The following is a 69,901-nucleotide window of genomic DNA, read 5'->3' as shown; positions in this document are numbered from 1 at the left end:
TTTTTGAATTATTTATTTTGCATAGAGCACTCTGTTTTAGGAATGCCTGTAGCGTGTTCAAAAGGAAGAAGTATGTCTGCTTTGTGACAGTATGTACGACTGTGCCGATCTCTCGCTGAAAATAGTGCCATTCCTGGAACGCCAGGCCATACTGAGAACAGGCTGGAACGAAAGAGCAAGACTACGGCCATTCAGAGCAATCCATTGCCAGCCGATCAGCATGTCCGAACTTTGTATATATTCATATATATATACATACTGTATTAAGAATGCTACAAGTACTGTAGCTTTGCTAAAAACAAATGTCCCACACAAATGTTGTCAAGGGGTGAGTGAGGAATGAGTCGATAAGTGGACTGAGGAGCAATATAGTAAAGTTCGCTGAACGAGGGGGAGGGGGTCATATCTAACGGTTGCATATCCACACATTTCGGCATGAAGCTTCACGGACCAGCTATATGCAGTAATATGGCAAGGATAAAGTTCTCTGAAGTTCCATTCATGGCATTGCATATGCGGATACGTAAAGGCAGGAGGATACGACGGGAAGGAAGATGAAGAGTCGATGAGAAGTGAAGGAGAAAGAAGAATGAAATGAGCAAGAGTGAGAAAGACAAGGCCAGTGCAGAACAATCGGTGAAAGAAACGGGTAGGAAGCGAAGCGGAGAAGAAGCAAAAGGGAAAAAGACACAAAAGCCTGATTGCAGGTAGTTGGCTTACTGTTGTCTCTTTATTGTAACGTCAGTCTCTGCGGGTTTCTGCTCCCGAGGTCATGAAGCAAGATGACAGTTAAAAGCTCCTCTGGAGGAATCTGTGGGGATAGAAAAACTACCGCCGTCTCACACGAGCTCAGCCTTCAGCGTCTCAATACCCACATACTCACACACGGCAGATACACTCTTTTGGTTCTCAGGTGATTATACGCACATTTTTGTTTTGCGGTGTTTAACATCACTCACGTCATGCTCATTTGTCTCCCGCTGAACGTCATGATATGCTCGCTATAAGGCGGCCATCACAATTCAGCTGTGAAAATGCGATTTCATTGGCTTGTTAGCTTACACTTGAAGTTTGCGAAGCTCGTCTGTCCGACAAACTCTCATGGCAATTTGTAACTATTTAACATGTTGGTGAATTCACGCAGTGCACGCTCTAGGCTACATTTGCACGTTTTAGTAGGCTGTTGTCTCTTCGGGGGTTAAGGGTGGACCTTCATGTTACTTTTTTTGTCTAAAAATCGCACTGTACAAACTCATACAAAATCACCACATTGTAAAATAGTTACTCTTTCACATGAGACCGGGTTGGTTTGTCTCCGGAGAACCCCTAGTTATATTACGAATTATCAGGGAAGAAGCGGATTAGATATATATGTGCTTTGATGATGTGTAAATGTGATTTTTGAGGGCAATATTTTGATAATTAATATACTATCTTAAACTATTTTTGACCACACCCCCACCCCGCACACCCCTAAAAAACGAATAATTGAAAACCTTTAAAACCCTTATAGATGATCTCAGTCGTTTGAGAGGATTTGCCTAAACATTAGTAAGAAGCACATTGTACATTTTTGGGTTAATAATAAAAACAAAGTGTCTTCAGTTTCGCCTTTACATTTGTTAGTGAGCCAAACGAATGCCAAAAAAACTAACAAACAAGTGAATTGGCTATCCTTTAGAAGTAATAACTGACCAAATCCTATAGTGTTAGCGCACAATCGACGAGTATAATGTTAGCCTTATGCAACTTTATGCCTTTTTGATATTCACTCACTCTAGTTTTTCTCCCGCCATCCCATCTCCCTCGTCATCGTGTTTCACATCTCTAAAATGGCTACAGACAATAAATGGTCGTGTGGTGCGTGCGATACAGAGACGAAAAGCTCGTTTGGGCAGGAACACGCGCGGCCTCCCTCTTCCTTATCCGCTCACGCGCCGTTCCTCGAAGATGCCCCCGAAAGACACCCGGCTCCCACGCTCGTTTCACGTCGTCTCCACGGTGCGCTCGTGTAGGGAGGGCTTGGCAACCGGGTGTCATGGAAACTGAGTCTGAGTTGCGAGCCTTTTCTTATCTTAGCTGCTCGCGCACAAGGGGCGTCGCGCGCGTGCAGCACAACAGAGCCCAAACTGCAGCTTCTGCAGCTCAAACCGGTGTTTTTGATTATGTTTCTTAATTTCATTGTCGTGTAAAAGATATGACGTGTGCATTTTTTTTGTCCCACCCCATCCCTCCCTCCCTCTTTCCTCCTCTGACTGAAGTTGAGTAACGCTACAGGTGCTGTTGTCTCTGTCTCTCTTCTTTCTGCTTTTCTCTCTTTACTCTTCCGCTTTAATTTATTGTGCTGTTTTCCTAAGGCTAATTTGCCACTGTTGCTTATAACATCGTTTCCTTTTTGGTAATATTTATCCTTCTAATTTTTGTTAAGTTTAGTCACAGCAAATGTAACAAAACACACTGTGATGATTCCAGTATTAATAAAAGTTGTACTTAAACTGTGTGCGAGGTGAAGAATGTTCATTACAACCGATGCATTATTCATTATAATTGAGTAGAAAATGTAGCAGAAATGGGAAATCGCGAGATCTAGACTTCATAATTCATAATTATAAAAGAAAAGTATGACTCTTGTAAGGGTTTTACCTAGTTTAGACATTTTTGGTCAGTTTGCACGATTATGATTCACCGAAGCACGACTTATTTTTTCTTGGAGGCTATAGGCTACGTGGCGGGAATTAACTATTTAAAGCATGCGTTTTATCAAAAAAAAAAAAAAAAAGTATTAGCTGCTTGAGTTATTATGCATAGAATTTAAACACCGGCCTATATGTAACTTACTTTGTGCACAGAAAATGCAAAACAGAAAAGTAGCATTCAAAGTTCAGTTGAAAGTGACTGAAGGAACACAGGAAAGATCAACTCCTGCAATTCCATTTAGAGTGCGCACATTTTATTTTTGACGCCAGGGGGCGCCAGTGTGTTTTTGAATAATCTGTGAACGCAGTTCGACAGCCAGAAGGAGAAAGTTTGTTGTAATTCTTCAAGCTGTTTAGAATCTGAAGTTGAAACACAAATAAATCTCGTCTTTCACGCTGAAAATAAATAACTAGCAAAACCCTGTAATTAAAATCGCAAGTCAGTCTCTAAGCACCAATTTTGCGCTCATCAGCTTTACAACGACTTTCAACAGCGGAGAGAAAGACCGGGATTAGCAATTCAGCCTCCGGTGTTATTTGCTGAGAAAGCCCCTGAAGGTGTATTAGACGGTCCCGGATGCACACTGGACGACTCAGATCTCGAGTGTGTATCTTCAGTGATAGTCGAGTCGCTTCATCTATATAAAACACTTACGCAACTTAATTAGAACGTCTTCTGAGCTCGTCATCTCTCTGGTGTGTTCTTAAACCACACGAATGCAACTTTAATTAAAAATAAGTAGGCCACGATTAATTTAGGAAATCTTAACAATGATATTCAATGGGACAATAAAGGGATTAGAGAGTGTAGAACGAGAAAAGAGCGTTTATACTATGCGCTCATTCAGTTTACCATCCCACTAATGGCATATTCACGGAAGCATACCCACGCAGGATGCTATTTGGCTGTCTGCTGAACCCTGTAGGTGAGTTACACGATCTTGGTTTCCCATTTGAGTGCCCTGTGTTGGAGGAACAACTATGAACAACGCTCAGATCATAATGTGAAGAATGCCTCCGTCCCTTCTCCAAAACAGCTTGTCAATTGTAGGGTCCCAGCTAACAAAGACATTGCGCTCCAAGTAAAAAGTTCTTTCTAAATCGTTCACGTCCAATGCAAATCGTTATTTATGAATATTCTAATTTTGCAAATAGAAAAAGAATGTTATTGTCACCAAGCCAGCAGAGGAGCCCTGACCTCTGGGTGATCTGCATCCACTCCCTCTGCGTTAACTTCCTGTTCCTGGACTATAAAGACTGCAGCAAGCCACTCACCTGCAGGTTGCATTGTTTCGCCTGTCTCATAGTTAGATCGTTAAGTGGTTTATAGTTTCTGGTTTTGACCCTGTCTGTTCTCTGATTCTCTGATCGTTTGCCGCCTGACCTGACCTTCTGCCTGTCTCTGGATTTCGTTATTGCCTCGCCTCCTATATATCTGTTAGCCCTGTTTGACGCCTGCCTGTTATGACCATGCCTTTGTTTAATAAAAGCCTGCACATGGATCCGCACGCCTCAGACCGCTCGCTCGTGACAGAATGCAACCTCACACCAGGATCCAGCGGCTTTTCACCCGAACCATGGCCAGGTATGCACCTTGCAATGTCTTTGCTAACCCTCAAGCAGGGCACCCGATCACTTGAGGATTATACTCAGGAATTTCTGGACCTGGCTTACTTCTCTGATTTACGGACTGTTTGCTAATTGAATTTTTTTCACGAGGAATAAATCAGCCACTCAAACACAACTTGTTCAAGAGGGTCCACGTGAATCACTTGCACACTTTATTGAGTTTGGTTTAGTGACTGTGGGGTCAGCTCTCACGTTGGGTATTATGGAGGAAGAAGACACTGCATTTATTCCCAAGATGGCCGCCTTCCCGAGCCGCTGCCCAAGATGGCCGCCTTCCCGAGCCGCTGCCCAAGATGGCCGCCTTCCCGAGCCGCTGCCCAAGATGGCCGCCTTCCCAGAGCCGCTTCCCAAGATGGTCGCCGCCTGCCCAGAGCCGCTTCCCAAGATGGTGGTCGCCGCCTGCCCAGAGCCGCTTCCCAAGATGGTCGCCGCCTGCCCAGAGCCGCTTCCCAAGATGGTCGCCGCCTGCCCAGAGCCGCTTCCCAAGATGGTCGCCGCCTGCCCAGAGCCGCTTCCCAAGATGGTCGCCGCCTGCCCAGAGCCGCTTCCCAAGATGGTCGCCGCCTGCCCAGAGCCGCTTCCCAAGATGGTCGCCGCCTGCCCAGAGCCGCTTCCCAAGATGGTGCGCCTGCCCAGAGCCGCTTCCCAAGATGGTCGCCGCCCTGCCCAGAGCCGCTTCCCAAGATGGTCGCCGCCTGCCCAGAGCCGCTTCCCAAGATGGTCGCCGCCTGCCCAGAGCCGCTTCCCAAGATGGCTGCCGCCTGCCCAGAGCCGCTTCCCAAGATGGCTGCCGCCTGCCCAGAGCCGCTTCCCAAGATGGATGCCGCCTGCCCAGAGCCGCTTCCCAAGATGGATGCCGCCTGCCCAGAGCCGCTTCCCAAGATGGATGCCGCCTGCCCAGCGCCGCTTCCCAAGATGGATGCCGCCTGCCCAGCAGCCGCTTCCCCAGATGGATGCCGCCTGCCCGCGCCTCTGCAAAGATGCCGCGCTCGATGCCAAAGCCTCCAGTGCCCGCCTCGTGCAAAGCCTCCAGTGCCCGCCTGCGTGCAAAGCCTCCAGTGCCAAAAGCCTCCAGTGCCCGCGCCTCGTGCAAAGCCTCCTGCGTGCCTCCAGTGCCGCGCCTCAAAGCCTCCAGTGCCAGTGCCCGCGCCTCGCAAAGCCTCCAGTGCCCGCGCCTGTGTGCAAAGCCTCCAGTGCCCGCGCCTGCGTGCAAAGCCTCCAGTGCCCGCGCCTGTGCAAAGCCTCCAGTGCCCGCGCCTCGTGCAAAGCCTCCAGTGCCCGCGCCTCGTGCAAAGCCTCCAGTGCCCGCGCCTGCGTGCAAAGCCTCCAGTGCCCGCGCCTGCGTGCAAAGCCTCCAGTGCCCGCCTCCCACCCTCCAGTGCCCGCGCCTCGTGCACCTCAAGTTATCCCACCCTCCCACCCCCTTGCTACCAACAATGGATCCCAGCAGCCCCTGCACTCATCCTCCACCCTCCACCTGGAGCTCGCCACGGGTCTGCCAGTCTCCATCGCCGCCGTGGGTGAAGGATCCCTCGCTTCACCGTCCCGCCTCCGAGTCCCAGACTCCACCTCGGCTTGTAGACCCGCCGGCTTCCCTTAGGCTCCTAGCTCCCTCCTCTCTACCGTGCTCTGTCATTCCACCAGCTTCACCAGGCTCCATCGTCTCTCCGGCTACGCCTTGGTGATGGTCGTCGACCATCCGTCGTCTCAGGATTCCACTCCTCCAGCTTCGCCTCGTCCCTCCATTCCTCCGGCTCTGTCAGGCTCCTCCCTTCCCCCGGCTCCACCTCAGTCCTCTGTCGCTCTGGCTCCGCCGCGTCCTTCTCATTCCCCGTCTCCGCATCAGTCGCCGAAGCCTGCGGTATTGCCTAGGACCTCCAGCGCCGCTGTGTCACCCTGGCTCTTCGGCTCTCCGCCTCAGTCTCCCCGACCACCTGCTCCGCGCCGTCCGGTCGGCTCCATGGGGTTGATGACCGTTACCTCTCCATGGCTCCTCCCTCCGTCGGCTCCACCACTGACCATCATGGCTGGGTTCTGGATCGCCTCCCGCTCCGGACTCCTCCCGTCTTCACCCTGGCTCCTCCCACCGTCTCTTCCTCCTGGTCTCAGTTTGCTGACTCCTCCCGGAACCCCCTCCCAAGCTCACAGTTATGTTTTGTTTTGTGGAGCGCCAGGAGTCGCTCCTAGGAGGGGGCTATGTCACCAAGCCAGCAGAGGAGCCCTGACCTCTGGGTGATCTGCATCCACTCCTCTGCGTTAACTTCCTGTTCCTGGACTATAAAGACTGCAGCAAGCCACTCACCTGCAGGTTGCATTGTTTCGCCTGTCTCATAGTTAGATCGTTCGTGGTTTATAGTTTCTGGTTTTGACCCTGTCTGTTCTCTGATTCTCTGATCGTTTGCCGCCTGACCTGACCTTCTGCCTGTCTCTGGATTTCGTTATTGCCTCGCGCCTCCTATATATCTGTTAGCCCTGTTTGACGCCTGCCTGTTATGACCATGCCTTTGTTTAATAAAAGCCTGCACATGGATCCATACGCCTCAGACCGCTCGCTCGTGACAGTTATGTCTGAATGTTCTGAAAAAGTAAAAAAATAAATAAATAAATAAATAAATATATATATATATATATATATATATATAAACTACATTTGGGAAAAAAAACATTCCGTTAATTTGTGCTAATGTTTTGCAAACATTAAAAGACCAAATGACTTTGAAAGAACAGAAGGTAGGCAAATGTTTTACCGTGAAGGACCAAAAATGTGGCTGTGGGCTGAAATTAATTGCTGTATTAAGCTATATAAAGATTATATATATATATATATATATATATATATATATATATATATATATATATATATATATATATATATATATATATATATATATATATATATATATATATATATATACACACACACATATATATATATATATATATATATATATATATATATATATATATATATATATACATATATACACACATATATATATACATATATATATATATATATATATATATATATATATATATATATATATATATATATATATATATATATATATATATATATATATATATATATATATATATATATATATATATATATATATATATATATATATATATACATATATATATATATATATACATATATATATATATATATTATATATATATATATATACATATATATATATATATATATATACATATATATATATATATATACATATATATATACATATATATATCACAAACACAAAGGTGCATTATAAATGAAGACATGCTTCGATGGCATGTTTTTTCACAAGTGATATGACACGGTGGGCAAAATCACAGGTCATCGTGGCTCACTGGTTCTAGTTAGGGCATCTACAGTATGTACTAGATGTATAGGCAGTTCTTCCCATGGTTAACACACACTAACATACACACTCTCATCTCTTTGGATTGTCTGGGAAACCAGAGATAGGAGAGAAAACCTACACTAACACACAGAAAACCGGCAGAAAACGACAACAAGCAGTTTAAAATAAATGAAGATTTGATTAGGGTGACACCTAATCGAATGCGTACACTATGTTTCCACCAAATACAAAAGAAAAATCAGACTAACTCACTCAAACAAGGACACACAGGGACCGAAGGTTGTTTTAATCTGTTCATTTACATCAACCGTCCAAACAAACAAGTGAGAATGATTCAGACTTTCTATTGCAGAGACAGAGAAAGAGCGAGGATGCCATTTACTTCTTTCCTCAGCTAAGACCGAGTGTGCTACTGCTAGCTCGAAAAATAGCTTAGTTAGCATTATGCATTGCCACTATTTTAGTTACTCCCCGGCACTGCTGCTACTAAACTTTCCTATTGGAATGACTGAAATCCCCTTCATTTGAAGAATCCTTCATAGCAAACCTGGTGATGCGGATCACATTCGAGGGCCCCTTCCACGCTTGACCCCCTCACCTCAGATAACCGAGAGCTTTCGAAAGGTACGAGTTCACTCACCATGACAAGAGGAGCCACTAATCTGGCCCTCACACCCCCTGACTGCTCTTATTGCCCGTAATAAATTTATATCTATCGTCTTCCACCCTTCTCCCACATGTGTGGATGTGTTCAATAAAATGTGAAATGAAATTCGTGTCCACTCGGTGCCTTATTATCCCGCCACTTATCAAGGAAACACAGAGAGCTGGCACAGGACTCGAGGGGGGATTCTTCACGCCTCTGTTCCACCTACACAATCCAGAACGCTTAGGAAGGAAAGGAAAGGAGAGGAAGAATGGGATTTTGAAACTATTGACGTTGCTCAAAATCTACTGAAACTCGGTATTCGATTGCGACACATTTTATCATTTCGTCTCATTAAAAAAAAAACTCCCTCTCTTTTATTTTATCAAGGATTGCTTTATTAATAGCTTCGGTGCTGTGATATTTTTCAATTAAAATTCCCATACGGGAGACTAAACGGTGCGCGTTTCAATCAAGGATTTCGTTCACTTTAATAACTGCAGGGTCATGACTTAAAAGCTAAGTGAGAATAAATAAACTGCATTGTCAAAGGATAGGCCTTTTCTTGACGGTTATGCCTGTTTCGGGAAATGGCACGTTTGTAATGGACATTCCTTGTGACTTTAAAGAGTTTGAAAGAATAATGGCTTGGCCAGCTCCATCTGCAGCCACACGTGCTGACCTATTCTTGTATTGTTCCCACCGGCCTTGAACATACCCACAGGCCTTGATATTGCAAGACATGTTTTTTGTACAGTAAGGGAAATCACATCAAGCAATGGCAATATGTATGGCTTCTATTACTGAAAAAAAGTATTTTGGATTTACAGCCTCTTCAATTTTATATATATATATATATATATATATATATATATATATATATATATATATATATATGTATGCCTTGTTCCTACAATAAGCATAAGTAAGCCATTTATAAATACAGCTATAAATATTTTGTTCTTGAGCATATCTATAATGCTTAATTATTGTATTTTCATAATTTCATTTCTAAATAATTACGTTATTTGCAAACCAGTTATTTAGGAGTTGTCCGTGGTTTATGAGGTCATTTCGAAGACGTAAGTAAATGATTAATAAACTATTTGAATGTACATTTCTAAACATGGGTTATTATTTAAACACGTGATAATAGTCGCTCAGTGTGTTAATAAATGCTTTATTAACACATGGTCCTCCTGTAATTCGTGATTAAGCCAGGTGGTTATAATACATTTAGTAGTTGCCAGCTGCCTATTTTTGTGAACTGAGATTTAAAGGCTCGTTTAAACACAGACATATTTTTTCAAGCCTTTAAATCTCCTTTGTAATAGATAGCTTATATATCAAGAACAAGGCATTTATAGATGCATTTATAAACTGCTTACTAATGACCATTAATGTTGAGAAAATGCATTATAAACGGTGTAATGATTCATAGCGTGCAGCTATTATAAAGTGTTCAAGAGGTGTTCATGAACTGAGAAGCAGAAATGTAAAAGTTTAAATTAAGTTTAAAATAAATGAAGATTTGATTAGGGTGACACTTAGTTGAATGCGTACACTATGTTTACACTAAATACAAAAGAAAAATCGCACTAACATACTTAAACAAGGACACTCAGGGACTGAAGGTTGTTTTAATCTGTTCATTTACATCAACCGTCCAAACAAACAAGTGAGAATGATTCAGACTTGATCTTTTCACATATAAAAGGTAATTGTACTAGAAATGAAATACCCTGTAAATTTCAAAACTTAAGGCTTTTGTGTTGATCTAAAATCAGCCTATATTGAATTTGCCGATGACTATTTTATGATGTTTTCGCGCAGGCAGAGCACGCATAAGGACTGAATTCTGGACTCTTGCAAATCCTCTCATCATGAACAACGAACCGCAGATGTATGATCAATGTAAGTAAGAGATTTTCGCAATGTGTGCAGCTGCAGTGATTATTACGATAATCTAAACACCGCTTCCACAGATAAGGAACAACACCTGCTTATACGTCGCAGTCCGTTTAGCTCCGCCCACCAAATCACACGTGTAGTAGGTAAATGACAACAGAGACAGTAAAGACGGCTATAAAGACAGCAAGATTCCTTCCGAACATCAGGAAATTGTTAATATTACGTGACCACTGCCGCTTTGTCTGTTAAACAGATCGTTTGATGCGAGTATTTATACACAGGAGGATCCAAGAAGGATATAGGTTGTCAAACATACACAAGTGTTAGCCAATCATAGCCCGAGTCTACAATCCAAGTATAGGTCTCTGCAGGAAAAGAAATGGGAGTCCAAAACAGAGGGGTATTTGATCTGATTGGCTGATGTCATAGTGATGGATAGGTTTAGGGGTGGGGAACTGTAAGGGGGATCATTTTCATTTCATGATTTAGAAACACCTAATACCCACAAAGTCAGAAACGTCAGAAACGTCCACTTTTGCTTTGCAAAGAACTCAAAAACACCTATTCAAACTAATTAAGCTACACTGAATAAAGGTGAAAAAACAAATTAGACTCAGAAATAACACACAATTACAAAGCAAAAGCAAGTAACATTGAATTAACGTTAATTCAACGTTAAGTCAATGTTAAGAAAATCTTTTCTTGATAAACATATTCCTGTTTGTAGAAGTACGTACATTTTTTAAATCACAAATAATATAACTCTTTAAATTGGACACACACACACATACACATATATATATTCATATGTATATTTATGTATAGTGAATACATTTTACATTTAAACTAGTGGAAATGGTGCATGACACTCCATGCCCTTTTATTCTATTAAGATTTACAAATGTTTTTAACTTATTCTATCACAACGTGCCCTTGCCAGCATTATTTATTCTTTCAAAGCGATTCATCCCGTTGCTGGCATTACAAAGTTATTAAACTAGATAAGAGGTTAAGATGTGCTCCTGATAAAACCCACACACTGAATGTCCCTCTGAGTGTGAAGATAAGAAAGCAAATGAATGCTGCGCAGAAAGGATGTGAAAGAATTAATAAAAGAAGAGAAGTGAATCTCTTCAGTATGTGACCCAACTGCATGTCAATGCTCTTTACAAAAACAGCCACCATTCACAAGTAAACAGACACATTTTATTACTTCATGAGTTATTTTGTGGCCTTCAGACAGTTGGAATTACTATACAGATCTGAACGTGTTTGTCCGATAACACTGAACGTCCGTTACAGGGACGTAAGGGTAGAGATTTCTCAAAAGGTCTGATTATCCCTGTCATAGGTCGAGGGGTGACATGCTCAAGTGTGACGACAGAAAGACACGTATAAATGTAGACATTTTGTAGACAAATGGAGATGAAACCTTTAGAAAGAATGTCCACATCAATATGCCAAGCGATTATCAATCTTTTGCACTGGCGAATGAAAGGATAGGCCGTGAAAGCACGTTGTAAAGAGGTGTGACAGTGTGAGGAATGAGAAGAGAAAATAACTGCATGAATGTGAGAACAGTGTGGAGAAGATAAAGAGGGGAGGGTTGAGGCAGACGGCGGAGGAAGCCCTTGGGGCGTGGCTGCCACTCTGCAGTCACGGGATTTGTTGATCTGACAGCCTCCATCATCATCACCACCTGCATCTTCTGCTCTGAGATCAGCCTCATGACTCAGCGCTTCCTTTCATCCACTATACGGGACAGCTTTTGGATTCGCAGCCTAGGGATAGGCCTATATATGACACTGGATGAAGACATGAGATTGTTAAGATTCGTGAGGACTGTATCAAAGTTCAGTCGGATCACTGCAAAGGGTCCACTGAATTTCAGTAGCATATATATATATATATATATATATATATATATATATATACGTGTTCTTCAAAGAAGTCTTTCAAGCTCACCAAGACTTTATATACCTAAACTGTATATAAGCAGCAATTTCTGATCCTTCAGAAATAATATATATCATGTATAGCTGCTCAAGAAACTTTTTTCAAATTATCATCACAAGTGTGCTTTATTTGCACTTCAAATAAATTTCTTGGAAATAAAACCATTTGAAATCAGCAGAATGTCTTTTCGGTGAGTACACTATACACATACTCAACTTTTTAAGTTTTTTTCCATTTCCATTCTAAGTGTAAAACATTTTAAAATACAATTCTATTCAGTTTAATTTGGCGCAGGCTGCAGCTTTCTCTGAGAAAAACAGCACACTTTTAAACCATGTTGTTCTCAGCTTTCGTGATTGTCTTTCTCCTGTGGAACATACTGTAAAAGAAGATATTCTGAGAAATACAAAGCTTCAGGAAATCACAAATAACATCTTGAATATAGACAAAGGAATAATGCACAATTGTTTATGAATGGTAGGTTAATGAACTTGATGATAAACCTTCTAAATGATGTTTGAATATAGCAATTAAAATTTAGTAGTGTAGCAGTAAATGTAGAGAAATATTTGACCACAGCCAATTGCAATTAGAGAATCACAAAGCGGTCACGCTGCCAGGTGACAGAAATGTAATTTTTAGGATGCACATATTCTTGGTACTGCATGAATTGATTCGTCTCTATATATGGTATACAGTATCAGAGCAAGCAGATTAATGGCAGTCTAGCTTCAGGTGTGATACACAAGCATCTCATCTAGCTGTCTCTCCTTCCTTAGGCATGATATGTGGACAGAAAATGAATGCACTTAAATTCATAATGATAAATACAAAATTGTTGAGTAAGGCCGTGCCCGGAATGCAGAAATGCACAAGAATGCAAGACTTCCACAAAACGTCAGCTGTGACTTAAAATAATTACAAACATTTTATTGCTCTGTTGGGGAAAATTGCTTGCGTTGGGTTGTTGCCTAATTCTGTTACGTTTTGGGTTAATTATATTGTGTTGTCAACTTTTGTTTGCTCGGTAAATGATGTTGTGTTGTGCACCGCAGGGCCATGGATCCAATTGTTTTGTACAGAGAAAGAAGAGAATGCAAAAGAAGAGGGAACAGAAAAGGTTTTTTTCCTACATGTACACTGTGTCTTCAAGTAGTACACCTAAAAATAAAAATTCTATTATTACACTCCTCATAGCGTTCAAAAACCTGAATGATTTTTTGTTTCATTTGTTGTTCACAAATCTATTTTCCGTATATATGCATAAAACATTTTGACATAATTTTTTCCTGTCTTACAATAAAAATCAATGAGTTGCTCGTATGTTCTTTATGCTACATGAACATTCTTCAAAAAATATCTTCCACCGAAGAAATAAGGTCATACAGGTTTGGAACAAAAGCAACTCGAAATGTCACAAGGGTCATACTGAAATCGTAACTTTACTGTGTTCTGCAGTCTGAACGTATTTATAGAAAAATGATAGACTAAGTCAAAACAATTAACATCTTCCCATTCCTTCTTGTAACAAAAGCTCTTTCTGTTTCTTGATGGTGTCATGATGTGACTCCTCATCAAGGTCTGGTGCCTTGGTATTTCTTTCTCTCACATCATCATCATCTCCTCTGTCATTCAGTCAGTCTTTTGTGCATCACGGTGCAGTGCCTCTTATTTCCAGATAAACAGCATGGTTCTCCGGCACACTAACACTGCAGTGCCCAGTCGGCCAGTTCTAATTAATTGCAGCTAATGAGGAGCAACATTAGCATATCAATACTCCCTTCGTGTCTGCTCTATCCAAGCATGGACGACACAGACCCATCTCTAGCAGAAGAAAAAGCATATGGTTGATACCTCACAAAAACACCATTAATTAAATAAGCTCCCCTCATGAAACAACCGCTGCTTCTATGTCTTTCTTTCTTTCTTTTTTTAATAACACTCATTTGGTCTGCTATTCTTTGTAGCATGCCTCACAGACAGGAGAAAGAATGTGCATAGCTGCGTTTTTCTACCCTATTCTCTCTGTCTTTGAATGGAAAATGGAAATCAATGTAGTTTTTGTATTGTAGAATCTCCCCATCAATACCATGCAGCTAAAAACGATACAGTTTTTCAGTAGGAGCACAAGGCCATTTATTCCAGTGCCACAATTTTTAGGAGCACTGCCAAATTTGAGTTTTGTTGACGGCAGTGGTTCTGGAGTTTACTGTAGGCAACTGGATCCTATAAGGCAAAGTTGTTGTATGTTATATAATATTTAGTTCTCGTATACCACGGTCTTAACAGTAACAGAAACTGTTTGCATAATTCCAAACAATCCAGTGAGGATTTTCAGTGTTGCTGCCTTTATAAGTGAGTCACAAAATCATTTATTCAGCTGATTCAATCCAAATACCACTCCATTCAGTAAAGAATGACAATCAAACCTGCACAGAATTATGACTGTATACTTTTAAATTCATATGAATAGCCCTTTGAAGAGGTCAGTTTTGACCACCTTGACTTGGAACAAGCATAAAATAGATTGTTCTCATTCATCCTCACTTTGTTTAAAAAACAGTGATTCATTCAGGAACAAAACATGAGCATTTTTATGAGAGGGTAATTGAATCATTTACTCAGCCTATTTACACAAACCACTGAACTTTTCAAGAAAAAAGTAAAATGTACACAGCTAACAAAAATATGGAGGAAAAAAAAGCTAAATAAATAAATCTTGATCCATATCATATTAATATATCTGCCATTTTGTCCTAAAGCAATCAGACAGGAGGGTAGATTAACGTCGGTGGACTTAAACTTGAAAAACACAGTGTATTGATATCTTTCAGTACTGGATACCTTCTGATGTTCTTTATGTTTATTTAATGCTGTAACTACTAAAGAGGAAGATGATAGGTTCATGTGCCGCTTGAACTGAGGTGCTACAGTGATCTGTTACGACACATTAAAGAACCACAAAATGCTATTTATTATCTGAATTTATTAAAACACTTGACAAATTTAGAAAGTAACATGTTCTGTCTTGTCTGTCAAGTCATTGTCAGTTTCCTCTTTGCTCCACAATCTATTTCACCGCTTGAGATGATGATGTGTGGGGTGAGAGCGGCACGGCTTGTTGGACACAGCAACGGTAACCAAGCGGGTGGGTTTTAGTGAAAGGGTCAAGTTTTATTCATATGCTTTTTACATTATTTCTGCAATGCTTTGGCATGCTTATAGCTAAAATAAGAAACCTTGGATTGCTGAAAAGTAGAGCTGAATCGGAGAGGGAAATCAATAACATCTCATATTGGCACATCTCTACCTTATTCTTGTCAGAGACGGAACTCAGCAGAATGACACCTGCATGAACCTTCCTACAGGATGTTATTCTAAGATGATTGAACAGAAAAAAAGCAAAAAGAGGCAGTGATAGCAGCTGAAACAGGTTAGCAGTGGGGAAAACAAGGGCACGAAGTCTCATGACACTCAACCGGTCTGCTTGGGTATGACTTGACCTTTTCTTCATCTGGGTATTTATTCATCAAAGACTCACTCTCACTTTTAAACAAGCTTAGGGTGGCATGCTAACACAGAGCTTATTAAGTAGCCATCTTAAAAGACTGACTCCCTGTCATGTTTTAATGGATGGCATTTTTGATGCATCTGGCAGGGTGTCTCATTCAGTTTTTCCACTACACTTTAAAGGCGAAGGAATTGGGACAAAAAGCTGAATTAATTAGCTTCTTTAATTACATGTTATCCAAAACATATTCTCCATGGGCGTAATTAACAACAATTTATTTGGACACAGTTTGCTCTTGAAGGAGGTAATGTTGCTAATTGGAATTATTTTTAAGTTGTGTGTTCAGCAATTATGAGCACTTTTCCTTCTCCAAGACAAGCCGTGAGAAATTTACTGTTTCCAATTGCAGATTTAATAGATAAATTTACAAAGTGTTTACTGCTTTTGTAAACGCAATAATACTTGAAAGACCTCTGAAAAGGCAAAAAACAGATGAGCCCACAGGGTAAACCGACTCAATTGCCTGTTCAAGGAATTGTTCATGAATATTCACATTAATGACAGAAACATTAAAGGCAGAAACAACAAACAGCTTCTATGTAAGTAGGCTAGAGCGTTTGGATTTTGAAAGACACATTTTATGATGGTCTCTGATGAACATCCTGGTAATGCAGCCATTTTTACGAGATTGTTTGGCTGTTGCTAGATTAGCTCTTTGCTTCAAACGTTTTTTTTTTGTTTTGTTTGATTAGAAGCTGTAGTAACTAATGAAAAGGAGAAGGACAAGAAAAAAAACAATAAAGCCCTTTAGAAACAGCTTGTGGAAAATATAACCTGGCATGTCAGGTTGGCAGTGTCTTTCACTCCACAGCCTTTTGAGCAAGCTGTTAACTATTATTTAACTGTTTCCCCCCCCCCCACATAGGCCACAGTGATTTGTTTTGAGCCTCTTGAATTCATCATTCCGAACAACCCCTGACCTTCAACAGAAATACAGTTTTAAGACAATTGCTTTGAACATGTTTTACTTTCATATGAAGCCAGAAGAGCAAAATACTAATTATTTTTTAATTAAACACAAACTGCTATTTTTGAGTACAGAAAAAATGTCCTTTTTTAGCTGGGATTTGTCATTATTGGTGAAAGCTAAATTAATTTATATTCAAAGAAGACATTTGAAAAGCAGAAAATATAATGAGTGACTTGTAAAACTCCCCTGAGTCTGAAAATCTCGCTTTGATCAACCTACAGGCCATGACCTGTAGTGTGCAGCACAACGCCATAGTCAATAATGTATTACCATGGAGAGTAATATAGCTGGAATATGAAATACACTCTGTCTAAAGAGCCACCACATCTAAATCATGTTTGATATACTGTGGCAGAGACAAAATGTAGTCTATGCTGTCGCAGTAATGCTGCAGGTTCTCAAAACAGCAGTGTAGAAGAAAATCTTATTTCAGACACAGTCTGGCCGTCCCAGGTGTGCACATCATGAAATCAAAGATTCTTCCTTTTTGATTCCCATAGATCGCTGCTTCATTCAAGGCTGCATGGGAAAAGACGTTCACCTGGGGTGAACAAGATGCTCTTTATCCACACAGACTCCATAAACACCTTGGTTATTTTGGCTGGGTAAACAACACCAAAAGGTAAATAATACCAGATTTTCAGCCCAAATTCATAAGAAAAATAACTCTTTATATTATAAAGTCATGATAATCGCTCTGTATATACCCAAAGTGTTTGTTAATTAGCATAAATGAAGAGCGATGCGTGAAAATAATAAGGAAAACGGCTTCATTTATTTACCACTTTACAGTAATACATATCATTTGGTTGGTTTTTATGGAAATATGCACTGTAACAAAGCAAACTAATGTTTGAAAACACATAGCCTGTAGGTGCATTAGTTCATAAAAACCTAAACCCCTTCAGTGACTGTTTTTTTACAAAGAGCTGTACTGAGACAGATATGGTTTGCTTGCACATTTATTTTAATCATACATCAGTCATATGACTAGAACATATTATTTACAAACTGTCTAACAGCATCATTCAGAGCTACAAAAAGGAATATCTAAGACTGCACTTGATAGTTAGTGCTGCTGATCCTCAATAAATATATTTTTTCCTCCATTCTAGACACATTTTGTAGGGACTTTGCCTTCCAGATTACCCTCTGCTGTTCTTTTTTTCCATACCACACTTCTTTGAACTATTATCATCTTATCTGATCTGTTACACTGATAAGTTAGAGGCATAGCCGTAATGAAACTTTATGCCTAAATGTGATGCTTTGCTCCGACAAGATAGCTGCTTCAATGAGACATTGCCTTACAAACTGCTGTTTATTTCTTTACAAACACAAACAAAAGGAGAAACAGATGGATTCATAAAATGAGAAACAGTAAGTTCGAAAGCTGAATGACAAATATACTCAGAAAGAGATACAGTAGATATTTCATGTAAGGGATTTCATAAAGTTTAACACCGGCTGTTTGACAGCAGTGTAGTTAGGAATATTTGAAGAGGATTTATCGGATTTTCAAACAATTCCAGGGATCTCCAGTTATGAGTTATATTTTCATGTATACAGAAGCATTCATTTTTCATGTGCAGCAATAACTGTAAGTGATGGTAATTATAATAATAAAAAAAACAATTAATCAGTTCAAATTTAAATGAATAGCCCTTTTCTCAGCAAATACTATGCACAGTGTGTTACCCGGTCCATACATCTCCACACCATCCATCAATGTATTTTGAAGTGAAAAGCTGCATGTTTGTAATAAATAAATCCATCATTAAGGATTTCAAAACTTCAAACAGTTGCTTCTGACTCAAATACGAGCCCTCCATCCGTAATACGTTCACCAGCGAAAAAGTTGTCTTGTCTGAATCACGAGTGAAATATGCCCAAATCAAGCACTGCTCAAAAACAGTTTAAAACAGTGCTAAATAAATATGTTGGTGGATTTTGACATGAGAGGACAACAGATGAACTTCTTCACCGGAAGAAGGGTTATTCTTTGTTTCTCTATGCATTGTTTTTTTTTTAAAGCTAATTGACGGTTGGGTTTTTGTGATATTTTATCAGCTGTTTGGACCATCATTCTGACGGCACCCATTCACTGCAGAGGATCCATTGGTGAACACTGGTCCTGCTTCATTTCTCCAAATCTGTTCAGATGAAGAACCAGACTCATTTTGGATGAACTGAAAGTGAGTAGCTAATTTTCATTTTCGGGTAAAGAGAAAATGTAGTTGAAGAAGTAGAAGTCGAAGAAATCCTTTTTTAACCAGTCGTCCTTATTCTCTTTTCCTCGTAACAACTTCTAAAACCTCCTACAACAGCTTAAGACTTTGTACGGCTTTGTCTTCCCTGTAACCGTTTTCTTTGCACTTTTTGTTGTCTTTATTCATCACTCTTTGTATTACGTTCATTTTCATTTTTCGCTCTCAGCGTCCCATCCAATCTCACCTTCTTCCAAATCTCTCTCTTCTCCCACATTCTTTCTTCACGTTCTGATCTTCTCCTACATCATCCCTCCCTCCTCTCGTCATAAGCCCCCTGCTCCGTGTGCACCAGCCCCTGCTCATCTTCTTAATCTTCTTACACAATTTGCATATTTTCTCTGTAATTTTATTCGCTCACAGTCTTTTTTTCCCCCCTTCTCCCAGGTTGCATTTAAATAATACAAATCTGTTCTATATTTGTCAACTGTGTGATGATCTTACATTTATGAATATAATTGAATATGTTCCAGCCTTTGGAAGCTGGTGCCAGAGGGCCTGAAAATAAAAGAGAGGCATCTGGAGCCCCACTTTATAGATCTAGATTCCAATCATAATGAAAGCCGTTTGCCATGTTCTTTGCCCTGGGGGCTCCCGTCCTCCAGCGGTCTGACCAATAGACATTGTGGTGAAGAAGTATGTCAGCTTTCAAAGGGTAGATGGGCTTATATCATTTCAGAATAACACAGTTCAAAGTAGCAAACCATGGATATTCAGATGGCAAAAACCTCCATGCAGTGCCTCAGCGTTTACAGTACGCTAATCAAACAGACCACACAAACAGTTACTAAAGTCATGGTGTTTTAATATTTTATATATATATTTTAGCCAGTAATTTTGTATTTTGTATATTTCTATTTAGCTTTTATTTTAGTTTTAGCCATTTCTGTGGTTAAACTTATTTTATTCTGGTAATTATGTAATTCATTTAATATTTAAATTAGATTTTATTTTATTTCACATTAACTGATGTGAGCTAATGAAACTTACTGTAAAGTGTTAGCCAATATTTAATAGCTTGCTTTAGTTAGTTAATAATAACAGCGCTGGGCCTTTTTAGAACATTAACAATAATGACATAATGTGTCAGTATTATTATTATAATTGTTATTATTATATTTTCTAAATAATATAGCCTTTTACTATTCCCACAATGGTTATTTTTTATTATTTTTAATTTTATTGTTTTACTATATATGAATCATGCACAAGTAGGGGAGAAAAAGGGAAACGGAATTAATCTTTAAAAATGACCTCTATTTCATACCTCTATCTGTAATTCATCTCAATATATTTCAGCCACAGGTCAGTTCAGTTCAGAATTTCTTGGACCGCTTTTTCTAAATAATCAAAGTACTGATCTAGTTGGACCTAATGGCATTTCTGCAGTTTACTACAATGTTAAGAAGCGAACCGCTATGGCATTCATGGAAACAGTCTGACATTGTCTGTAAAATCACTCCAAGTTCGCGGAAAAGATCGCTGAACAATGGAAAGAAAAAAAAAAAGCAATGTATGTCTTTCGCCAATTTGCTCGTGTTTACCACAATGGCTGTATATTTTGCTTGTACTTTCATCTTTTCTTCAGATTTTGATGTTTTGCTCTGTTTCACAGACTGCTGGTCTACATTACTCCTGATGGCTTGTTTTCCTCCTTTGATGTTGCAGTGCTCTTAAAAGTCTGTCCGAAGCCGTAAGGAGAACGGAGCACTTCATATCGATATACTGCCGTAGTCCTCATACACTCTGCTTGCGATCCATATTCCATTGATTCTCTGTGACTCTTCACACTTGTTAGATGCTCATGAATTGCAGGCCCTCTGCAGTAAAAGACTCTGTTCTGTTCGCCTCTCCAGTGAATCGAAATTCTCTGTGTGTATAACATGTCTGTATGCTTCACAGGCTTAATATTTCACACTTAGGGAGAGCTGGCATCAAAGAATACACAACTGCTGCATTTTACAACAGTGTTGGTCGCTCTTGTGCGCAGTTTATTCCATCGTTAGTTTTTATATAAAGGTTTCAGAGATCTTTTTCGTCATGCTTTACTCCCACTGAGGTTTTGGCTTCCAGCTGCCAAGCTGAATGAACGCTCCTGATGAAGAAATGGTTCATCCGGTTATAATAGCAACAGATCCTGGGAGTTTGCACTCTGCCTGTGAGACATGCTGTAAGGAATGAGTACAGGATTCCCGACCAGAGCCCGTCGGGATTGTTCTGTGATGATTGCGATCCATGAAGAGGGCAAGGGCTGATTGTGGTGTGTTTCGTTTCAAACACTTCCTCCTTTCTTTTGTTTTCAAAACCAAAACCATCCGCGATAAATAAAAAGCCATTAAATAAAAAAGGTAACTTTGTTTAAAAATAGATAAATGAACAAAAATAAAATCTTCTCACATTACTCCTAATTTTGTTTCCATAGCATTTTCATAGAATTGTGAATTCTGAACAGAAGTGAGCATCCTTATGCCCTACTCCCTTCGAAGGGCAGAGACCTTGAAGTGCGTTCTTTTAGGGGCGTAGGGCATTTCTGTCTCATATAAGCGTTTGGAAGCCAAATGTTACCTTGACAACACTGCGCGAGCATTCAGCGCCCCAAAAGTTGTTGCAAATAAATATTTATTCTCATTATTCTTATTTTATTTAAATGTCGTCTCACATCTCTTTATGATTAAACTTTTTCAAACTAAACATGCTTAAACTTGCTTACACTACCGTCTTAAGTCATATTTCTACCACTCACTAAATATTTTCAATCACATTGAAGTAAAGACAAATTAATCACCATTACATGTATGTTAAGTCAAAAATAATCCCAACTTTGTTTTAAAGCTCCTAACTTTAGATCACATGATCACAGACGTAAATCACTTGTGACCATCGCATGTTCACTTTGCTAATGGACTTCTAACCTCACTTCGATTAGGAATGTCCCTACAAATGGCGACCCCTACGCCCCAAAGTGCCCTCGAGGGGCGCAAAATAACTAGTATGGAATTTGCCCACAAACTCAGAAGTCAGACTGTTTTTCCCATCTTATCAATAAAAAAAAAAACAAAAAAAAAACATTGACATCCAAACAGAATGTACCCAAGTTAAAAGAGGTTGAGAATTTAAAGCAACAGAAAACGTAACTGATATATGTGTTTACAATAAACAGAATGTTTACTTTTTTAGTGATCTAAGTGTGTTGTTTCAGTTTGGCTTGTTTTGTAAAATGAATTGTTTATGTGCAAGTATTGTATAATATTGTCGATAACTGAAATAAAGGCGTATTAAAATTCAATTCTATCTCTCAATAAGAAATAATAACTAGACGATGCAGTTTCATTCTTGCAATGAATTGTTGTCTTCATTTTTTTAAAATCAAAATAGATGCATCAGCCTGCCATTTCTGAGTTTATGCCCCCTGAAATATCAAAATTAATTTTATTGTGGAATTTACTCAAAGTACTCAAGCCGTCATATGTATAAATGGCATTTTTAATGTATTTTTAATAAATAAACATATCTGCCATTGTGTCTGATATCAAAATCTTCAAATACTTCTTTCTCTATGCCAAATCCAAAGCCTTGTGTGTCTCACACTAATTTAAAAAAAAAAAAAAAAGTCAGACAGTATATGGCGGAGAAAAAAAGAGTGCAGAAGGAAGGTTTTCGCAGTAAGTGCAGAGATTGGTTTGAGTCATTGAGTTCGGAGCGTGCCTGATTTGGCCTGCTGAAATGTGAGAGCCGTAAGAGGATTGCAGTGGTTTCCTGCCGGCCAGCTTTAATCAGTGCAGAACTGCAAATGTCTACAGCCACAGATTATGCAGGGATAACATGACAAGGACCCAGTACTGCCAGCCTGACTAGATAACACATGGGGCACTGTACTTACTAATGAGACAGCGAAGAAGAACTGGGAGAGAGCAAGAGTCATATGTGTGTGTGTGTGTCCATGTCTGTAAGAGGTAAACCGCTGTGCATTGTTTGTGCCCATGAGGATTGTCTTCATAAGCCCTGCAAAATGCGATATGTGAAGTCGAGCGTGCATGAGCCATATCTTTGTTTTTCTCTGTTTGCCTTTGAACGCAAATCAACATTTGTTTACTTCTTTTTGTACATGCGTGTGCATGTGTGTGTTTATGTGAGTGTGTGCACATCGCCTGGGGCCAGATAATACAAGAGAATGCCAGTGAACCTTGTAAGAGCTACTGTCGTAATCCAGCCAGTGCAGACGCAACCAAGCTGAAACAATACCGATCTATCGGATTGTTCGCACTGACCTGAGATCAGAGACTGGACTGAACTGGCAAACAGGCTCTGACTCTTACCTTATGAAACGATGCACATGATTCATCGCCTGAATGACTTCATTCCTTCAGCATGACAGAAAGCTCTACAACACCGACCATTTCTGATAAAGACTACCCAACAAACCCAATGAGGAGGCCAAGGTTGGCAAACACAAAAGGACAGATAAATAGCTTCTATTGTATGGCGGTAATAAAGACGATTTCGAGACGCACCATTAAAGCTTTTTGATATGTTAAAAACCGTGGTGTAAAGAAGCGCTCAGTGTGTTGTCGAAATCAATTACCCACTGTCAATAGAGAGCAATTGGAAAGCAACATGGAAATAGAGACAGAGCGGAAATACTGGGACAGAAAATGAAATAGCTTGGCCTGACCCTCCTCGTTTGAACATACTGACTAAGCAAACTACATAAGACTGCCTCTTATTGATTTATTATTTAAGTGTCTGTTGTGAAAAATTACAGTGCTGCTGCCTATAGACCAATTCCCATTGTTGCCAAAAAAGAGAAAAAAAAATACAATTTGTGCAATTTACCCCTCATTAAAATAAATAAACAAATAAATGAAATGCACAGAACATTGCTTTGGGGGAAAGTGAATTTGGTCCCGGTGCTGTTATCCTTCTATCCAATCAAGGTAATCTGCTGACACGAAACTCTTGTTAAACATGGTAATGCAGACAGATTAATGTGAAGAAAGCTTGATAGCACCCAACAAGGTCTTAATTAAAAGTGGGATGTAGGTATAGATGTGGAATATTTGCTGGAAGTGTTTCGAAGGAGACTAATTGGTGTAATAATTGCTGAGACGCAAATAGTTCAATTAGAAACTGATTGTCTCATTACTGGGGTATACAAGTTGACAAGTAGCTGAATTCCCCAAGGCTCAAGAGGATGAGAGTGTGACACTGGGAAGGTTGGCGGGCAGATTACCTGGTTGCAGGGCTGCCAATACTGCATAACAAAATCAGTGCAATGGCCACTCAAAAATAACCCCAAACCAGTCCATTGACAATAACCCAAATGTCAAAACTCAAAATATGCCACCCCCATACCTTAAATAAAATGTTTTCACTCAGTTATATGCCTTAAACCATTGGGCCACAGCTCTGAACAGTTTAGCTCCAACCCTAATCAAACACCTGATCCAGCTGAACTGGCTCTTCAGGATCACTAGGAAACTCCAAGCAGGTGTGAGTTGGAGGTGGTTGGTGCTAAACTCTCTGGGAATTGAGTCTGAGACCACTGCACACACAGTTTCAGTAGTGTCAAAGGCACAGTTGATGCATCTGAAATCTAGTAAATTACTACACTAATTCTGTTTAGTATGAATAAGAGTGGTATGAATGAAAATCAGATGTACTACATCTTTCATTGCTACTGTCATGTAACCTACCAGCATCAGTTGCATTGCTTCACTACCATTCATAAATGCTCATCTGTGACCTTATGGGATGATAAAGTGTCCATCAAATGCGCAATACAGAATCAGAAGTAGTAAGTCCTCCATCTACTGTTTCTCAAATGATTTGCATTATTTCACGTATACTACTATTACGTATACTACACTAATTAAACTGTATTTTGCTTTTAGTCCAGGCTATACTACTGTTTTGGCATACTTTGTTTACTTTACTTCTAACTTTACTTCTATAGTGTAGAAGAAGGAATGTTCAGACACAGCAAGCCTGTTTTTTATAAAGGAGCTCAAAGTTTCCCTAACAGTGCCTTACCCTCACAAAAGTGAACATCTAGCATCTAGTTTTATAATTGGTATATAAGAAAGTATTTCATTAAAGGATTTGAATTAAACATAATTTAACACGTCAAACCTTAAACCCAAAAGTGAAAACAATCAACCAGTGCCTACAGTTGTATTTGCAGGACTATAATGCTCACATGACAGTAAGGTAAAGTATAGGGCTGCGTTCCAGTCTTTTTTTTCTTATGCCCTTCACTTGCAAACTTCCCTCCATATTGTTCACTCAGATGTACGTCACTGGTTATGTTCAATGAGTGCACACTTCTGGCAGCACCTTTGCAATAGGCTGAATTGAAACGACCTAACCCCTTGATCACATAGAATCTGCTATAAAGATGGTTTATTGTTTAAATTTTTCCCCTAGCGAAATTGTTTGGTGCAGCATTCTACTTGTCTATAGCTATGGTTAGCTATAAAAAGTAAATCAAAATGTATATATTATACAGTTGTTTGGGGTGGGGATAAATTAAACACGATCTGCGAAGATATCATAATAGCGTAGAATTGCGGTCTACAGAGTGGCCTGAAGTGTGCATATGAAGCAGACTTGCTTCCCAGAGGGGGAAGTGCTTAGGGAAATTCACGAGTGCGTGTCTAAAAGTGGAGTGGAATGCAGCCTAGGTCTCTGCAGTACACTGTGTTGCCCAATCAATTAAGGGAATTTACCAATCTGTGGGCAATCTGTTACCCAATTTGCTCTAAGCCACTGGGGGCTAGCTAGGTTTAGGATTGGGGTTAGGAATGGACCTTCATTATTTTATCAGGTAAAGTGGTTGATAAAAGCCCTCTGATTGGGAAATGGCTTTGTGAGGCTAAGGCACCTTTCTCAGTGACAGCTGTGTTTAACGGCTAGGTCAGGTAAAGGGCATCATTTTCACTACACTATTGAGAAATATTCACCAGTGTAAAAACACTCACAAGTTTAGAAAGCCTTCTTCTCCAAAAGACATTGTTCTCTAGCACTTTCAAAGTCTGAGGAAAACTGCAGACTTGGCAACCCTGCTTGGGTGGTTGAGTTTTGGTGAAGAAGTTGCTTTATGTTTGTGAATGCATCTTGATGGCTGTCACAGTGTTTGAAGTAATTAACTGGTTGGGTACCTTGGAGGCTGAGTGTGTGTTTTTGTGTGTAGGGGAAAGTTTGCATATAACTGCTCATGGAATGTGTTCACCGTTGTCTTTGTGCGCAATCCTTTAAAGAGACTGTGGGGATTGAGAGTTGGGCCCTGCTTTGATCACATTGGATAGGGACTGCTGGCACAGGCACACTGAGGAGTTTGCTTCAAGCCTGCATCATAAAAAAAAAATGTCTCAGCGCATTTCACTCACAATCCTTGGAGTGCCAATGTAGATTCTGCCCCCTACTTAATGATGAGCTGTGTCGCTAATGGTGGCTGAGCACTGAAATTGTTTTTCCGGTGCATGCAAATCACACCTCTTTTTATCCCATGGAAATTATGCTTATTTCAAGCATCGTGCCGGGACAAGCTGTGTTGTTTCTCAGAGACGCAGACTTGTACCCGTTTGATCCACCAGATTTGCCTATTTGAGAAACATATAGACCTACATGAAATAAATAGTTCAATCAAGAACAGTTAAATCATTTGTTTTGACACAGTTTACAGATCAGAAGCAGGCTTTCACATGTAATCTGCTGATGAGACACACTCCATGTGTGCCAAGTTTGTTTGCTGAGAAAGAGAATGAGAATCTATGGAGCCAGTGATGTGACATTTGCTGAAAGGATTTTTTTGTGTTAATGAGAAATATCTACAGCACTGAGGGATTTTCACTGCTAGAATCACTCCGGTTGAATATGATTTCAATCACTTGAAAAATAAATATACTATGTGTGTATTTATATATTTAATGTAAGATATATATAAGATTGTGGAGCTATGCAAGTATACATCAGGTACACTTTAAATATCTCACATTGCAAGAGTGATATTATTCAAAGATCGTACAATCCCCATCAATAGTGACGGTAAAATGCATTTTAGGCTTAATGTTATGTGCCAAGCAATACTCCAAATAAATTTAGATTAAACTTTTTTGTATCATTAAGACTTGAGTGATATATGAGTAAATATATTAATATATTTTAATTTCATATGAAATTAACACATTGTAAATATATATTATATTATATTATATTATTTGTAACAAAACATTATATTTTAAATAAATGCTGTTCTTTTGAACATTACCAAAGATATCGGAAAAACTAATAGTAAAAATAAATAAATAAATAAATAATAAAACATTTATTGTTTCCCCAGAATCAACTTACATTAGAGTATAAGAAATATTTCTGACACTGGAGACTGGAGTAGTGGCTTCTTAAATAAATTAGATTTAAATACAGATTGATTATTGGATGGGAAAATCTGAGAAAGATTGCAGTCTTGGTTGATAATGATGAGGTCAGTGAAGAAGCAGTGACTGACAGCAAGTTCTCGTAGAGAAGAAGGAGAGGAACCCTGCTATTCAGAAAGAAGCAGCTAGCTGATGTTAACGGAGCACTGTGGGGGAACAGAAATCGCAGCACCTCAAACAGGCTTGTCAGTGGCTGCTTTGGGGTGGCATGGGTAATGATGGCCTCAGGCTGTGGTTGAGGCTCGGAACAGCAGCAGGGTGGCAGCGAGGAGAGGCTGAGGGAGCTTGGGAGTCTGACAGGGGTGAGGACTCCTGAATGCTAATGCCTTCAGTGCTTAGCTAATTGCCTAATAACTCATAATACATATTCACCAGAGAAAGTCACCCTCAGATTCTGTGTGTCCAAAACCAGATGAAGCCAAACAATTTATGTCCTCTCTAATGCCCCTGTCTTATAAATGTTCATTTCGCCTTAAATGAGTAGCTGACATGTGCTGTAAGGGACTTTCGCTGCACCCCATCATGGTTCAATGTCATTTATAGAATAAATGGGAGATATCCGGTCAGCCATCTACTGTTTATCAATTAGTTCATTAAAGCTTCATTTGTATCCTCTTCCACCTCTACTCATGTCCCACAGCTCAGCTCTGACCCATGCAGATCCCTGTGAATAGAAATGACCTGCACTGTCGTCATGTTCTTAGATAATTGGAAAGATTTACATCCAAGCTGGTAGAAAAACATTGAACAAGTCTACCCACACTAGACTTTAATAAAGGTTTCAAAAGGAGTTTTTTGCAGCAATATCATAAAGGAATTATATTGGGTTCCCCCAAGAACCTTCCAGGTAACAGTATTTTAAAGAAGTTTTCGTATGAAGTATATTTAAAAAAATCAGAAGAACATTTGCATTATATTTTTTGCCTATTGGGGTTTAATTAATAAACTTCAAATTAATAACTAATGAAGTGCAGCTGATGTTATTTCTAAACTGGTGCATAGAAGCTAAAATTTGGTGCGTCAGTCAAACTTGAGACTAGAGCTGTGTCACTAGTGAAAGGCAAACTATTCGTTTTGGCATGGCATCAGCTGTTTTATGATGACATTATAAATGTTTAATCTAAAAAGAACCTTTTGTTGAATCAATGTAAAGGTTCCCTTGATGTTAAAGGAATAGTTCACCCGAAACCCATCGATCTGCTTCAGAGGACATGTGATAAGCCCCAGGAGGTGTATAGGTTAGTATAAAAATAATGGCCGCTATCCACCAGCATTACGAAGCTTGAAAGAGCCAGGATACGTTTTAAAAAAACTGACTGCGTTGAAAGAAGAAAGTCATATACACCTAGGATTGCTTGGGGGTGAGTAAAACATGCTGTAATTTTCATTTTTGGGTGAACTATTGCTTTTTAAGGCTCTTCATGGAACATACGCCTCTAAAGAACCTTTATTTTTAAGAATGTACAGTCTCTCTCAATTGAGTTTAAATGTAGATGTGTGTAGCACTTTTGGAAAAATGTGACATATAAGCAGTTCATTTCCAACAATGCCTGAAAACAGGAATTGCTTGCTTTTAAAATTTTTAATAAATCATTTACCTTACTTAAGGAGTAAAGAAAAGAAAAAAATCCTTGGAGACAATCAAACTAATACTGACATGTAAGATCTGTGTTCTGCCTCCAACAGCATTATGGGTGCATGATGATTAATGTTATCCCTTCTCCTGAATTACAATCAAATGAAAAATATGCCTTTGTTTTATTGGCCTGTCGTATCAGGTTTATCATATTCTTATCCATTTCTAACACATTGGCTGAGTCGCACTATCCTTTTATAGCCACAGTATCTCAGATGAAACTCTAGACAAGAACAGCAAAGTGTTTCCCTTGACTTTGGTTATTAGTGGAAGTTAAGGAGCTGCTGTTTGAGCATGTGACAGCATTCGCTGCGGGCGATACCCTTGCTGTCCTGAAGACGCTTGTGGAGAGAGTGAAGAGAAATAGGGATAATAGGCCTCTCTGTGCTGCCTTTATTGCCTGACGTGTGTTTAACTTTCTAGTCTTCATCCGACTGCGCCGTGCGATTGACTGACTGGCCATGGCAACCACTCTAAAAATGATTGCTCTGAAACAGCATAACAGTATAATTAAAATGTGTTTAATTAACAGAGCACAACAACAGAGAATGGTTGGAACACTACAGCATCAACACTGGAAATCTGTCTTCACAGAGGCATAAAAATGAGGTGCAAATATGGGAAAACAGGATACTTGAAAATAACATATTTGCCTGTTGGAGTGAAAATAAAACTGCAAATAAATAACCGATGGAGTGCAGGTGGTGTCATTTCCAAATTGTTGCCTTGAAGCTACAATTTGGTTTGTCACTCAGACTTGAGACTCGTGTAATTTGTGTTGTTGGTGTAAAGGCAAATCGTGTGTTTAGGCATTGGTTTCATAATGACAACACAAAGGGTTACTCTATTAGGAGATGCTATAATAGGAATGTTTCATTTTCAAATATTTTGTGTAATTGCAGAAAAAAAATAACACTAAATTTCAAAATATGGTACAAAAAGATGCAAATATGCAGAACAATGTACGTTTAATATTATTTGTATAATTAAAAATAGCTTTTTTTGTATTTTGTTTCATGTTCACAGCCTACGTTCATGAGAAATAATTCTCAGTAGTTCTTCAAAGCGAATCTGTCTGCACAGACTTCCGTCTGTCAGTCTTACAAACCTTCAAAGATGTGTCTGTGAGATGACGCGTTTCCAAGTTTCTTCTTTAAGATGTTTACACATCTGATGCACTGTGGAAATTACTTTCTTCAGCTTCTTATTTATTTATCAGTCTTTAATTTTAATCGGTGGATCTAGCTTTGGGATGAGCATAGACTTCAAACTATAAGCTGATTGATGTGCATATTCACAATCTCAGCACAAATTGGAAGAGCATTTGAGCGAAGGAGAGACTCAGCAGTACATGGTAGATGTTGACTAATGCATAAAGAGATGTGGTACCACACCACGGTGAGGTTAAACACATGATATGCCAGCTGAGAGACACCGTCTTATTTTACCTGACATATTGCACAGTATTAAAGTCCATATGAATTCAGCATCGACCAAACGTGCCTGGTTGATTCGCTAATGCATATTATAACAAGAAGAAATAATCTTCACTCAAAAATTTCTAGTATATTTCACAAAGAAATAGCCTTGCATATGTCAACTGAGAAAACTATATTGTATTACAGTCAGAGCAAGTTGACATTTTAATTAAAGATTACAAGGCCAAAAAATTATAAACAAATTCACATGCATAATAAAGCCAGTAATGTGCATTAAGAAAACAGGATTGATTGATTTAATGCTTATATATATATATATATTTCCCTAGAAATGGTTGATATTAAGGTATCCGGACGCCAGCCCATTCATAGATCTGTGTGTTTATATAACGCCATGCCACGAGCTGATAGCACCTGTGATTCCAAGAAGCAGACAGCAAGTTCATTACTACCAATCATTCATTCATCACTTATTTCATCTAATTAAATCACTAACGATTGTCGCACTGAACACTGCATTGCCTAAATTGCACCTGTGTTTTTCGGCAGTTCTCTGTCACAGGTTTATGAAGGAGGAATATATTCTAATGCGATCATATTCACTGAGCAGGTCATTTATTATGTGCTAGCTGATACACTATCTACCTTGAGCTGTAAATAGCTTTCTCAGTTTTCAAGAGCCGAGGCCACATTGCTCTCTCTGTGTTTTGAATAAGAGATTACTGTGCCTGGCGCTACAGGCTACAGATACCGTCATTATCAACTGTGGCAGGAGACTCTCTGCAGCTCCCCTTGCAAACATATCATAAATCAATCTCCGCCGAGCCCACTGGAGGTTGATGATGTACCAATTGAAGAGTGAGTTACCTATAGATGAATCCTGATGAAATCATCCTGAGAAATGAATGCAAGTGTCTTCTCAGTGATAAGATTTGGATATCACACAGTGGTTAAAATGTTTACTTTCTATTTATTTATTTTTATTTTAAATGGGTGAATTTTACAATTCAGGATAGCATTTCTTGTTCACTGAGCAGCAGATTCACTTCACACCTAAAAATATGAGAGGTCATAGACATTTGCTGAAGCTTAAATGATCGTGTTACATAGCTACTAGCGATAATGCAGAAAAATATATTTATCTGCCATCCTAATCAAAGGACAGCATTCAGATCAACTTTTCTTTTTTTTTTTTTTTGAATCGATTGAACCGTTAAGGTAGAGTTATGAATATAGGAAAAAACTATGTAAATTTAATGAGACAAAACAGTTAGCCTAGCTTTAATTGTTCTAGATCAGTTTTGAATAAAGAAACAGAGTGGAGCCAGTAAATTATAAACAGATTCGTTCATCAGTCGAATTGAATCTGTTCGAACTGAGCAGGAAGCAGGAAGCAAATCAACTGAATCCGTGGTCCCGGATCAACTCTTTCGAACATGGCACTAATGTTCCAGGCCTAGAGAGAGTCGGTTAACGTGTTGTGGTAAAGAAACAGAAGGAAGTGGCAATGATAATGATCACGCGCAGATTATGGCAACATCTGAATGCTGCGTTAGGCTGCGTAAGGACAAAGAATCTAGTTGATTCTTTTTTAATCCGATTGTTCTAAAGAACCGATTCTCGAAGTGGCATCGCACGTACAGTACTGCGTCACGAAGTTCCCCTCCGCGTGTAATAAATCCGTGTTAAAAATATTCGAAGCTATGTAGGAATAGCACGGTTTGCTTTCAAAGTTCCCGGAAACGTTTGTGAGGCTTTTCAAATCCATCCTCAGGTGTTGTGAACGAGAACGCGACGGCTAGGTAAAAGTTCGTAAAGCTCCCTCAGGTAGGCGGGCTGTATCAGTTTTGTTTTTGTTTATCTGGTTTGTTCTTTTGTTTTTCTTACATAGGAGATATAGTTTCCTATTTCTTATAACGAAATAATTTGTTGTTTGTTGAATGATTTGTTTTTGCTTAATTATCTTTCTATTATGCTGTCTGTCCTTTATTTACTTTAAGTATTGACAACTATTATATTATGACATTTACAGGGAGCTGTAGGCTAATTATTTCTGTTTTCATAAGTAAGTTTTCACACATCATTTGGACTGTGTACGGGATCATGTTCATCAGGCTAAAAATAAGGCATTGTTATCTTGGCACGGTTGGCAGTAGTACACTGCAGACATTAAATTTCTTAGCTGCTATAACTTAAAGTTTGTGCTTTTCATCATATTTCTTGATGTATGATGAAACTCATGTACTTATTTCTGATTTAGAACTACAAGTGTAGGGGTAAGTTTGTTGTGGGCATAGTTTCCTGCTTGAATGTCAGTTTTAAACATGATATCATTGAGCCCAAGTCTACCATGTGCATTATTCTATAACATTTGTTAATTTAAATGCAGGTCAGATCTTATAGATGTACTTTTTTGAGAAATGCAGAAGACATTGGATACCGGTACTAATGGTGGCCCACCCAGTGCATACTAGAGTTGAGAACATATCCTTCCAGAAGAAATCGACAGAACAGAAGCTTGAAATGACAGACTCTGCTGTGTGGTAAGTGTTCGTACTGAGAAAAAAGAAAAAAAAAACCAACAACAACAACAACCATAAAACATCTTTCATTCACAACAAAAATATTGTCAATATTCTGACTTCCCTTTTTCCACTTGCCTTTTAGCACTTTTTTTGTCTTTTGCAGTCCGTACTGTTTTCATGCATTTCATCAAATTTTCTGGATCATTTCATGGTCAACCAGAATCTCCATCCAGTTATTTGAGTTGCATTGTCTAGATCTGAACTCCTAACCCATCAGCTATGCGCTTATCTTTTCAATGGGTTCCAGTTTACTCTTCTGCATGGTTTATGTACTACAGTTCTGGACAGTGATTGATGCCAAACAAATCAAATATCATATTGCCTTTATTGATTGTCTCCTCCTGAAGAAATTTCCATTGGAGATCTCCAGTGAGACTGATGAGTTGCACACCCATACCATTATGCTGGCAGGGCGACACGACATGATTTCCCTTGCTTTCTCTGTCAAAGGATTTTTTTCTTTCCGCCTATCCCCGCATTTCTTGGCCTTTCATCTCTGAGCATTTGATGGCCCTTGATTATTCCCTCTACTGAGATCCTGCCAGTCTCACTGTCTCTTGCTCTCTCTCTCTTGCTGAGATGAGGAACTATAGAGTTACAGAGAGTGAATAAGGGTTTGTATGGATGTATGTAATTTGACAAGTTCTCATCTAACCATGGCAATACTTTAGATTTATAAATTCAATTGCTCAGTTGAAATGCTCATCTTTCCAGCTCTTGTTTTGCATTATTAAGGTTTAGTGAACGTGTGATGATTACAAGCCTCTTTTTCAAAATGATGGCAATTATATATCAGTTACCCGACTTCTATTGTGAGAGAATTTCTATAGTTGCTTTGAAGGCCAAGTGTAAATGGTAAGAGCAAATTTTAAGAGCAATTAGTTTGTGATGAATCAACTAGTGCTGAACAGCAAAGCCGTTTAGCATACCTGGGTGTATGTAGTTTTTTGCAAATGTGACACCAATTATTTTGTGAGGTTTAGTCATATGTCACTTAATTAAGCTGTGTGTGAGTTTTCACAGCATGAGATCAATCCAAGAGAGTTTAATAAAAGTGATTATTATTTAAAAATAAATTGGAAGGAGTTCTGTTTATTTGCATCTATTAATAAATAAGAGTCTCAAACTTATGGAATAACAATTAGTAAAAACGGCAGTGAAGACATGAGGGGGCATCGCGTTTTCATTTTAGAAACTAATGAACTGGAGCATCTTGAACTCAGACAGTCATTGTTGCGCTGTAGCAGTTCACAAAGCCTTTAATTCAGACCTTTGAACTCTGGAGCATGCACATACGTAACAAGTGAACAGGACCGAGAACACAGGGCAAAGCACACTTTAAATACAGCACATGAGGAAGGAATAACTCAACACACCTGGGGAAGACGACTGGGAACAAATAAAACATTCACAGGAAGACAGAAACTGGGTCACGAGAGGGAGGGCTCACGCGACACAGAGCAAATGTCTGACACATTGCTGCTGTTTTTGACCACTTTTAAGAAATTAGGTAAATGTATTGATGATTTATCTTGTAGAACAGCTTCCAAAGACGTTAAAGAGTCATAGTTGTGGTCATAGAGACATAGTTATGCTATTATACTATAATCACTGAATGGCAGACCACATCTGTTTTTCATTTGTTCATTAGCGCCACCTGTTGTATGGATGTTCTTTTCCAGATGAATATGTAATGCGTTTTAGTTTTGGTGTAAGGTGTTTTTGTAAAGCATGCACTGCACTATATTACCCCAAGATATACAAATACACAACAATGTGCAAAGCACAAAAAGTATTTTTAGAAAAAAAAAAATAAGCACAGGTTCACCCCCTAACCCCACCCGTAAAATAATCATCACTAGTTATGTTTACATGAGCTCATTTCGAATCATAATGAATCCCATCTGATTTCAGGTAGTTAATGTCACCCGATTAGCGAAAAAGTAGTTAGAATAACTGCAAATATAATTAATGGCATACTTAAATATAAAGCTGACATATGTGTCAGAAGTGCTTTTTTAGGAGATATATAGTAAGTATTCAGTCTCATCCACTGAGCAGTTGGTAAGACAACAATAGACTTAAATAAAGCCGTATATGTTTGCATGACGTAAATCATAAAAAAAAGATGCACATTTATTCAGTTTCATACAAAGTAGATTTTTTCTTTTTGCTAAGAGACCGCAAAATCGGGTACACTGGAAACAAGAAAACAGAATGTATAGGATGGATAAATAAAAGTGACTTAGCTGGAGGTAGCTTTCGCAGAGTGATGTGTAGTGGTGTTTTGCAAAGATGACATGTTTCTTTGGTAAAGTACTTATGTTAACAAAATGACATCAAGGTACATTAGATCATCATATTCCCACAGTACAAAGTTATGCCAGGGTCTCCGGGTGAGGTTTGGTTAGAGCTATTTACCGTCCACATTGTGTTGGTGATAACTTTGATGGGGTCTCCAGTGGTTGTGCTTGGTGACGTTCCAGTAGGAAAGTAGACAGTTCTGTTTCGACGTCCTTGAACACAGTTTTTAAGGGGTTATGAGGATGTATTATTAAATTATTAAAAATGTATTTTGTGGCTGGGTGGAAACTAAGGATGAAACAACTGAGGCTACTAAATGCTAAGAAAGCACAACACTGACAACAGTGAGGAAAAACAAACAATATGTACAATATTTATATAGGCTACATGTAACATTTTGCACATTATGCTGTGTATTTTGTTATGCAAGCCATACCCTTACTAGTTAACTTCTACATAAATACTTAAAGGCACAAATTGATGGAAACAATATTGAAAACACGAAACTGGAACAGGCAGTAGTTTGTGTACAATAATGAGCAATCAGGGCTTACGGCAAATGTGAATCTGAATATGAACCACGCTTGTTTTTGTCTGTGACATCACGGATGATTAAAATTTTAGTAATGTAGTAATTGGATTGCAATGACGAGTGAATCTACGATGAAAGTAAAGCGTGAAAAATGAATGAAGTACCAGTCCAGAATGTCTTTTACAGTCTGGATAACATCCACTGTAAAATCACAGCATTAATTATATGCTAGCAGAAAATGTATTAATTCAGAATACAGTGCTTTTTTTTAAATGCTGTCAGTGGATAAAGATGCGTTTTGGATCCAGATGGTATAGATGCGGCATCTACCAGTGGCCTAACCTTGACCCCTTGTTTGGCACACCCTTCTTCCTTCGTATGGAATTAATTTGCATAGCTAGCAAGTGACTCTTAGAGTTGTAGGTCTGCATTATTTGCTTTTCACTTCCAGTATAACAGGCATTATGTCGAATACAGTAGAACGTGACACCAGATGGTTGAACTATCACCCTTGCATTCATTTGTATCTTAATAAGAGAGTTTCTATGAATTGTTGGGGAATAGACATCCTTTAGACGTTCTCTGAACGATTGTGGAGCAGATGTGCTGCAGTTGTGTTTAGATTGAGGAGTAATTATATGTAGTATTTATTTTTTTTTCTTTTGACATGACCAGGCAAGTTCCATTAGCCAAGGTATAGGGAATGTCACAACCTCAACCTCTTTTATCTTGCTCGCAGATTAAAAATGGAAAAAACTTCTGCCACTGACATTTCTCTCCACTTTCCTGCCACATGTTGACTGAAAAGTATTCCTCTCTGCAGGAACTGGTCTTAGCGTTCCCATTTACACCCCCAAAGAGGTGGGTGGCAGTTGTCCTAGCTGTCTTATCTGATGTCAACAGACATTTGTTTGTGGTAGTTCACTAAAAACCGATCGCACTGAAACAAATTGCAAGGGGGTTTTTGGACTGCCATCTTGAATGTGTGTTAGTAGAGGTAAAAGTTAGTAAGTTAGTAGAAGAAAACTCTTTACAATATCACTTCCCGGTACATACATGGTAAGTATCTTGTACCAGTCAAATGAGTGATAGGTACTTACCCGAAGTTTATGTACATGGTAACAAATAAGAAACAAAGCTGTACTTAACAGAATGCATAGTAACTATTTGCATACTAATGTACTTACTAATGTATTTACAAGGTAAATATTTAGTACTTACAGACAAGTGGGTACAAACGGGCACGTCCTTACAGTATCCGTATATGGTGACAAATTACTGTACATATTAGTGATATGTATGTTCATGTAAATGTGCAGCACCTAATGAAAAATGTTTAATGAAGTGGTAAGAAAGTAGACACATACTGTACTTGGTATACATCTGGAGAATAAGTAGTACTTACAAATAAGTGCGTGTTAATGCTAAATTGATTTCTTCAACAGTGCTTGCAGAGTTTGAAGAACTGGTAGTTCCTGTGTAATGTTCATGTAAAATGGTGCACTTTATTTTACAGTTCTATTTCTATATACTTACTATGTACCGTCTACTATCAATAACTCAAGTACCAGCCTACATATTTACCATATGCACAGTATGTGTCTTGTTTGTTACCACATAACAGCACATTTTCCATAGGTGCTATACATTTACCATGAATATATCATAAGTATGCACAGTAATGTCTCTGTCTCTCTCTCTCTCTCTCTCTCTCTCTCTCTCTCTCTCTCTCTCTCTATGTGTATATATATATATATTGTGACGGGAGGAGCCAACGACAGACACAGTGGGCGTGGCGTCAGGCCTCGGAGAGGCTTTTTATTATTAACAAAATAATAATAATACAAAATAATAAAGTGTCCAGGGGAAAAGTGTCCAAATAAAAGGGGGGATCTGGTGTCCTCGTCGTGCCGCGGGGAAAGTGAAGGTTGAGGCCGTGTTCCAGGGGGGAAGGGTCCAGGAAAGGGCGGAGTCCGGCGGTCGCACGCGCTCCCCTTTTTCTGGCCCGGGGCGCGAGGGGCGGCGGCTTCTTCCGCGGCGTCTCCGTCGTTTCTTTGCTCCGGCGGCAGAGTGGGATGAGCTGTGTGCTCACAGCCTGGACTACGGGGGTCCCACGACGCACTTCTCGGACGGCGGGGTGAGGTCCATCGCGCACCCTTCCTGGACCCACGAGGACACCAGCGTGCATGCACGGGGGAAGAGACCGGTCTCCCGAGGAGAGACGCGGTCAGGTATTTAACGGCGACGGTGACAAGGCTAATCCCCTTCAGGTGTGCCTCGTCACACGCCGCCAGACCTGACCGATACCACGCCCCTCCTCTCTCGACACCCACCCCGTCGGGAGCCTGGTGAAGGGCGGCGAATAAAGGACGGGGTGATGGTGACAATAAAGAGGAGGGGCAGCCGACTCGTCACAATATATATATATATATATATATATATATATATATATATATATATATATATATATATATATATATATATATATATATATATATTAGTAAGTACAGTATCTAATTAGTTTTCACACTACCTGTAGATGACCATTCTTACCCACACTTGTACAAACTAATTAACATGCGTGTATGCGTTAAGTACAGCTGTGTTTCTTATTTTTTACGATGTGCATACACTTCAGGTAAGTACCTTGTGTTACCACTCATTTGCCCGTAGGTACAAGATATTTACCGTGCATGTACCAGGAAAGAAGACGTACTGTAAAATAAAGTGCTAGCCAAATATCCAAGCTAAGCTCTAGCTGACCATGAAGATAGTCACAAACAAAGGTTGTTATTAATTTTCAAGAGAACAGGGTTTCGGTGCAATGTTGTTTTTTGTTTTCTTCTTTAGTTTTTAGGTGTTCTTGACATGTAATTCAGGACTCTCTGTGTTTCAAGTGAGGCAGTTGGCTCAAATCAGACAGTGGTGATTTTGATTCCCTTTCAACTCTTCTCAGAAATAAGGAGTTTTGAAGCTTCTCCTCACCTCATCAAATACTTGTTGCTTTTATGATCGCAGGTACATATCAAAGAGAAACCTTGCACCAGTCTGTGTGTAACAGCTCAATGTTTCAGTCAATACAGGGGGCCAATCAATGAAACAACAGACTTTGAAGAGAAAAATCTGTGAAATGAAGAGCTTTACATCATTCCACATATATGTCACTGCTCTGCATCACACCCTTTATCTCTGATATGATCTCTTTTTTGTCTCACTCTGTCCATGTCTTTTTCTTTTTCTCTGTTCTCCCGTCTCAGTCCTGCTTCTTACTGCAAACTGTATAAAAATGCTTTATACATTTTATAAATTTAACCAAGGTCAGCAGAGTCACTGCAAAAGTAGCTTTTCATTTTTCAAGCTTCATTGCAGTTTGATATTGTCATAGTAGTATAAAGGTCAATGACAAGCTATGTAAAAATACATTAAAGGTGCAATTTCATTACACCTTTACTCTGAAGAGCATGTTTTCTTATTTTTGTAATTAGTTATTTTTGAGCCACATTAAAAGCCTCATTAATGTTTGCATGAAATGAAATGTCTGTTTTAAAACGCACGTTATAGATCTTATTTGAACAGTTTATCTCTGCCCATTTTTAATTATTTTATTATTTTGTTAATTTGTCTTAACTTGATCTTCCAGCGAACTGACAGAATTCTCATTGGTGACTTTTACTTATCTTACAATCAAGCTGGTATTCAGGTCTGCCTCCATTCAATCAACAAATAAGAGACAGAACCAATCTGTCCCTATCTGCCTTTTAAAAAAATTAAATTAAATAAAAATTCTATTCTGTGTGTCACAACATGAAAAAAGGCCAGTCGCAACTTCACTTAAATTACAAATTTAATTGAATGAATCCTTAATTGGTATATTTTTACATTATTTTTTTTCTCCTGAGAACTGGTCATTATTTCAAAACTGATGTCTACCAAGTCGTATCATGTATCCACAACATTATGTAAAACAACATTGAACAGTAAATGATTTCATAAACCCTGCAGACTCTGCAGAGTGATTGTGTCGAGTCTCTTAAAATAATAATTACAAAAAAAACTTGTCATTGACCAGTTATAACAGTATTGTGACCCAAATGGCTATGAAAGCGCGTCTGATTTTATACTTGATGTATCTTATGGCTTTCCAGAGCATCTTTGAGGTTCATTTTCTTTCTTCTCTACAGTAGTTTGCTTTGAGATTGGTGAGTGGCAAAAACCTCTTTTTAAACTCCCTTATGGACCTACGTGATTGGCAAATTAAAACAAACTATCAAAATATTGGTTTCAGTGCCGAGTGTCCCTTGACAGCCATCTGCTTTGCCATTTGATGGCTTCCCCTCTGCTCTAATCCCCACAGATGTTTAGGAAGTCACTTTGAGCGGGCAGGTAATCGCCTGCCACTAGCAGCGAAACCCTACAGCACTTCATTGCGCCCGCTGCTAATTACAAACAAAACATGGTTAAGCCATGTTAATTCACTGCCGGCGGCAAGGCATACACAAATAAAAGAAAAAGACGCAATTACAGGGTCTGGTTGGGAAGACTCTTGTTCCCCTGATATGGGCAGATGGAAGAGGAATTATACTAAAACTAAATAAATACAGCACTGAGAAGTGGAGGAAAGCGGTTTTGTGTAGTAGCTGGTACTTCTTCCCCAGAACTCACAGAAGAGATAAAAAGGCACTTTTAAAATTTCAACCTTTTAATAAATGGGGTCTTTCTGTAATACTCTTGAAGTCTGTTTTCTTCTCTTTCTTTCTCCCTTCTCGCTCTCTCCTGATGCTTCTTTGTAATACATACCATGTTTTTTGAAGCAGCAGAACTGTCAGTGTGCAGTGAGCACCCGCAATGAAGAGCAAAAATATTCCCACTTCTTTAAGGTTCTGTATTGCTTTAATGATTTCATGAAGAATTTTTAACACCCATGTAATCTTTCCTTTGCACAGAAGGGCCTTTATAGCGGAAAAGGGTTCTTTAGATTATTAGAATAAGACTTTTTCTTTAAAGAACTGTTTGCCGAAAGGTTTTTTAAAGTGCATTTCTGCAAAGAAAACGCCTTTTGAAACCTTATTAAAGATCCTAGTCACATCTTCTCAAACTGTCATACCTTCTGATTATTGATCTGCTTGGCCATTATTAATCTGAACTCGGATGGAGTGCCAAGAGGACTGGATCAGGTGAGAAAGGTCGTGTATATGCATTTATCATTGGCACTAACGCTTTCAATTACTAATCCTTGAAAATTGATTAGCGAGAGTGTCTGTTTGCCCTTTTCTCAGATGGCTTCTGTAGAGTGATCACCGGAAAGCACCTGATCACGACTAAGCCAGAAAAATCTCCCTGGGGTTTGAGTTCTTCAATCATGACGGGGAGATCAGAAGTGATCGAGGGGCAGTCTCAGAATAGTTCATGTCCATATGGCGATGGAAACGTGGACATGTGTTCTGATTACAGCTGAGATTGCTAGATTAGTGTGTAATCTTTGCTTAGAGACAAGTGTCTGAGAGAAAGCAAACGGATGGTCCCACAGATTGTAGGTCAGGACTTCTGAAATCCCCTTTTAGGGGATCATATGCAGTAAGCCTCTCTTATGGGTTTATTAGAGTACACAGCTTCCAATGTTTATTTGCAGTTTCTAGCTCTAAGTCTAAAAACCGATTGACCTTATTTTGAATTTGAAATTATTATTATTATTTACATGAAGCAGGACATATTTTCCTGCTTTGTTTCACCATTTTTTGGATGATTTGTTTTGTTGGTTGTGTCTTGATTAAGAAATATTCATCCCAAAACAGTGTTTAAAGCCAGTACTACACGAGGATCTAAAATATTCTGTAATACATTCCTCAATATATATACATATATTTCATTTTTCTTTCTATACTGCATCCCAGATTAATATGAAGGGATAAGTATAAGTAAGCCATCCATTGATTGGTTTATGGTAAACAATGTGACTCATCATTTTATTTGTCATTTTTGTAATTCGGTTTGGTGACATTAGGGGTGCAATAATGACACTGCTGGCTCTTCCCAAACAAGTTGTACGACAGTGGTTTTGGACCACTGGTACACTAACAATGTTTTGTTCATTAACATAATTAATTGCAAGATCATGAGTTGATATCAGGATGGCAGGCGGCATAATAAAGCTGCATTACTAGGCCACTGCTTTGTCTGCATGAGTGTATGTTATTTGAAAACTATTTGTCAATTTTATTTCATTAGGGGTGACCTATAGTGCTTTTGTAGCGTTGACATTATTACAAAAGTCCACAAACAATTTTTCATAGTACAAATATTTTATTTTCAAGCTATCCCCAAGATATTCAGCAATAGAAATGCTAAAAAAGTGCACCTATTGTCAAATTAATTTAATTGGAACGATGAAAGATGTGGCACAGATACCTTTTTCTTGTAATTAACACTATGTGGTGGTTGTGGCATGTGCAATTTGTTGTAATTTCAAATATGCCCTGAATAAAAATAATTCTGTTCACGATGCTACAATGATTAACATTACAGTGCTGTCAGAATCTTCAAGGTAAATTTTATCTCAACCGACAAAATTCTTATATTGGGTTGTGATTTCAATCAATTTGGCTCTTTCCTTGCACTCAGACTTTGCAGAACGGACAGCCTAGAAAATATGACAGTAAACAATTATAAATAATAGATAAACTCTTGTCTTTTAAGGAACATAGCATCCCAGAATGAAGTGAATAATGCCTGGAAAGAGATCAAAGTCAAAGAGTCCAGTGAGTGAAGGAGGGAGCGAAAAAGGTGGGGAAAAATAGAGTGCAGAGTACGATAAGAGAAGGGAGATGAGCCTTTCATATTAGCCGTGCCTTTGTTCCACAACGTCAGGTGCTAGAGAGGCATGGCTGAAATAGAAGAAAAATCCCTTTAGAAATGAAACTCCTGGAATCGTAGAAATGTATTCTGCATTATAGCCTATTTTTTGCAGACACTTTAGACATGTATATCCCTTGCTGCCCTTGAACAAACGCACACACTGTAGTCGTGATAAAAAACAAAGTTCTTTTCTCGGGGAAGATGATGTTAATTAGGAAAGCTTCTCTAGCTCGTTGCATGGAGGCCTCTTGGAGCTCAAAAGTCCATGACGTTACCACACTTGAGAGCAAAATGGATTTTGTATTTCTTAATAATTCATTAAGGGGTATACACACATATACAGACAAAAATACTTTTGCATGTACAGGCAGAAACACACAGAGAGATGTTCCTGAAGCTGCTGGAGCTTGTGTCAGTTGCCTCGGGCTTGTAGTTTTCTTGAGAGAGACCAAAATATGAACAATAATAAAAGGATAAATACATATTCATCTCGATATTTATTGTCTACGTTTCATTCGTACTGCTTAATATCCCTCAGTCTCTCATTTGTGGCGTTTGTCCTTAAAGAGACTGAATTACAGTCTGTGAGATGAAGAGTTAAAGAGGAGCGTTTAACCTCAGTGATTTATTGTTCTCATACTGTTCAGACCTCTCGCCGTTCTTCTCTTGTGCTCACGAAAATTTCATTGCTTTGTTATTGGACTTCTAAATTAGAGGCTTTGACATTTGCAACAGCTGTCCAATAATGGTATATAGATTAGTCTATAGTTCTTCCCCATGCTTCAGTCATGGAAGTCATTCGATTCGTTTGGATTAAAAGAGCCTCTGTCTTAGCTGACTAGGTGGCAGAATTTGGGGCTTTGCTGGCAGACATTTTTTTTTGTCCATCTTTCTAGTTAATGAATATTAACAGTCACCCCTAACAGAGAAAATATGTTGTCAAAGTTGAAGGAAGCGCTGTTTCAAATTGAAATTGAAAAAGAATGAGAGCTTCATGAAATGGGGATGAAGGGAATTATGAATTATCTCACAATCAAGCAGTGCATATATACTTAAACCACAGTAGAGTCGGCTGTAAACGGTAAAAATTGTCACATACTGTACACTACTGTTAAGTTGTGTTTATGCTTTTATATTTAAGAAATTAATACTTTTATTCGCCAAGCTTATATTAAAGGTATACTCCACCCCAAAATGAAACTTTACTCCCATGTTGTTCCAAGCTTTGTTCGTCTTTGGAACACAATTTAAGGTTTTAAGAAGAAAACCGGGAGGCTTGTGACTGTCCCATTGACTGCAAAGTAAATTAAACTGTCAAGGTCCAGAAAAGTATGAAAACCAATGTCAGAATAGTGCATTTGGCATCAGTGGTTCATTCTCAATGTCATGGGGGGATGAGGAATAATAAAAAACACAAAAGTTGTGTTACCTCTGTGTCTTTCCGCATCGCCCATGTGACACTGAAGACTAGAGTAAAAATTCAGCTTTGCCATTACAGAAATAAATGATAAATAAATAAAATATCTAAAAATAAATAATGTTTGTTTTATGACACTAATGATTTAGGCCTAATCAATGTTTAATCAAATACATGTAGCCTTGGTGAGTATTTGCCTTAATTGTTTTTTAAAATCTTGAGAACCACAAACTTTTCAATGGTGGATGTATCTTGTGTGGCATAGATCACCTGACTGTATTTATAATCGTGGTAACCTTCTAGTTTGTTGCATGTCTTAATGTACAGTATATTGGGTATAACAACATCTACATTCCTACGGACACAGATTAAAGGCAGCGTTTCATTTCAAGAATTAAGGGGTGTTCTTTGGCACTTGTTTCATTGCACTGCTGCAAACCTAGATCACACTAGAGATCACACTGCAGTCATTCATTACAAGCGATTGTTGATACAGGTCTATAAGGTAATTAAAAATACATCTTAATGTAACAAACATATCCGTGATTTGGTTACAGAGTTTAATTAAAGAAAAAAATTAACAAAACTGTTAATAGTACATTTTTGCATAACAGGAGCCTAAAAACCCCAGGGTTAATGCAATAATTAACACATTTCATAATCTGTTGACTGTGACACCTGCAACTGCAATTTCAAGTTGGTTTTTTTTTGGATTATTGTTGAGCCCTACAAGAAAACATTTTCCTTGAAACTCAAGGAAAGTGCAGTGCCAACCTAATATATTTTCCCTGACAGTATCCATTGGACGGCTTCTCTACAGCCTAGATCAGGTTGAGCACCTAAGGTCATGTGTGTTGACAAAATAAGGCACAGCCAAACGATAAGTGGATGTTCAGGTGTTACCCCAGAGTAGATTGTACAGAAAGTGCTGAGGGCAGAGTGGAGAAAGGTGTGTAATAAGAGCAGAGTTTTGAGTGCTCAAGGTGACAGTGGTGCAGTATAGGCTGGTGTATGAGTGCTATGCCAGTCCCGTGGGCTCTTTTTTCGCACTATAGTATTTATTTAACGCCATCCTTTTGGTCTTTAGAAGTGGTGCCTGGTGCTTTTCACAAGAGAGGTAGGACAGGTGTCAGTTATCATACATTTCCAATCCATGCATAATAGGTATGCATCGATTCGATACTCGGGGTATAATCCGATATTGTGCATATAGAGAATGAGTTTACGGCCACTTTTACGCTGCAGGTCTTCAAGACCAACTACGATTTTGTGACTCTATCCAATTTTTTTGGATGGCGTGCTTACATTTTTCTTAAAAGAGATCTCTAAGTGATGGCAAAGCTGCATTTTTAGAAGCCAATTTCTCTATAGTCTAAATAAGCATATGGCATCACAAATCAATCCGAATAATACTTTGCATTTAATTTATTGACATGGAATTTATGTAGAAACTTTTTGGTACTTTTAGCAGTAGTTAGATCTACAATCATCAATCGTCAATTGTAGGCTAGTGAATTCTTCAGAAAACGCAGCTTCGCTTAAAGACTGCGAGTGGAATAATACTCAGACGGTAGATAAACACGTCACGTCTTCTGTGCTTTTTTTTTTTTTTTTTTTTACTCAACTCATTAAAACCAAATGCATTCATAAGTGATTTTATATCAAAGGCAGGGACGTGTTTGTGCGCATTTTAATTTGTGGTTTCAATTTGGAACGAACTCGTCTGAGCACGAGCCGTCGTCACTGACAGCAGCTGCAACGAGCGCTCGGCATGATTTCAGAAGCAACACATTTCAGCGCCCTTTATTTAACACAAACCGACAAAATTAATACCCTACTCAACTAACGATGTTTCATTTGCTACAGGCATGTCTGTACCGCAAAATGTAAAATAAAACTCCCACTTTTTAACGGGTGAAAATCCGATTTGTCCGCTTACATGGCAGATGCATCATATCTGATCTCGGAATCCATTTTTTGCTTTTTACACGGTCGTGGGCCATATCCGATCTGTGCCACATGGAAGAAAGAAATCAGAATTGGTTCACTTGAACTATGCCTTGCAAGCTGGGGTGCCGCCGCCATTTTGAGAGGACCACTCTCTGCTGCCGATACTGAAATGAATGTGGATACCTGCTTATCTTTTGTTTTTTGATTTAATGAAATATTCACATTCTTCTTTTTAACGCTTCACATGAAAATTAGATTTGTTTTCTCTTAAGTTTTGTAGAATTCAGTTTACTTTGGAGCATTTTGGAACGACTTAATATAGTTGTTTTCATTGTAAATATAATTTTTTTTACATGGTCAGAGGAGAATCATAGATTGTTGGTCGCATTCATCCGACAGACAACAAGCACGCTGTGTTTACATTTATTTCAACAAATGACAACTGGAGTAAAAGCTTGTGAACAGTTTTGTAACATTTTAAGATAATGGTTTAATGTAGTAAGACAGTGATGCTAAATGCAGATGAGGTCAGAACGTTAATGCAACATTTAGCATTTTTCGTCCTTTTAGAAAATAGTAATGAAGAAAATGCTTAAGACTAAATTTTAAGTTTATTTTTTCATAAAGTTAATTTGGGTTCATCCGTTTTTCTGCAGATATTATGATTTATTAATAAGGTGTGCACAGGATGTGGTCTTTTAATATCACTGCCCTGCTCTATATGAGAGAATCAACATGTAATCGATGACATTATTAACAGATTCACCATTCAGCACATTACTCACATCCGCCACCTGCTTTTCTTGGGGTTTTTAGAGATAAAAAGGCGAAAGAATACGCCGCACTTTTCTCTCAGAAAGATAATCTGAGTTGCTTTACAATTCTCGATGCAGCATGAATGACAAACAATGTTGACATTTTCACAATCATGACAGAAAATCAAAATCCTGCCCTGAACTTTTTATTTTTTTTTATTGAATATGAATGTATCCTGCCCTGAACTCAACAGCGGTGAGGCAGAGCAGTCCTTTCAAAATGGTGGATAAACAAAGGAGCTTTACATTCTCTATACTGTTGTGTTATTGTGAAAAATGAAGTTTTCGTGCACTAAATTTCAAGTGTTCTGAAGCGGTTCCGCAGCTCAGTGTGAGGTACAGATGAATATTTAAGTCTTCGAATTCAAGTTCACATAAACTCTTCTCTCAGCTGTGTCTGTCATCCTCCATTCAGCATTCAAACTGTTACTGCAGTCAAAACGATTAAACTATCTTAAAAAGCACTTAATAAGAGATTTAAAGCTGTCAGGAGAAATGCTCGATATAGCGTTGCGCAGATTTAATACACTAGACATCAATATCTCTTCCGCTTTGAACTTGCCTGAGGACCGTGACTCAGAAACGTGTTGTTTCAAGCGCATCATTTTGCGCACAGGATGCGCATAAACACTTTGTAGCAGTCTGTATCGGAGTAGAGGTCTGCGCGGACTGTTCGTTTCAGGCCCGCTAAATTTAGGTTTACACCTTTAAATTTCTGCTATTAAAATAAAAAGAGATTGGGTAACAAATAAGTGTAGCCTACGCAAAATTGCATTTGTTATTTTATTCGCTTTGTCAAGATGCTTGAATTTATTGACAGCAAAATGTTAAATGAATTTTGTATCTTAACATTTTGCTGCCGACGCAGTAGCAAAATAAAGTATCACAGAAAAAAATTTAAAATGTACAAAAAGTTTGATTTTTATTTTTGGTATTTTAGCTACAATTCGTCAAGCAAAAATTATTTTTTTTATAAAGTTTTATTTGAAACAAGCATAAATAATCTGCCAATGGGGTAAACAAAATAATCTTGTTTTCTGTTTTTAAATAAGATTATTTTGCGTACCCCATTGGCAGATTGTTTAGCTTTTCTAAGCAAAAAGTCATTTTGACTTGTTTTTTTTTTCAGAAAACAAGACAATCACTTTAGCTTGTCTAGGAAATCATCCTTGATTTAAGTTTTTTTTTTTTTTGATATTTTGGCTAAAAACAAGACATCTTGGCTTGAAAAGGCTTGAACATTTTGCTACAAGTTAGAAAAAGTGTCGCAGAGAGAAAAAAAAAATAAAAATACGACAGCTGTCAGTTAAAATTATAGGCTAAGAAAAAACATGAACAAAACCGAGTTGAACGTCCTTCACGGACAGCACATCAACACTTAGCTCCGTTCTTATTGTCACTCATCGACAACCTGCCTGTTCTGTCTGAAGGCTGTAGCTATATTTACCGCCGGTAGGTTACGGCCTGCTCTGGGCATCACCACGCACATGCTGCACGCAGACCTTGCAAATAAAACGCGTGGCGCAGAAAGCACTGTTCATGCGTGCAGCTCGTGCATGACAGCCCTGAATGCAGGCCGTACCAGTCGTCAGTAAGTATAAAGCGCAGACAAGCTGCTCGAAAAAGGTGACTGCCCACTCACGTTCAAGTTACACCAGTAACCGGCCGCTAACGTGCTTTATTCTGGAGTTTAATTCTGCAAGCGCACAAAACCTGGTCAGGCCCCGCTGACCTTTTTTCTGAGCCTTTCGTATTATAAAAGATGATTAAGTCTTTCTTGTTTTGTTTTATGTACTATATGAATTTATATAGTGTATACGTAATAAATACACACAGCACACACGCATATATTATGTAAACAAAACTTTATTTTGGACACACAAAAGTTGTGTATAGTTGTGTCACAAAAGACACATGCATACTTAATTTTTAGTATATAATCGAGACAGTTTTCACTGTGGACACACTTAAACTAAAACAAAAAAAAAAATCTAAGAATAATGCAATGAATTATGCTAATTCGGATGTGCCTGATATTACTGGTTTACTTAAGAATAAGTGAGAATTGTTTCAAAAACATTCAAAAAGTCCAACTGATATATGCACATTGTTGCTTTTTTTGTTATTTTTAGCAGAGGCTGTGCTCCTATATGCTTCCTTAAAGAACGGCATGAAAATTCATGCTGGTGTAAGCTGGTCTTTTTAGCAGGGTAAGTAGGGAATACAAACCCTGTTAGCTGTAGTTATGTTTTAAAACCCTGATGTGGAAATGTGAAATAATTCTCTGCAGACAACCATCATCAAAAATAAAGTTCTCCCTCCAGTAAGTGTCCAGTAAGCATGAATACAGCTCGTCCTGAAAGATCTCTTTCTCCTTACATTATTATCCAGGTAGCATTGAGCGCAGAAGTACACTCCACCATGGCCTTATGCCTCATCGAGCATTGATGCGGATGCAGTGCCAAAAACAGCCTGTTATAATGCTGCACTTATACAGCCACTTGTGAATGTTAGTCAGAAATACCTTGGACTCTCTCTCTCTCTTTCTCCGCATCCATCTGTAAGCGTTCGTCTAGCAGATGTGCTGGTGGTGCAGTGTAATCTGTTGAGAGTGTAGAAAAGCGATGCATGGTGCTACTAAGGTTATGGCTTCATCTCCCCATGCTAATAAAAAATGTATGTAATGAATTCACTATAAGTTGCTTTGGATGAAATCCTCTGCTCAATAAATAAATGTAATAAAGGTATTACTTTGGCCAATACTGAGCTTTTTTTTATTTTATTTTAAGAAACAAACAAAACCGCAGGTTCCATTCAAACCATGCTTTGTGAGGTAATGTATGGTCGAGCCCTGTGGAATTGGCAGCAGCTTCAATGAAAAGTGTTTTTCTTTGAAATGATTTAAAAGCACGTATAGGGTTTGAGCACAGACGCAGTTCCATCATACATAATCTTGTTTTAGTAGGTTGTAGACAGGATGTTGTATATAGGCTGTTGAAGGAATTGAAGTCCAGATGCAGCGTTCTCTTCCCATTACAACTCCAGAGCACGGCTCCTCGAAGTCGACTATGTATAGATCCATCTCACACAGTTAATCATTGTATTGCACAGTTGCAGTCAAACCCCCTCGGGAACCTACCTTTCTAGCTATTCATTTTTATTTTCTTGTTTGATTTCTCATCATCAGCATGCACATCGCCACACTTTATTCTTTCTCCACTCGCTGCTTTCTTCTAACAACTTCCTGATAACTCAGAATGACAGATATATTGAGCGGCTGTGTTGGTTGAATGCTAGCTTACTAATGATTGAATACTGCGCTAGTGTTTTAGTTAATGTTGTTGTTTTTTTTGGTTTTTTTTTACTCATTCCATTTAGTCCAGATTTATGTTAAAAAATTTTTCATTTTTGAAAAAAAGCCTGGGAAGTTGAGTCCAGTTTCAGTCAATGAAACCGCAAGATGCTTAAACCGTTAATCACAGTTATTATAATCCCCATTCATTCTCATGATTATCATTTAAGAAATCACATCAGAATTATTAAGTGATTTATTAAATGGTCATATAAATTAACACGCTCTATGAAAACAAGCTTCTCTCAAAAATATTAATTCCACAGTGTAGTGTAGTCATGTTCTTTTTCTTTCTGTTAAAACAAAAATAAATAAAAACAGCTTTGTAAATGTGTACTTTTAAGAAGGGCTCTATTATCGTATTAGAAATAAACATGATTTATTTATTTTTTACCTTTAACTTAATCTGGTTCAAAATAGAGAGATTTAATAACTGCCGCTTTATGCTTCTGGTATTTCTGTCACACTGAAAATGGAACGTCAGTTAGAGAGCATTGCATTGCAGGATACAGTATGGATACGGTATTCTTCAGAGGGTGGAGGGTTATATGCTGCACATTTTGACAAATGCAGGTTGTGCTGTTGTACCCTGCTCGTCATACCTAACAATAACTGTAGGAAAAACAATAACAATGGGAAAAAACGTTTCCATCCAAAGATGCAAATTAAACTAATATGCAAAAACTGGAATATCGCATCCATCCAAGAATAGAACAAACCTGTCACTTTCTAATAAACTGGCACCAAGTATCAAAGAAATAAAATGTCGTGCAATTAAATTAGTCCATTAAAAGCTAAATTACCTGACTTTTTGATGCACATGATGGAATTTATTCTGTAAAAGTGTTTCCATCGTACTACCAACTTATTTTTTCTTAACGGATAAAAAGTTTATCCGACTATCATATTTGTTTGTTTATTTTCCATCCAGCAATTTTTTGGATAGAAACATGGCTAATATCATGCTTTCAAACTATATCCAGGCCTCTTGTACCTTATCACCTAAATAAATCACTCATCACTTCCAGTTCCATTTAAAGCATGCTGGGAATTTGAAATCCTCTTGTTTGGTCTCGGTAACACTACAATAATAATGTTAGTATGTTAATGCAAACATAGCCATGTGTCCTTGCTTTCTTTGTTGCATGTTTCATTTTTGAATCTCCATTAAGTCCATAATATATCTGTCACTGCAGTAACACGATCATTTATTTTCATTACGTAACTCTGTTGCCTCTCACCTGTATTCTATTAGACAAACTTTTTCAGCCTTTTCATCTCAAGTATATAAGCTGCGAAAGGCTCTTCTTTATTCTGACTGTGTTCTGCTTTCTGCAGTGGATTTGTCTGCAAATGTTTTGCACCATTTTCACAATGTTCTCACAGTTGAGTTCTGATGGTTTTGTAGGAGTAGTTTCTCGGTAAAGTGTAAGCATTTAATGTCACCGAAACACTTCTCTGCTCAGATTTCCGGCCCTCTGCTGAAAAGATTCAGTCATCTCGGTTGGAGAGAAGGTTGTGGGTCATATCACGAAAACGACTCGTTACTGTATTCTGTTTGTGGAGCGTGCTAGATCACATAACCAAGCAGGACACCGATGAACTGTTACTGTTTTTCCTTTTAAAATCTGCAGCTGAGAATATTACAAGGGAAAAACTTCGCTATGGTCTCGAACTGTGCTTGTGCTGTTCATACACTTGGACAGTTTAGATCTTAATCATCGTTAGATCAAATCATCTCAAGCAACTAATCGAGGTCTTCAGTTTCAACACAGTCACAACAAGGGGGTCCAATAAATACAGCAATTTTGTGAGATATTATTAAAATATAAAATAAGTCTGACATATTTAAATATGTTATGAATTCTCAGCAGCCGTTACTCCAGTCTTCAGTGTTACGTGATGCATCAGAAATCATTCTGTCATGTTTGTTTGGTTGTCAAGAATTTTTTTCTTAGCAATTTTAGCATTTTTCATTGATCTTTTGACATTTAAGAGGTCAGTGCACTATAAAAACACAGGTCCTACTGCAAGTTTCTGAACTCAAAACCTACTTGTTAGTCCAAAGATAGCTTTTATCGAAGCTGCCAAAACATCAATCTACTTCCGGGTTTTTATTACGTAATGAATACAGAAGCACTGTCTTTATAGACATAAATCGATGCCGACTTCTTCATCATTGCCTCTTTAGTCCCTCTTTATATGGACAGACAGAAGAAATATTAGAACAGGATCACTGGACTAAAAATAGAATTGACTCACAAAGGTTATTGGCCTATTTTCAACTGTGTAAATTTGTCAGTAGAGCAATCTGTTTGTTCGGTTCATTTCATTGTGGTTATTTGCAAACTTACAGGAAGATATTTTCTACAATTTTGCCAGAGCTCCAGTTTTAATAATCAATGACATTCATGATCAAGCATTCACGTGATCGTCAGACATGACTGTGATTGGCTGCAGTGCACATAGCTGCGACCTTTTATGTGTTGGGATCAGATCTAAATATGACGCTATGTTCAATACCTTTCACTATTAGTTAAGACTGGCAGCAGTAATAGTAAAACCGTAGTACAAGTTATCAAATCATAATCAACAGACCCATCAATTTAACCTGTTTTAGGACTAAAATGGCCTTTATTTCTTTGTTATGACAGTTTTAAGTGTAAAATTTAGCTAACATTATAGGAACACCTCAGGAAACATTATAAAATAAATACTGCCGTTCACGTCCCTTTTAAACATATTTAACCACACTTAAATACTTCTGCTGCTGATACCCTTGAAAAGCTTTATCTAATTTATCTAATTAAGTTTCTATTTTCATTATTTGTTTTTTTTTTAACTTGACATCCAATTTGCCAAAGAAAGCTGGCATTAAATAAAAACAAACACCCCAGCCAACGTAATTTATATTAATGATAATTATTCTGTTTATCACTTTATTAGCACATTTTACTGGGCAGTGTGCTGTTTGTCGAATTATCAACTTAAATAAATGAATCATCAGTGCAGTTCTAGTGCAAATTCTATAAAGCTGGTCAGACCTAGCAACAGTAAGCAAGGCTGATGGAGTTTGGTGAAGAGTAAGGTACAGCTGTTTAAAAATTTGGATTGGATTCCCGTTATGTATCCTTTCTTTGACTCTATTTATAAATAAAAATATGATAAAATGAATAATGATAAAATACAAACACAACAGCGGATATTTTTATCATACAAGGGCATTTGATGTATAGGATGAGATTCCACCGAAAGGTCATCTTCATCACTCAGCATTCTGGTATGAAGCAGAGTGATGAGGTCTCAAGCCATTCATCTAAGAGTAGAAGAGCTCTAAGCTGTCTAAGTGTGAGCATCAGAGTAGGGATGATGAGCCCTTCCACTTAGGCCTAATGATGGCAGATTAAGCCTTGATTAATCATTGATCTCTATATCCCTCTCTCCTTAAGATAGAAGGATATAAAGATCCTTAAAGGCCCATGTCCCCCTTGGGCTGTGCTCATTACAGGGCACTATCAGGAGTGCACGCTCGCTTTATATCATGAGTCTCTCCTCGTGCATGCTCTCTCTCCTCTTCACCCATTGGCTAAATGAAATTAAATTGCATTCACAATGGAGTTTTATATAGAAAACAGCAGAAAGAACAGATGAGTCAGTTAAACCTGTGACTGTTCATTTGCCGAAAGTTCAAGGCAATAAAACCGATAAGGCTTTTCAACCTTTTTTGTTTTAACGTCATGCCGAAAAAGTGGTTAATTAGGGGCATCGCACAGTGTTGTAATTTTAAGGCGTCATTTTTTAAGCATAATGAAAGATTCGTTCGTATCGGTTGTTAGGACAGATTTGTTATTTTAGTGGCCAAAAAGAGTTCAAGGATACAATTCAGGCGAAAGAACTAAAGAGAGAATTAATTAAAACCTTCATCTCCTGCAGGCCTGATAAACAGCGAGTGTCGTGAATGCAAGCAAACTATGTGCGCATGTTACAAATTACAGATCCTTGTGTCAATTAGCATGCAGCAGTCAGCTGTCAAAACCTGTTTGTGTGAGAGACGACCTGACTACAGACCTAATGAATGAAAGCTACATTCATTAATTCTGTTGTTTTACAGATCTTTATGTGGACTTTGGCCTAGATATCAACAGAACGGCAGGGTTATTCATTCCAATTACAGTGACAGTCAGTGTTTTAGGACCCCAAAGTGGTTGAACTGTCAACACAATCTCAAAGTAATTGCTTTCAGGTGAACGAGTGTCACATCCCGTGTTTGAAGGACGAATGTTATAAAGAAGCGAGTCGGGTTGATGGTAGGATTCCGCTTTTAACCTCTCTGTGTGCGTTTTGTGGGTAAATCCGAGAGTCTCCCCCTATGTTTGTGTACAGTTGTGGCAGTGGCGGAGGGAAGGACGGGTGTTATCGTGGCCTCTCAGCTGTTTTGTTCAATGCTCGGCGAGCCCGACATACAAAGAGAAGGGGTGCGGTGGCGGACACCTTCCAGAGATGCCAGCTTTGCGTGAGGGGAATCAAAGCTTCGCCGTTACTTTTTATCTGCCCGTGCCACCTGGTTGGCGAGAGAGGCGCACGCGGCGCGCCTCCAGCTGTTAGCCCTTTGGAAAAATCTGAGGGAGGAGGATTTTAGCAATGGATCATCTACCGGTGAGCTAGATGGTGGAGTATCCCTCCACTGAGAGCAGATGGATAGTTAGGACAGAGAAGAGAGGGAATGAGAGATTGATGGGAGAAATGGAGAGTGTGAGTTTTTTGCGCTGTACTGATTTTTCTGATGGACACCTGGGGAGAAGGGATGAAAGTCCTGCTGTGTGTGTAGAGGAAGAGAACAAAAAGAGAAGGCGAAAAAGACAGAGATGGATAGGGGAGGGTGCTTTTGCTCTAAATAGCGTAAAATCTGATGAAAAGTTGATCTTATAATTGAGAAGAAACAGAAATGGGTTAAAAACGCTCAGCAGGGGGGCAATGCTCAGATATAAACTGTAACATCTCAGGCACAGAGCAACTGATAGTGGTGGATCGCTAACACAAATGGCTCAAGATGAGAAAAAAAAAGAATCTGAGCTTATTAGCCACTTTACAACTACCGGTACAACTAAAGATGGAGCAGACGTGAAGTAATGGATTGCTTGTAACTGTGTTAAATAATCAGGATATTAAAAATGTTAAATAATTTGGTTGTATGAGATTTAGCAAGATTAAAGTGTTTTTTTTTCATCCTCAAAAGTCCTGTGATCTCAAGATGGTACTTTTTTTTTTTTTTCGCTTGGCCTATTTATGAGAGAAATTTCTCGCAATGTTAATGTCGCAATAACAAAACCTAGTAATTTAACATGCCTCTAAAACACAGCTGTACTGAAGTTTATATAGCCTTCAAGTGATAGTTCACCCAAAAATGTAAATTCTGTCATCACCCTCTAGTTGTTCCAGGCAGGGATGGGCATTTTCTATAAATATTGCATTCGAGGTTTAATGAGAAAGATGTTATTTTTTTACGTTATTAGTTTTTGTCACGATTTCAGAACAAGCTTGTGTTCAGCCGTTACACAACAATGTTCTATAGGAGGTTTACAGCATATTGCCAGGTTTTATTTCGGTTGAAAACATGTGTAAACAAGCAAACAAAAACCAAAAAAGATCAAGCAGACTGTGCCAATTACACTTACAGTACAGAACGCACATATATTTAAGTCGGCCTACATTTATTGTGTTTGTATTATTTCGTATACTAATTCTGCGAGAAACCATAATATCCACATGCTCGGGTGAAAGTTAACAATAAGAACGTGCCGTGCTAATAACATGTGCTAACGGTTTCTTAGCGCTTTGTGATAAACCAGCTGTCCCTCAAGGAAACTTTATATATGTCTCGAGATCATTTCGCTCTCAGATAAACTCTATTCTTGGCTCAATCGGAGTACAGCTGCAATTACCTGCAGTCGTGAATGAAGTGATGGACAGCTGTCCTTCCTCAGTCCACTGTATGTGGATTTCATGTGATTTCTCATCATAGTGGTAATTTTATAATAAATCAGTTTCCCTAATCCATTTGATCTGAAGTAATTACAGTCGGTCAGATCATTTAGTAAGATCATTTTAAACAAAGTAATTCAATGAGGCAGATGCTACAGTGCCGTAACTGCTTAGGATTTCTTATGGATTCCCTGCATTTACGGCCAGCAAATAAACACATAGTAAAATTCAATTAGTGTTTTATTTGTTCGAATAATAATTACATGCTGAACATTTAAATGTTCGACAGTTCGTGCACACCTCTGAATCCATGACTGATTATCTTCTGCTGAACACAAAAGATACTTTGCAGATCGTGGATAACCAAACAGTTTCCCCATTGATTTTTATTTTAATATTTATTTTTCTTTTACTGTAGAACCTTGTTTTTCTTCTTCTTCAAAAATGTGTTAAACAGACAAAAACTCATACAAGTTTGGAACAACTTAAGGGTGAGTAAATGATGGCAGAACATCGTAAGCTTGCATCTGAAGTGTGAAAAAAAAACTTGTTGCATGTTAACGTGTCAACTGTTTTCGATTTAGTATGTTTAAGAAATGTTTTTGGATCACCAAATCAGCATTCCCAAGCCTCATGTGACACTGAAGACTGGCGTAATGGCTGCTGAAGATCCATCTGTTCATCACTGGAGTAATGTATTTATTTAACATTTATTTCAAATTATACCATGAGTTGAGAATATTACTGTTTGCCTGTATTTTTCATCAAATAAAGCAGCCTCTTAGAGCTTCTCGGAGACTTCTTTTGAAAACGTTTTTTAAAATCTTTTGAACGATGCTGTATATTTATATCTCGGCAGCAACTGCAGAGGAGGAGGAGTGTGGGGAAAAACAGAGGGTAATGAAAAGACAGAGTTATAAGGACAGGATGTACACTTTGTCTGGTGTCAGGGGGGGTGTTAAGGGAAGGCACAGTTAATGGGATGATGCTTGTGTATGTGTGTGTGTCTGTTAGAGCCGGCCATGAGTGATTTTGCAAAACAGCTCCTCGGAGGGACAGATAAAGAGCGAGAGGGAGGAGCGGGGGGTACATGAGGGCCATCTAAAGAGTGGATGGTGTAATGAGGAGGAGAGGGAGAGATGGCCCAGAGGATGTGCAGAGATATTTTACCCTAATGTCTTGTGCTTTGTAATGGCTGCCAGAGGATAATGGAATATATAAGTGTGTGAACGTCCAGACAGGTGTTTGCGAATCACAGATGTTTTATAAATAATCTGTGCGGTAAACATATTTCGGAACATGGCAGCGGCGTTCAGGTGCAAGTCGCACCACACTGTCTTGTCCTTGAGCCAGTACATTCGGTATTTGCACAGAAACACACACACACACACACACACAAATATTTTTCTGTGCTTTGTGGCTTAGCTTTATTACAGCGGCTGGATGTTGCTCTTTTCTAAATTCTCCTTCATTATTTTGCTCTTTCTGAAAAGAGCATTACAATCTCAGTTTCACTACAATATGAGAGGGTCTTTTTCTGACCCTGGGCTTCAGGACCCCGGGTTGCTGGCCGCCCTGGTGAACAAGAGCATTGTTAAGACTGCGGCTTATGCACGGTATCGGTGTTCGAGAGAGGGATATGAGTCAGGACGGGAAAAAAAAAAAAGAGCGGGAGGATTTTAATGACAGTGTGGCCCAATCACATCAGGCCATTGTCTGATGAGCATGACTGCTCTCAGCCCAAGCCTTGATTATCAGGGGGGCAAGACAGAGCAGAGCGTTATTAGAGAACTAATCAACAACAGTGCAGCCTGTGTGTGTGTGTTTAATAGTAATGAGAAGGGAACTAGGTGCTTTGACATGGAGATTATTGGGTATTAGCATGAGCAAAGAATAGTGCATGGAATTGTAATGACTGAACTTACTGCAGAGGTGCGAAAGCATAACGCATACATCGGAGAGGAAAGACTGTTTTATGTTGTGGTAATGATTTACATGTCCCATGAAGCTTCTGCGGGCTTAGTTTAATGAAAGGAAGCATGTTCGTTTAGTGATCATGTTTGGTCTTGTGCGGAGGTATGATGAGCTAAACGCCTAATGATTTTGCCATCATGTTCATTAATAATTTTCTTCTAAAAGCTCAGGATATAAAAGAGCGTTTTTTTAATTTCATGTGCAAACTGAACAAGCCGTCTGAACGAGTGTTTGAACTATAACATTTACTCGCACTGCTTATTTTAGATATACTCTTTTAAATCATAAGAGTTTCAAAAGAATGGTTCGCTCAAATATTCATGCTGTTGTAGACAGTACAACATTTTGTATTTTCTTCTGATAAAAAAATAAAGAACTGAACGTAAGTGTTATTTAAATGGGACTCACTGAGTGAACAAAAGCACATTTTTTTAATTTTAATTTTAAATTGATCAGAAGTGGCAGGTTTTTATAACGTTACAAATGATTTCTATTTCAAATAAATGCCGTTCTTTTGAACTTTCTACTTATTTATTTCTTTTTTTTTTTCGAATACTAATACTTCTAATAAAAATACTTCCGTTCCCACAAAAATATTAAGCAGAATGACTTTCAAAAACATTTGTGAGTATATGATGAAAGCGTTTTTGTGTTTTGAATGAACTTTCCCTTTAAATGATGTGCTTGCATAGTGTGATCAGAATGGGCTCATTCCTGCTGATTTTGTAGTATAGAAGCTCAGCGTTATTTTATATTCCTCCCCTACAAGTATAGAAAATGACAACAATCAGCATTTCACACCGCTTAATGCGATAACCATTATGACAGAAAATAGATATATTCTCAAAGAGTGTAGATCCAGAAAAACAATGCCTCATGCTTTTTATATATCGTTGCATACTGCGGCATGCCCATCTCACGATGAAGAGTATGATGGTGTAGGAAAACCCGTTATTTCAAATGAAGTAAATGCCATAGCTGTTTATGGTGAGTGTTTGCTATAGGGCAAATCTGTTCTGGTTCTCTGTTTGTGGATGTAGACACAGCCGGGTTAAAACATTGTGACCTGGGTGGCTTATTATACTGCCTGGGATTTGCTGTAGTGGCAGTTGATGTGTATTTGATCAATAAATGGTGGATCAGGGAGATTTTTAAACCCTGTTAATACACAAGGCTCCTGTCTTGGCGTTTTACAAAGTGATGCAAGCGAGACCGCTGGAGATTCAGACACTCCAGCAAAAACAGGTTCTTGTTCCTTTTCACAATTCACAGGCTGTGGTTTTCTGCTTAATAGGCGCAAACCTGTTGGTCTCAGGTCAAAAGCTTTGATTTAGGAATGATATTTTCACAGAAAACCAAAATGAATGTAGAGAGACCCAAAACATTTACACTGTTCGTTAAGTCAAGTCAGAAGTTTTCTTTTATATATATATATATATATATATATATATATATATATATATATATATATAAGCCCATGTATGAGTAATTCATACAGATTGCAAGTGAGAATAAAGAAAGAGAATAATATGATGGTTGTGCAAATAGCAGCTGCTTACACGTTTCCTGCAATGTATTTGCAGTTGCTGTTGCAAATGCTTGTCTCACATATTAATAACTCATCAGTCTGGAGTGTTTCCCTTGCTAGTGCATTTTAGTAGAGTGGGCATATGGCCATGATTCAGTTTGACAGACTGACACGTGTAATATCAGTTAAAGACAGAATGTACACGGTTTGATCTTTTTTTAAATATGCATAGGCTTACCTTTATATTAATTTTAGGATGCCTATGTGCAACCTTGTTTTAACAACCCTGAACACGACAATAGGCACTGAAGCAAAGGAAATGTCAGAAAGAAATTTGCATAAAGCAGTCATACTTGGGGAGAAAATGCTGGATATAATAAGGGGGCAGGTATTTTATATCCATTATGTATGAAATCAGGATGCTCCCATTGCTACACAGGGCATGAATGAGAAACAGTACAATGCAGACTATGTAGACAAACCAAAACAAGACCCTGAAATGATTACCGAAAACAGCTAAATCTGACCTTTGCGTTCATCTGAGTTTAATTGGAGGGGATTTATGGCGTACAGTAGCTAATGGAAGTAAAACATTTTGCATAGAACTTTTAAAATTAAACATCAGTCTAATTGCTTTGAACTGAAATTGGTTTACTGGAAGATTATGAAGAAAATAATCATTACAGAATCTCGTACCTCATAACTTCTAACGTACGTGAGACTAAAGGCTGGGAAACTTATATAAATGTTAAAAAAAAATGAGCTCCTCTGGTTACTTATCTCTATGTCTTGCTATCAGTTTTGACTCAAATACGCGCAGGTATTCTAAATGACACCCCTATCTGCAAATTTTGGGTCACTGAGTCTCTAGTCTGCAGCTGCAATGAATAGAAAGAAGAGAACAGGAAGGAAAAAAACAGCCCATGTCTTCCCTTCACCGAGGTTGAGGAGGTCATCAGGGCTTCTCATAGATTGATCCACTGGAAGCTGTAAAGTATAAAAAAATGCAACTCTGGACTAATCCTTGGGCAGACAAGACAGGATGTAGAGATACAAATATAGCACAAAACTTACACTTAAAAATCAGTGTGTCATTAAAATTTTGTAATTCAATGAATAGATGAAATAATGAATGTAGAGCATATCTTAGGAGTGTGTGTAAGCAGCAATTACTGTCCATTCACTGCTGCAAAGGGACATCACACCTTAGATCACACACACACACACACACACACACACACACACACACACACACAAACTCACACACACTAATATATTTGGATATATTTATATTTTGGATAACCTGTCAGTGCCAACACACTCTCTTAAGGTAATATAACTCTATAGCATCTTTATCCTGCGCCAACAAAAGATCACTTTTATAGCAAACCTAAAATTCTAAGGCTAAAACGTTGAAATGACTAGAAAATCCGGCATAATTTAAACATTATTTAATTCGATTTTTGTTTTGCATGAGACGCAAAAGCAACAATACAAAATGTTGATTAAAACGATCAATTCTTTGCATGCGTTGTGGTCCAAGTCTTCATAGCCATATGCTACCCTGTCTGTGGAAAAGACCGTGGTTTAATCTTTATGCAGATAATCTTTTATCATCCCCGATCACACTCAAATCTTGTCGTTCACACTCATTTGAAACGCATTGTAAGCATTATGACAATTTCATATGGCATTAGATTCCTTAAGAGTCTTGTGAATAGTTGCGAAACAGCAAAGTTTGGATGTATCTTTTTGAATGTGGTGTGCATGACTTAACCGTGGGGATCAAGAGAAGATTTTCAGCGATTAACAGAATAAATTTACCACTTTTTCTCACACAAAGCTATTGCATGCTTTAGAGCACTTAGAATGTAGCACATGTATCATGCATCGCTGAATAACTCACTACTGGATACATTCATGTATGTCTAATAAATGCTGTTCTTTTGAATATACCATTAATCAAAGAATAGGGTTTCCATTGGTAAGGAAGAAATGTTACTTTAGTGACGTTTCCATCTTGAAGCAGTACAGTCTTGCGTCTCTGAAGGCAGTGCAAATGGGGATGATTGACAGCACTCTATGACTAACACAAGCCTGAAGGCCATGCAGTACAACACATTACTAGCAGAACTACACTTACTCTGTAGTCTTTTTCCTTCTGGTATCTCATCTAATAAACACTCACTTCTGCTCTGCTGCTGTTTATGCCCCTCTGACAAACAAGAGAACATTGCATGAGCCACAGAAATGAATTTACTTTTTTTTTCCCCCCATTCCTCCCTGTATGCTTCAACAAAAAGATTAGAAGATTATCCTGTTTATAATGCCGGCTTGTCAGGACTGAGGGAGGGAGAGGGGCGAAGAGAAGTGTGTGGAACGGCAAGAAAGCAAAATCCTGTAGCTGGAGGTTGTGGGTGTGGCTCAAGGCCTTTTCCAGCCATCCTCAGGGGTGGAATAATTAAGAGAGGAGGATTAGCTTCAAGACTCTTGCTCCACATCGTTTAAAGGAAAGGAGGAAGTACAGACATGATGCAGTCAAATGCTCCATTGACTCACTCAGGTGTGTGCGTGCGTAGTTGCAATCCAGGCTCACAGGAAGCATGATGCCGTAGCTGCATATCTGCGAAAGCTGAAATGTGTTGTTCCAGACGCATTTCACACTTGTCATGAAAAAAAAACCAAAAAAAAAACAAGCAGGTCTACGAGTACAAAATGCTAAATTACACTATCCTGCGTCTAGCAAATCTGATGGAAATTTCAAAGCGCAATGTCCAGCAGCTGTGCTTCCATACAAAGACGTGAATTTAACTTGTGCTCAAAACAGGAATATCACATAAAACATTTGTGAATAAAGCACCATTTCCACCGGAGAACAAAATAATCACTTCCTGATAAATCGGCACTAAATATCACTAAGAAAAGGAGGAGAAGCCCCCGAAATAATAATTTTCATATATGTTAAATTACTTGCGCCTCAGAGTGAGCAGATGAAACGCAATAAATGGAGCCGTTGCTTTCGGAGGTGGATGCCTGCTGTTTGGGAACGCAGTCGTGGAAGACAATTTTACCAAAATACTTTGATGACAGACTTTGCTCAAGCATTTCAGAACGACCACAGGAACATTTCACATGCTGTGCAACAAGATCAGTCTGGTGGTTAGTCAGGTTAGACTGTTTTTTATGTGCATGGTGGAATTTATTTGGTAATTGTGTTTGTGTCATAGTTTATGCATATGTATTTTTTTTTAAATCAGAAAAGAGTGTTTAGCCTACTGAATTGTGCACATACAGTGGTATTCAAAAGTTTGGGCACCCCTTGCAGAATCTGTCAAAATAAGAGATATTATAGAAAATGCATGTTATTTTTTTTATTTAGTACTGTCCTGAGTAAGATATAGTCATATTGTTCACAAAACAAAAAAATAGCAAAAATTAATAAAATAACCCCCCTCAAAAGTTTAGGAACCATTGTTAAACTGGATTATCTACGACTGTTGTTTGTTTTAGCCTCAAACACCGCTATTAAGAAAGGTTTAAATGTTCACTGATGCTCCAGAAGGAAACAAGATGTGTTAAGAACCGGGGGGTGAAGACTTGAAATCTGAAGATCAAGGTAAATTGTACTTAATTTGTTTTCCACAAACAGTCATCGATCATACAGCTTAACAGTATTAACAACATAGGGTTCCCAAACTTTTGGCCCTGTCCCAAATCAAACACTTCATGTGCGCTTGCGGTTTTATGGACTGACAATGGCCACCACGTGTGCACATCCGTTAAGTCCACGAGACCACTAGTAGGATGCTCGCAAGTGCCCCCCTTGCAGTCGTTATGCACCCTCTATACTGCTGAGTCTGCACTGGTTAGAGCTCGCGAGAGACTCCAACCCGATAGTCAAAGAGGCATTGCGTCATAAAAGTGCAGGAATTGAGGAAGACCGCAAGATTTTATTGTGCAATTTTGGACAGGGCCATCACGTACTTTACTGCACATTTGCGGCAGTTTCAAAGTGAAACGTCCAGTAAGTGGCGCTAAAACCTGAGTTCAATATGTGACCCTGATATTACATTGATACAGGCATATATTAGTGTATTATATTGCTTCAGGTACATGTTGTGGTGGTTCATAATCCAAATACTTAAAGAGGGTAGAAAAGTTCTCTATCATGTTGTATATATCCTATTCACCGAACCCAACCCTAAAACCTACCTATAGTGTTAACAAATGCAAAAAAGCTGTTGAACAGGACAGAGTTGAGCCACCAAGTAAACCCAATCACATGAGCCACCAAGTAAACCCATTGAGTATATGCCCTCTGATATATGCTGATATATGACACTAATGTTCAAACATACCAGTTTTCAAATTCTAAAATTGGTTTAGATTTAGAACATAATATTCCTTGTGTAATTATACAAAACGTTGGACCTGCGAATCATACTTTGTTTGAAAAGGAATAAAAGTTTTACTGGCTCTACTGTTTGACTGCATAGATTTTTTTTGTGTCATATTCCAAAACACGTAAAAATCGGTCGATTGAACATAACCAGTCCCTGTTGCTATTTCCTTTTGAAGCGGTTAACCATGATAACATTCAGTTTAATTTGTTTGGTTGTATCCCTGCAGGGTAACACTTTATAATAATATCCAGTTGTAAGGCATTTATAAGTGATTAATAATAGTGATTAAGCAATATGCTAACAATCTGTCAAAAGTTAACTTTAAAATTTTATATAAATTATTGAAATGTCAACATTGTACTTTAGTAGATAATAGTGCAATGTTGCCATTTCAATGATTTATAATATATTAACTAGTAACTTAACTAGAAATTATACTGAAAAAAAATAAATAAATAAAAAAATAAATAAATAAATATATATATATATATATATATCAATCATTTTATTTATATAGAGCTTTTAACAACACAGGTTGCATCAAAGCACTGTACAATATAAAGTAGAAGAATACAATGACAGGGATGTATAATGACGAGAGTGAACAATTTATTATTAAATGTAGAGATGGTCTCTGTAATCAATTTGACGATAATCACTAGAAGTTATAATGGAGAAAAAAAAAACTTGGGAGAAACCGGACTCAGTTGGGTTTTCTGGTCTCTGATAAACATAATCTCTGGGTGCTGATCCACCATCTAGTCTGGATACAAACTGTGAAACAGATTAAGAAAGAAACAGGACTATGGCGTAGATGCCATTCTTTTCACGATGTCACAAGTACATCGTGTTTTAGGAGTAGTGTTCCCAGTTCCAGCGAATCTAAGTAATGCAGCCTAAAAATCCTTTAACGGATTTGAATAATAAAAAGTGTGTTGGTGTGATATGTGTAGGCTAAGTTAAAAAGATGTGTCTTTAATGTAGATTTAAACTGGCAGAGTGTGTCTGCTTCCCAAACAGAGTTAGGGAGATCGTTCCAAAGTTTAGGTGCTAGATAGGAAAAGGATCTGCCACCCACAGTTGATTTTGATATTGATATATATTATCAAATGGCCAGAGTTTTGAGAACGCAGCGGACGGGCAGGACTATAATGTGATAAGAGCTCGCTCAAGTATTGAGGAGCTAAACCATTCAGGGCTTTATTGGTATTTAATAAGATTTTAACATCTATCCGATGTTTGATAGGGAGCCAGTGCAGTGTTGACAGAACCGGGCTAATATGATCATACTTCCTAGTTCTAGTATATATTATATCAACAAATTTAGTTCAACATGTTTTTATTTAAACATAACTAATATATATATATTATATATATATATTTTACAACCAATTACCTTTGTATATTTTTTTGTATTAACTTATGTAAATTGTTAGCATATTACTTAATAATCATTTATGAATGTATAGTTATATTTTGTAAATGATTAATCATTATCTAATCATTTACAAAACATAGATATCTACAAATCATAGATAAAAATATTAATATATCACTCATTAATCATTTGAAAGAATAATCATGTTTTGTAAAGATTAGTTCAAAATTAACTAATCACTTGAGAAAAGGACTTGTATATTAATTAACAAAACATACATAAATTGTTAGCATACCACTTGTTAACTGCTTATGAATGTTTTGTAAATGATTAGTTCATTGTTAACTAATCATTTACGAATGAAACTGAACGCCTTGAAACTGAACGTTATTATAAAGTGTTACCCTTGCAGGGACTTGTTCCCAAGTGCTCCACATTCAGGTGCAACACTATGAGGTACTACGGTGAGATACTGAGCAAGTTTACAATGTCGGAAAAATCATATATAGAGCTGATTATGTGATGCCATCATTGAAATGCAGTGTTATATGTGCATTGGTATGTTTTTGCTGGTGTATAAATGTGGGCAGTGGTTTCCATTTCACTTCCAGTCAGCCATTAACCTGGGTTGTATATTTTTGGCCATGCCGTATTCAGTCACACACAAAATCTCACTTCATGTTCACCATAGCAAGTTTAGCCTAATTAATAGGTCACAGTAACGTTGCATGTGCAACACTTGCTGATGAAGGAATGAAATCAAGCCCAATGTGTTGACACATTACACATTTGTCTGCAGACAGGACTAGTGAAGTAGCAGTCCGCCTCTTCGTTATATGATGGATAGACAAGTAAAACAATTTATTTGGTGTTCTGTAGTATAAAATAGCTCTTGCTTTTTGTTCATCTTTTGCTTGTCTGGGTTTTAGAATGGATAGCTGTACTGTAGATAAATTGATCGAGGCAGAATAGCAGCAATGTGACTGTAGCAACAATTTTAAAATACTTATTATGAGTGGTGACATTTTAAAATGTCCATCTCAGTACTCTGGATTTTTAATGACTTGGAAGGAAATGGCCTGCCGAAGCAAAATGATGTGTGAATATGTGTATTGCTGGTTATCATGTTTAATTTGCTTCATTTTCCTTCTACATTGCATGATTGTTTTACTTTTTTTTGTCGAAAATACATTATATACCGTGGATCTGCACGGAACTGAGTGCAAAAAGATGTCTTTGACCTTTCAGAACAGGCCTCCGTGGTGTTAAGATGTTTCTAAGATGTTCTAGGAGTGTTTGTTAGGGCATTCTGGGTGGTTGCTTATTGGCCCATGTCTCTGTAAGTATATTTACATGCAAAGTTAAATGTCTGAGTAAATAGGACATTTTTTAAGAATTAATGCACAATGCACACCATGTGTCTTTTGAAGTTACCGTGCACTATGGTGCTGTTGGCTATTTAGTTTTAAATTTAATCAATATTAAAAAGACTAATTATTGCTTCAATCTGACTAAAATCAGATTGGACCATAGCTGCTGTAGCAGGCTGAGCCAGAGGGAGTTTAGCCAGTGTGGTAAAAAAATAAATTCATAATACATACTGAAGTGCAAAAAAAATGTAATTATATATATAGATATAGATATAGATATAGATATAGATAGAGAGAGAGAGAGAGAGAGAGAGAGAGAGAGAGAGAGATATTAGTGCTATTAGCGAGATATTATTACTATTTTTTTCTGTTTTGCACTTCAGTATATATTAGTAATCCAAATTTCACCAAACTTTTGTATATAGATATGTTTGTGTATGCCTGTGTATGTCTCAGTGACTCATCCTGTGGGGTGTAAGGGAATAAGCTGAATCAGATTTACGATAATTTATACCCTGCAAAGACCAGCGATACCTTCAGCCAGACATTCTAGCCACTCAGTCTTGCATCTCGGCTATTGAACTTGAACTCTAAGCAGACTTAAGCCTGAATGTTTTTTATGTCCAGCCAGCAGGGAGCTCCATAAGGAACCCCGCAACCTCCTCTGTCGCTCTCCACTTCAGCACCACTTCTCTTTCAGCAGAAAGCAATGGTGAAGAGAGCAGATAGGATTTAGACACTTTGCTTATTGGCCAAGAAATGAAGCGGGCCCAAACAAGGGACGGTGCCTTCCATAAAACACTGGAAAATTTGATATCCCTCACCCTCCCCTCTGCCCGCTTTAATCACGTCTCTCTTGTTTTGTTTGTTTTGCTGCAGGTTCAGTCTCCTCCACCAGTGAAGGCAGAGTGGCACCCGCTGTAAGCAACCTGTGCTTCTGTTAGCCAAATGAAGACCTGGAGAACCGAGGACATGGGTAGAGCATTTCTGCTTCAGTGAGAAATCCCTCTGTAGTAATATGTATGAGGGACCAGCTGACCAGAAGATCCTGCCAACCGAATGATGGTCTGGCTTGAAATATCATTCCCGGAGGGCACAAAACCTGACCGGTGAATCTGGTTTTAAAAAAAAAATCTCAGCACAAACCTGCACTGGGATTTAAAATGGGTAAAGAAAGAGATATATGTCTGTTTCTTTTGCCTAACTTGACCTTACAGATGTTAAGACTTTTTTTTATTTTTTATTATCGCTTCTACTGTTCCCCCTCCCTCCCGAAAGTGTGAGGAATGTTAGTGATGAGGACATTTAGAGGAGGTTTATTTTGGTAAGGGATGTAATGAGCATGATTGTGTGCTGATTACACCCAGCCAACGTACTGGAGTGTCTTGGGTGAGCTACGAAGAGGAGATGAGGGTAAAAGCGAGCGGTGACAAGCCTCATTAACGGAAAATACTCTGCTCCGCTGCCGAGGCCCTGCTGTTGATGAGGAACCTAACTGCTAGACTCTCTAATTATGCGCTGTAACCGCCATCCCACAGAAAGCAATAACCCCCACCTCTCCGCATATGCAAATATGACAGACCCGATCATTAGGTTTTATGCCTCAAAGCCAAATTGTTATTGTAAAACCATTGAAGCCAAGGGCAAAGACGTAAAACTCTATCACGCATTTTGACACATTTTTTACGAGCTTTCCCCAATAACAGAACAAATGTTATTGAATGTCATGGATAGTCAAGGGTAATGTGCCGTGAAAGTATTGTTTCAAATCAGAACAATTATTTGAGGCTTCGTTGAAAAAAAAAGATGTCGATTTTTGGAGCCAAGAATGTATAATTTGGCTCGTTCTCCACTCCGTGTTTCCCAGCATTTTGGTTAGCGTGCCATATTGAAATTTCATAATGATGCCCACAAATTATGTCCCATATGTTCATGGGTCTCGTGCTCCACTCACTCCCTTGACTATTAAAAACAATTTCAAAACACGTTCCGCTGCTGGTTTTAAATGCACCTTTGGTCTTTCATAGGACATTAAAGCATATTTTTTAGTTTAAAAGATAAAGAGAATGTAAAAAGTACATGTGCGCTCACAGAAAACAGAAGTGGTTGCGTTTGCCCTTGCTTGACCGTTAGACTTTCCACTGATCCACTTTTAATGGAGTTCAGTGAACCAGCTTGAAGAACGCTGGAGGCTCCGGAGTATGTGGACCTGTCAGGCTTGACCATTACCATTAAAATACCATATAGTTGCTCACATCTGTATATCGCGAAAGATGTGCTGACCCTTCCAGTTCACTGAGCTTTGGCAAGGTTTCCAAAAAGTCAGCCTGTGCAGATAATTACTGTGAAAAAGCCCTACAAAACAATAACTGCAAGACTAATTATAGAAATCTAGATCCATTTCTTTTTCTTTTAGCACATTTTGCTGTGTTTTCAGTTTATGTGTGTGTGTGTGTGTGTGTGTGTGTGTGTGTGTGTGTGTGTGTGTGTGTGAGTTTGTGACTATGGGCGAGTGAGTGACAGTGATGGAGAGGTAGAAAGTAAACTTGTGAAGAAATTTCAGCACTTTTTTTCCCCCAGTATCACTGTCTGCATGTCCGTCTCTCTTTTTTTTCATACTCCTCCATACAGCTTTGGAGAGACGCATTTCTCGCTGTTCTCAATTTCAAGCGTTCACTCTCTCCTTGGTGACATCTCTGCATCGCAGACCATATTGCTTTCCTGCCATTAAACTTCATTCCCGTCACACCGTGATTTATCAACATCAGTGTAGTGTATAGACATATTCGGAGCACATTCAAAACAGTATGCTTAAGTTAAAAATCTTTTGTGAAGCAACTTCCTCAATCAAGTCGAACTTCAGTCAAGAGTGAAACCTCTTAATGAAGCGGGATGCGACTAGCTAATTGGCCCATTAAAATAAATT

The 69,901-nt window shown here is 38.4% G+C and overlaps 1 long non-coding RNA gene across 1 annotated transcript; it reads left to right on the top strand.

The window, feature by feature from the left end:
• The first annotated feature begins 32,171 nt into the window (after positions 1 to 32,171).
• On the top strand, positions 32,172 to 68,881 carry LOC122349621. The gene is made up of 3 exons (XR_006251473.1): positions 32,172 to 32,360; positions 32,923 to 33,076; positions 67,855 to 68,881. It is a non-coding gene; the product is annotated as an uncharacterized LOC122349621 (long non-coding RNA).
• Positions 68,882 to 69,901: the final 1,020 nt, after the last annotated feature.

This window comes from Puntigrus tetrazona, chromosome 7 (genome assembly GCF_018831695.1).
Source record: "Puntigrus tetrazona isolate hp1 chromosome 7, ASM1883169v1, whole genome shotgun sequence".
In the NCBI taxonomy this organism is placed as follows: domain Eukaryota; kingdom Metazoa; phylum Chordata; class Actinopteri; order Cypriniformes; family Cyprinidae; genus Puntigrus; species Puntigrus tetrazona.
Note: the sequence above shows the minus strand (reverse complement) of the source record. Positions and strands in the feature narration are given on the sequence as shown.